The 72,089-nt window shown below is 39.5% G+C and overlaps 3 protein-coding genes across 3 annotated transcripts in view; 1 reads left to right on the top strand and 2 right to left on the bottom strand.

Moving 5' to 3' along the window:
• The window catches only part of LOC143289344 (dynein axonemal heavy chain 2-like), a 152,572-nt gene extending 134,386 nt beyond the window's left edge, over nucleotides 1-18,186 (bottom strand). Inside the window, exons 1-8 of the mRNA XM_076598345.1 lie at nucleotides 18,131-18,186; nucleotides 14,005-14,201; nucleotides 12,091-12,329; nucleotides 8,194-8,385; nucleotides 4,699-4,836; nucleotides 4,004-4,111; nucleotides 2,011-2,216; nucleotides 687-816 (exon numbers count right to left, since the gene is read on the bottom strand). Of these exons, the coding sequence (XP_076454460.1) occupies nucleotides 687-816; nucleotides 2,011-2,216; nucleotides 4,004-4,111; nucleotides 4,699-4,836; nucleotides 8,194-8,385; nucleotides 12,091-12,329; nucleotides 14,005-14,201; nucleotides 18,131-18,186 (1,266 nt within the window). The remainder of the gene's footprint in view (nucleotides 1-686; nucleotides 817-2,010; nucleotides 2,217-4,003; nucleotides 4,112-4,698; nucleotides 4,837-8,193; nucleotides 8,386-12,090; nucleotides 12,330-14,004; nucleotides 14,202-18,130) is intronic.
• Nucleotides 18,187-32,620: 14,434 nt separating this feature from the next.
• Nucleotides 32,621-40,799, bottom strand: LOC143289080 (peptidyl-prolyl cis-trans isomerase NIMA-interacting 4-like). The gene is made up of 3 exons (XM_076597919.1): nucleotides 40,590-40,799; nucleotides 36,147-36,266; nucleotides 32,621-34,033 (listed from the first exon to the last, which is right to left on the bottom strand). Exons 1-3 carry the CDS (start codon nucleotides 40,731-40,733, stop codon nucleotides 33,875-33,877), a joined length of 423 nt encoding a protein of 140 aa, XP_076454034.1. The 5' UTR covers nucleotides 40,734-40,799; the 3' UTR covers nucleotides 32,621-33,874.
• Nucleotides 40,800-40,909: 110 nt separating this feature from the next.
• Nucleotides 40,910-59,567, top strand: LOC143289343 (uncharacterized). The gene is made up of 7 exons (XM_076598344.1): nucleotides 40,910-41,084; nucleotides 46,398-46,696; nucleotides 47,664-47,837; nucleotides 48,166-48,261; nucleotides 51,000-51,059; nucleotides 53,032-53,127; nucleotides 56,173-59,567. Exons 1-7 carry the CDS (start codon nucleotides 41,045-41,047, stop codon nucleotides 58,522-58,524), a joined length of 3,117 nt encoding a protein of 1,038 aa, XP_076454459.1. The 5' UTR covers nucleotides 40,910-41,044; the 3' UTR covers nucleotides 58,525-59,567.
• Nucleotides 59,568-72,089: the final 12,522 nt, after the last annotated feature.

Raw genomic sequence — 72,089 nt, 5'->3', positions numbered from 1 at the left:
CTAACATAGACATATTACATATCACACAAAACTGCAAGAAACGAGTCACAAAAGTCGTCTGCTAAGCTGGCCCAATGAAGATTGTAGCCAACCCGGCTACACATTTATCATGCATCATTCACCAACATATCTGACAGTGCGAGTATGAATGAGCATCTCTGCACACAAAGGAATTTTTGACAGACTGTGAGTGATTGCAATCACATGTATAAACGGCTATGCATGCAAGCATTACAGGCAGTTGTTAGGCTTGTAATGAATGCTTCAGTTACCATGGAATTTTTGACAGACTGTGAGTGATTGCAATCACATGTATAAACGGATATGCATGCAAGCATTACAGGCAGTTGTTAGGCTTGTAATGAATGCTTCAGTTACAATGGAATTTTTGACAGACTGTGAGTGATTGCAATCACATGTATAAACGGATATGCATGCAAGCATTACAGGCAGTTGTTAGGCTTGTAATGAATGCTTCAGTTACCATGGAATTTTTGACAGACTGTGAGTGATTGCAATCACATGTATAAACAGCTATGCATGCAAGCATTACAGGCAGTTGTTAGGCTTGTAATGAATGCTTCAGTTACCATGATTCCATGTCAAAAACGAAAGATACCCTTCGAGTATCACTACACACACACACACACACACACACACACACACACACACACACACACACTTACTTCCCGAGACTGCAGGTGCATGAAGACATCCAAGATCTCTATCCCTCTGTTCACAGCCAGCACAGTCTTGAAAGCATTGTTCAGCACATTCTGAGTCATTACCTCCACATCCTTGATCCCACTGCAAAATCTGAAATTGTAGGCCAACATTCAGGACATTTTTAGAACAACGAGAATGAGAGGGAAGGCCTTCAAGACCCACATCTTATACCCACTTCATCCAACACAGGATTAATTAAGATTTGTAAAGATTTTTTTTTTAATAAAAAAGAGGCACATGACTCACGAGTGATTCCCACTGATTCATCAAAACAAACAAAAAGAAGATTAAACAAACAAAAGTAAAACATAAAAAAGGAAAAAACCAAGCTGTATCATGCCATGTTGTGACCTTGAACCCTGACCTCCTGATCTTGACTGTCTTTAGGGCTTTGGAAATAGCCCATGACATTCTGTATGTGCAGAATGAATGTACAAACAGGCTGTCACCAAGGACACTGCTTACCTGACAAAATAATCTCTCTGGCTAATGTAAATTGTGTAAGGTCTTCACACTAAGTGTAAAACATAGCAGCCTTTCTGTATAAATGGCTGTGGAAACTTTTAGTGTTTCCTGTGCCCTTCCAATAGTGTATTGTCACTGTAACTGGAATGTGTTTTGGAAAAAAAACAAATCTTTTTTTCTATTTACAAGGCATATTTGGAAATGACAAAGTTTTTCCAGAGAAAATGAATTTCTTAAAGCTTACCACAACACACACACTCACTCATTCACAACACACACACACACACACACACAAACACAAACACATGAACCAAAAAATTTTTTTGTGCTCGAGCTTCAGAAAACATGATAAGCAAGAACATATTCTTAAGCTTGAAAATTCTGAACATATTCAACTTTCTAGCCAATCAGCTAACACGTAAAGACGGCTGTGCACCTTCGTGGCACTGTGGATAGTGACTCCAGAAAAGACAATAAGACAGATGGCGATGGAAAAAAACTGTGCAAGTAACATGGCCTTCCTCCCCCTAGAGAGAGAGTGATTTTGTTCTGCACCAGTCAAATCATGTAACTGCATTTCCAGACTGACGTGCAAACATTCTTTCCAACAATGTCACCAGCTTGGCTACGTATGACAAATGTGAAGTCAGCAACAGATCACATCAGGAACTTTTTCTTGCACTTCTGACTGCCTCAAAAAGCCGTAGCCTTCTCAGACAGGGATGGCGGTTGGAAAGAAATAGTCCTACAGGTTCTGCAAGGGAATTTTTTCTTTCTCACTGAAAATCAACGACATTGGAAACATCTCAGTTTTCATACTTGGTATAGTCAGCATGCCAGGTGGTGGACTTGACGTCCAGGATGGAGTTCTTGCTCTGGCGCAGAATGCGGAGGTTTCTGAAGTACTGGTCCTCAATGTTCTTCAGCTGGCAGGCGATCTGCAGACCCTTGTGGCCCCAGAACTGGGGCAGAGGTATCTGGTTACCTTCCACAAAGCGGGCAAAGTGCTGCTGGGCGTCACACACCTGCCACACACACGTTACACCATCAGCTTTACTGTCTCACCCCACTATGGTTTAGATATTTTTTTAACCTAATCTTTTTTTTTGTTTGTTTGTTTATTTGTTTGCTGCCCCACCATATGCACCATTTCAGAGGCATCAATCCCACGCTGCTTTTTCCACACAGCCACACCCAGGTTCATGTGTCGCAGCCCCAGCATTGGCAGTCCACAGGGAACTATCGATATCAGATCAGCAGGAGGCCACACACTAGAGGAGACCCTGCACTGCTGCTGAGTCACTTCCGTGATGTTCAGTGGTGCCTGTTTTGATTTAACATACTTAACTCTTTCAGTGCCAAGCCTATATGCAAACTACTAAAAGAAAGCATTATGCACCCTATACCTTTTTTATTCGAGGAAAATGAACTCATAATCAAATTATGACAATTTCACATGAATTTATTGACTTTAGGATAAAAAAAAAAACATCCTACAATGCATGGGGCACTCAAGGGGTTAAGACACCACCTTTTATGCCCCCAAATGATGACAATACTTGCTTAATCCTGGAGCCAGACTGAATGAGCATTGGAGACCACCACCACATCCCATCAATGATATGCCCCCATGAATCTGCAAACACCTAAGACCTGGACAGGACTCATCCCAAGCATGGAACTGGAAGGGAATTCAAACCAAGGTCACCATGAGAGCAGGGCATGCAAGGCCACAGAACCTGAGACAATTCTTTTTATTGATGATGAAGGAGGAGGAGGAAGAGGATAACAATGACGCTATGGAGGTACATTTAGGTTTGGGACGATGTGACAAGGCTGTACTCTACACTTACTTTCATAATAAAATCCTGGTGTTTACCAGGTCCCAGTGTTAGTCAGGAAATTTAAGCAACACATCCAAAGACGCCTCTGTTAAGTGGGTGACACTCGACTGTATGGTACCAGTCTTTTCATTTAAGCCCAAAGCACACTCAACTCTGGGTTCCTAGGAACTGGCCACAGGCTGGAAAAAAAACAACAACTTCCACTGGGAATCAAACCTGCATCCTCCAAGCCATCAGTCTGCAATGCTAAAGCTTTGCCGTGGAGGCTTTTTTTTTTTTAACCAGACGTACATTTTAACTGCCAAAATTTCAAATAAATATGTTTAGTATGCACTGTTGTAGCTTCAATACACTCTACAATGTTGCCACCAGAACATGGACAAACATGAAACCGGCACATCAAGGGTACTGTCAGGGAGCCAGAATGACATGAATTCCATTCTCTTTGTTGCAGATTTTGTAAAACTCTTAACAACAAAGACAATCAACAAGCCAACATTCATCTGATGACAAGTATTTCTCTTTGACCACACACATACACAGCACTTCCCAATGGGGACACAAGGGATCCCGTCAGTCAGGAACACTAATGAGGTGCCTGTAGACAATTTTTGGCTGTACCGGCTGTTTGTGTTTTCTTGTTTTGTTTTTTCTAAATATACATATCTTTTTTAATGGACTATATGTAACTATGTGAATGGATTTAAGGCTCTTGTTTTATCCTCTGGTGAGAAAATGGGAAAATGGTCAACATCAGACGCACTGTAACTTTAGTATCATTTCTCTATTTTTCTCCCTATGTTTCACATAATTTTGTCCCTTGACATGCTTGTTCGTAAGTACCTCTTGTTTGAAGTGTTTTCAATCGTGAAAGGCCATGAACCATTAGCTGGACAATAAACAATGAGATGGGATGAGAATAAATGCATGCAGCGCTTCTGATTTCATCCTTCCACCAGAACACCAACCTCCAGCAGGTCCTTGCAGCGCTGAACAAAGGCCTCCATCTGAGAGAAAAAGTTGTTCTCATCCAACTTCCATTCGTGTGGGGAGAACTTCTGGTGAACAGCGGCCGTCTGCAATATTTGTTACAGCATGCACTCAGGTGACAAACACTATACTGATTTCTTTTTTCTGGCTAGTACTCATGCAGGCAATCAATATGATTCCTGGACAACATCCAACATTGAAACATTCAACACTCAAATGCCCTGTTGACAATGTTGAATACAGTGATCAGAACAGACAAACTTCTGTTTCCTTAAGAGGAAGGTGTTAAACAACAGATCTATGCAGTCTCCAAAGACACAGTTAGAGTATAAGTGCACACACACACACATTGCAGTGTAAGGTTTGTGTTCATCACCAATATTCAAACCTGGCTCAATCACAGTCAATAAACAGACATAATTAAGTCAACATTACAGTAACACCAAAGTTCTCGAAACACAGGCCTGATCGCTTGGTCCCCACCTGTGGCAACATCCATACACTATACATCTACTTGCCCTCTAAAAATATTTCAATCCCTGTAGTGTATGAATAATGATTGAACACCACTCATTACCTTTCCCACTCCAAAATATTGCAGAGTAGAACCTTCACAAACAACCACTCTGTACATTGTGCTATGACAAAATGCGGTGCTGATGGCTGTCCATACCTTGCGGTAGATGTTCTGCCAGCTCTGGGAGCATTCAATACACTGCTGCAGGTGCTTACGGCTGCTGATAATGTAGCCATCAAACAGCTTGTCCAGGCTGATGTAGGCACGGCAACGAGCAATCACTTGATTGCTCACCTGCACAATCATCATAATCACATGGAAACCAGAATGAAAAATAGGAAGACTGTGTGCACTTGGCATTCTGTCTTCCTGGATTATACTGAGGAGTCATCACAGGCCAAAAGAAACTAATCTTTCTGGTGACTGAAGTTTGCTACGGAGACTATGACACTTGAATCATGAATTATGCTTTCAAACACTTAAAAAATAAACAGGGAACAACAAGGAAATTTAAATATTAAAAAATGAGAACAGATAACAATATCTTTCAGGGTCCTTTCCAGTATTTCCTTATCAAACCCAAATTGAGACAAACTTATATCCTCCCTTATTCTGGTTCCGTTACTTTTTTTCTGTTCTGATCCCACCTTTACCACAGTTTGTAACCAGTCATCCTGTTCAAAATGTCTGTTCACAATTCATTTCATTGCTGCAGCTGAGCACACAAATGTGTGTGCATATGTCCAAATGCTTGTTTGGCTACTGTTTCTTTTCTTCTTCTTTTTTTTTCTTGTTTTAACTCACTTAGTGCTGCCAGTTAGCTCCCCTGTCTCTCCTCACAGATGTATTCTGCAAGGCCGAGGGGGTTACCATGCACACCCCCCTCCCCATCCTCCAGGAATGATGTAGACTAGTCTTAAAATGTTCTTCAGGGTCTGCTGAACTCATTTTTACATCATCTCAACATCGACTGTCCTAAAACCCTCTTGGCCGAGAGAGTGGGGATGTAACTTGGGCAAGACACTCTCCACTATAATCAAATTCTAGGATGAAAAGCCATTACATAAAATAAGGTCCTTTGAACTTTTAGCATGGTAACCTTTGAACTTTTAGCATGATAACCAAGTTATCCCCACAGCTACTTCAGGTAATAGCTTAGAGATCCAGTCTGTTAGAGAAGTACTGAGAATGTATATGCCAATCACCTGGCACACGTGTTCAAAAGCAAACCTGAGTGAATCTTCTAGATCCTTCTGGTCCAGTTTAGATTCATTGTCAGTACTTCTCTAACAGACTGGATCTCTCAGCTATTACCTGAAGTAGCTGTGGTGATAATTTGGTTACCATGCTAAAAGTTCAAAGGACCGCCATGCTAAAAGTTCAAAGGACCGCCATGCTAAAAGTTCAAAGGACCATATCTTATGTAAGAGCTTTTCATCCTTTTCCTCTTCTGCAGCTTGAAGCACCATTATTCATTCTTCATATTCAAATATTGCAATTCCGGATGCCCTATTTGGATATTTTTTAATAACTAGTTTTCTTTTGTGCTTCTCTATTGAAAGAAAATGCACTCTGGCTTGCAAAATGTTGTGTTTTTTTTCCTATGTCTCGGAGGAATACCTAAAAGTTTCTGGCTGCTGTTGAACAACTTCATCACCAAAGAACTTTTTTGTGTTAATTCTGAAGCATTTAACAGCAGTCTCCATGCTCTGGGTTTAGGTTCTCATAGATTTGCAAAGTGTCCATGCAAAATAGGAAGTCTGCAGGTTCCAGCAGTCACCGTCTAACTATATTTTGACTGAAACTTCTCTAACTGAAACTGCAGCTGTTTGTATAAGAAATACAGACCAAAGGCTCTCCAGTCGATTCTTCAACATTTATAATGCAGTCTGGGACTTCGTCTACTTTTGATGTGAGATTGTTTCATGCTTGCTCTCTCTTGACGCCATTTCTTCTTTTTTTTACCATCGCTACGTTCACTTCAGCAGATACACAAAATAAATGTAAATGTGAAATCATTATACCCCAAACTGTCCAATCATTAATCATCAACAGCAAACAAGAACACACTATAAAATTATCGCCTCCATAAAGTCACATTCTTGTTACATTTATGAACATTAGGTTGGCCCTACGATGGCCTCACAATCACCTTCAAGATGCTTAATCATGTGGCTTTGTGTGGAAAACAATGGAAAATCATCACCGAACACTCTAAATATGTTTAAAACCAGTCAGCTTTATTTGTATGAGTGTTAAGGGGGAGGTGGTAGGTGCTCAGTGGGTAAACTTCATTTTCCTGACTAATATCGCTTATTTGCACGGTACATACAGTGTTTTCAACGAAAATTCTTCAAATCAATATTTATTGCTTCCTGAAGCAGGGGAACATGGCATATGTAAATGTTAACCTCAAAAACCACACGATCTTGCAACTTAAAGGTGAAACCTGGCAAAACAGCATTTTGGGGGTAGGGGAAGGAACTCCATCAGTGTGACTCCCCAAAGGGTCAAATGTTCATCCAATCGTACTGAAATACTTCCTAGAAGACTCGTGCAGGTCTCTGTATAGAAATATTTTCGGACAGAGTGATATTGAAGTGATGAAATAAAACAACAGGACAATTTTTCATTAATTCGTCGAAGATTTGATAGTAGGCTAATACAAGCCTTATTTGTAAAAGAATGAATGAAGATATTTCAATTCTGGATATCTGTTCATATAGAAAAGACCCTACTGAAAAATAAAACATATAATATGTGGCAGTTGTAATTATATTACAAGTTATTTGGGGACAAAATATAAACTTCTTCCCTTCTTATTCTGTCACACAGAGAGCTGATGAAAGCATTAATATTTTTTGTTTGAAATTTGCGCATACTGATAACTTGTAAACAAATCCAGAAAAGCACAGAGACTTTGAAACAGATTCGATTTAGAACATTATTTTGCCACGATAAGGCCCCTTCATCTATTTCTGTTGTCTGCCTAGTGACTGAGGCGAAATTGGGTCATTGTTGACACACACTGTTCACATGAACCAGTCACCGTGAAAATGAAAACTCTCCTGCTTGCGAGCACAGCAACACACACTGCATTTACTGACAGTGGAAAGGTCAGTTAAGATATTCTTAGATCATAACGTCATTATGGAAATTAGGTGCCACTCCAAAAATTCAAAACTATCTAAAGCCCCAATTGGGGCCCTTTATCCGCAACAGTTGTGATCAGTAGGGCCTGGATTGGGGCCTTTCGTCCAGCGTGAGTTCAGGAGCTTTTCTTTTCATGGGCACATGTGCATATGAATGTGTTCAGTGTGCATCGAAGAATGCATGCCTGTGTGGAAGACTGATCATTTTGTGCAATAAATATTACTTTGATGGTATAAATGGGTAACACTGTGTGCGTTTTACTATTACCTCAGGCAGTTCACACTATTGTGGCACAAATGCAAGAATAAATGAGAATACTGGTATGCATTATCAACTTAGAACATGTGCAGCTGTCCAAATCATGGGAAAAAAAACAAGCTGAATTATATGAAGACCCAGAAATAAATGTACATGAGAATCACAGCCAGATAAATTCACAGTGTGTTGGTTAGTAATTGTTTCAAAAGACAATGGAACAATCTTATTCAGCAGACGTACCTTCCTGAGCAACCCTGTCAGTTGTTCTCGTGACCTGTAGAACTCTGAGTTGACCCAGATGATGCGGATGAGGTTCAGGATTCTGGGCAGCAAGGCCGGGATTTCAGCAGGGGTGGCCTCCCCCAGCTGATGGCAGGGCTCTTTCAGCGTCGCCAGAAACTTCACATTACTTTCCGCCTGCCGGGACCCTTCCTGTCACGGAACACAAATTACGCTAAACAACACAGGTAACAAGTACTGGAAATGTATTGATGGGCAAAGAACAGAAGGTACTTTTGCAGAGCCATTCAGACTCTTGCTTCAGTGTCTCCATTCTCACTGACTAAAGTTTTAATCTTGGTAGCTTCTCTTGCTTGGGAGCCAGCTAGATGCTAATTCTCCAGCTGTAAAATAATCACCATTTTGGGTGTTGAGGAACTACCATTGATGCCGGAAACCTTGCTTGATATAATGTTATAGTGAGTCAGGCGCCTGTGGTGGGAGCGTGGGATTTTCCCAGCACACACTGCTTACTGATGGACCCCTCCTTCCCACCTCCCTACTCTCCTCCCTCCCCCTTCCATGGCAACTATCCCCACCAACACCCCTCCCCATACCCTCTCTCCCTTCCCCCCTTCCCTTGACCGAGTGCAAAGGGAGCAAGTTATCATGAAATACTAATTAAAGGTGATATCTCCTTAGAGCGCAACCATTCATCTTCTGCGTCAGGCCACAAATGTTTTATTTCTCTCCCGATACATTCCCCTACCCCTTTCCTTCCCCCTTTTGTCACCTTAACCCCCATTTTCTCCTCTCAATGAGATTAACCGCACATAGCACCGCCGCCAGTGGTGTGTGTGCTATGAGCTATTAGATGGTGCTGCATCTTTTGTTACCCCCCTCCCTCCCCCGTCCCCACTTCCTTGGCAGTGCTGGGTTTCGTGAGAAAGGCATTTAATATGTAAAGTCTAGCACTGCTGGTCCCAGATTGGTCCATTAACTTCAACCAGTTGGGAAGGTTCTGGGTTTGAAGATAATTTGCATGGAGTGAATGGGTGATAGAGGATAAAACTGGTAGGCATATGTGGTTTCATCCTTTTTCCTTGCTTGGACAAGGCCAGGAGAGCCAGACAGACAAGACAGTACTATGGCGGCTGTGAGTGTCAAACTAGCATCTATTTTTCAGGCTTAGTTGAATGCTTGATTCCTGGTATTGGGTTCCGTGATTAACACACTGACTCAGTGGGATTGTGTTCTGCTACATGAATATAAAGTGAACCCTGAAACGTTGGGGGCTGTGAGTAATGCTTGTACTTGTATCATGCTTTGTTGGCAATTTACTTTATGGTTTTTGGAAACAGTCTGGAGTTAGTAGAATAATGATGTTGTATCACAAGGGCGTTAAAAGACCCTTTTTAGCTAATGCGGTATTTCACAGTTAATATAACCGGAGTGTGTTGATGCAGATACCATGACTTGTGAGAGAGTATAGCCAGTATGTGTGTGTGGCTTAATTGTATTTGAGGCTAGTGACTGAAGGAAAAGTGGTTAAAGTACACAATACTTGACTAAATGGAGTACTGGTTTGGGGTATTAGGGTAACCCCCACCCCACCCCACCCCCAGACCCCCTTTGCTGTTTCCAACAGTTTGATATTATGGTATGATGCTTGGACATCATGTTTGGGTTTACATGGTGTTGCATCTTGGCTTATATAAATGATAATGTTCAGTAACATGTCAGTGGTGTGATAGTTGTTGACATACTGTGGGAACAGAGTAAGCACTAGGTGAAAAAGAACTACAGAAATGATGTGTGTGTAGTATCTGTGTAGCATGTTTTAGTTAGCTACTCTACAGGTTATATTTGAGGTTTGACATACCTATTTTGTATGTTAGGTGGTGATGGTTATATTCAAGGTGAACAAATCTACAGGCTAATTGTATGTTCATGCTTTTCCATGTGTGTGCACATAGGTGATAATGCAGCATGGGGAACGTGTGTGACTTGGTAGTTGTGATTACCATGTGCTGTAGTCATATGTTATATGCTAGTGGGGTAACACATAGATGAATGTGTTCAATAAGATTTGAGACCACTGACAGGCAGTCCTATGTTGGTGCACACATGTTGCTATATATTTAATTTACCAAATTACTTGGTAACTATATGATTCCCATCTAATCATTGTACCAGTGAGATACTTTGTGGGGACAAAGTACAGATTTGTTCAGTCTTAATGGAAACAGCTATTATTGTATGGTGATTTAACAGGAGTTAAACATTGAGAGTTTGTAACTGCCACGTATTTGGTGTGACAGCTATTATTGTATGGTGGTTTAACAGGAGTTAAACACTGGGAGTTAGTATTTGTCAGTCATATAATTGGTGCACATTAGGCTATCTTATGTCACTGATTGTTGATGGTAAGCGAAATGAAGCTTATTTTACATAGATCTCTTTGAGAAGAGAGCGTACAGCTAGGCACTGAGTGAAGGAATGGAGAAAGGTTATATGTGGTGCTGTTTGTCCAGACAAAATACTGATGTTCATTTAAGATGAGCCTTTCATGGCAATGATGTCTAGCATATGATCTGGCATTGTTTTTGACCTGTGTTTTGGTACTGCGTGTGTTCTGGGTGTGCTGCTAGCTGCTAAGTTAGGATATGCTGCTAAGTCAGTGCTGTTAAGCTGGAGAAATAAACACCTCAATTCATCTTACTAAAAGACCCTGCTGTTGGTACAAGGAGAGAGTAGCGTGTGCATCCGTCATCTGCCTGGAATCCTCTACCCTACCCCCTTCCTTCTACTTCTACACCCTTTAACAATAATGCTGCAAGACATGACGTTGTTCTCTTTCAAAATGGAAGGCAGTCAACCCCACATTGCTTAACAACACAGCATAGCTGTATACCACCAAAAGTGTCTATGCCAAGTAAACAGAGACAAGAGAAAAGCAGAAGCACACAGACTGAACCAGGAGAGAAAGACACTGTATGAGTATCGCCTCTATAATGTTTATTTTTGCAAACCCCTCCCAGTCTGTTCTAATGCCACTGACCATGCTGACAACCAATCTGTACACGGTGATATGTTTACGTATGACAACCACCCCCCTCACTCTGCACACTGTCATCAAGCGACGCATGGCATGACAACCAAGCACAAGGGAAAACAGATGCTGCTGCAGTGACAATCCTTCATGATGAAGCCACGGGTGAAGACCCATTGTGCGACACAGAAATGTGTGAGTTGGAAGAAAGTTATTCTGACACGACCTACTCCCATAATGACAGTGAACTGAATGAACTAATGCATGAAAATATACAGTCAGCAGATGTATTGAAGAGTTGGCCAAGAAAATAGACAATTTAGCAAACACGTTCTGATCAAAGACATCAACCCAAACACTTGTGAAAATGTTGGGAAAGGAAATCCTGATCCCAATGTAGCATAACTGGTTCTGCAGTATGATTCTGTTTTCCAGCTGAATGAGATATTCTGATAAGACTTCTGTATTGCAACTAGTCACATGTCATGTGGTATCCATGCCATGATCATTTGTACAGTGCACAAATCATCTTTACTTTATTACATTCTATTTCTTGCATGCACTACCTATTTCCCAACCTGCTGTCTTGTGAACAGGCAAAAATGTGCCTGACCACAGTAAGTCGTTCGTTTTCTGAACTTCTTGTGCAAAAAATTAAACTTTTTTATTTTCTAAAACTGAGAAAGAGGATTTGTTTTCCAATGACACATGTTAAGAAAAGGGTCAAAAGCTATACACTCCACTTTGATGACAAAGCATTTCTGATGAGCAAACCAAACATTTCACACAGGCTCAAAATTTTTTTTTCTTCAAAATGACAACTATTATGATGTAGCTATGCCTTCCAAACACTTTAGCTGACCCACCTGAATTTCTCCAGCCAGCTTGAGGAAAGGGGCGATGTAGTGTGACTTGGCCGTTGTCAAAATCTTGATGATGCGCACAACTTCATGCTGGTCCAGCTGGGATGTGATCCCTGACAAATCAGTGCAGCGGTTCTTCCAGTGCTCCACCTCTGCCAGTGGGCTGGCGTTCTCAGACTCAGACTCCCCACTCTGGATATTAAGCACCTGTTTGATCTGACGGGACCAGTGGATGACACACACTGCACAAACAGAGAAAAAGAAACACTAACATAAAACTTTTCCTTCCACAGAACTCCCATACATCACACTTCTCAGAAACCCAGGTACTGAAAATGGAAGTAAACAACCAAGGCTGAAATAGCTATGGCTGTCATAAATGAAGACTGGCAAAACCACAGGCCCAGATGGCGTACCACTGGAAGCACCCAATCAATGAATACACACAAACACCAACAAAAATGTTGTATCCCTGACTGCATAAAATACATGGATGAGAACAAATGCCCAAAGAATGGAAAAAAGATACACCCTGTAAAAGTAGGAAGGGTGCGCTTTCATCCAGCAACAAGTGGTGAGGTATGATGCTACCTTCTGTTTCCAGCAAGCTCTTGGTCAGCATTATGCTTTAAAGGCAGAGGAAAGCTTTGGATCAAGGACTGCACAAAGAATAGGATGGCTTGCAATAGAAACAAATCATGAACAAACCTTACTGCCAAATAGTGCATCATCACTGAACAACCAGCTGAAAGGCAGTCCCCACTCTTCACAACATTTGTAAACTCTGAGAAAGCTCTTGACACTATGGACAGAGAAAATAACTGGAACCTGATACACCACAAAGGAAAACCTGCAAAGTTTACTGCCAGCATTCAGCAGCTGTATGACAAACCTTCACGTCAGGTCATTCATTATGGCAAGCTGACACATCTGTTGTGAGAACATGCGTGAGACAGGGCTGCTTCATGATTTTCCCTGCTGCTTGTCAACTCTTATGAAGAAGACTACCCAAAACTGGAACACAGGCATCCAAAGAACCTTCACCAAACAACTGGAACATCATGATTTTGCCCACAGTGTCATCTTTTTTTCACACCAATGCCAAGATGCACAAGAAAAATTGTCTTTCTGAAGAAGCAGAGAGAACAAGCCTCAAAATCAACATCAAGAAGACTGACTCCATGAGAATCAACAATATACAACAAAGCCTAATCTTACAAGGCAACAATATCAATGAGACAGAAGTTTCCTACATAAGTCTAAGTGATGTATAGTCAGCAAATATGGAGGCACACATAAAGACACTGAAAACTGTATCAGCAAGGCAAGGCAGGCATTCAACACCCAGCGGCCTATAAAGAACTCCACAGCACTCTCCAAGCCCAACAAAATGAGGATATCCAACAGATTTAGTAAATCTGTCCTGTATGGACCAGAGACTTGGACACTGTCAAAGTTGAATACCAACCAACGAACACCAGACCTTTATCAACAGATATATGGGATGCATTATGTATGTTAAAAGGTCAGACACAAATGCCAACCTGTGGCAGTCCAGATTCCTATCAGTAATGAAATCGTAAAAATGAAATGAAGCTGGACTGGCCACACTCTGTGTAAACCTCCAAACATCACCGTGCAAGCACTAGAATGGAACCCTCAAGGAAATATAAAAGTGGACAGACCTGGGCAAAACATGAATTAGATGCATGGAGGATGAGACAAAGGCAGCCAGATGGACATAGGCCCAACTGGAAGCCCAGAACCATGTCCAATGGAGAAATGCTGGTGTGAACTTACGTTCCCAAAGGAATCTATCCAGGAATAAGTCTAGTAAGACAGGTCAACTGTTGATATACACATGTGAGTACACATATACACACATACATACACAAATTCTCTCAAGAACGCACACACCTTCCATTCTCTGTACATATTCCTTGCTGTCAGCAGCCACTTCAATGGGTACATCTACACCTTCATGAGGAATATACAAGACTGTTTTGCCATCCAATTTCCAGCGGGCATCTGTCAGGCCTGACATGAAGCGATGAAGTTTCTCAGAAAAGTCATTCCTCAGAGCTGGACCAAGATAAGGAGTATTTAGCAATAATCTGCAACAACCAGTTATAACACAATTACCACTTTGTCTCAAGTGTGCCCATTAAATCTAATCAGAAACATCAAAGAGGCTACCATGAAAACAACATTACAAGGTGAGAATGTTTAGTGGAAATAGAGGGGATATGATCAACAAGTATATCACTTCTTCTAAAGTGCCAGTACCGGTTCAGTTCAGTTTAGTTCAGTTGCTCAAGGAGGTGTCACTGCATTCAGACAAATCCATATACGCTACGCTACATCTACTAAGCAGATGCCTGACCAGCAGTGTAATCCAATCCTCTTCCCAGAGTGGGTGAAATGATTGTGTTGAACTTGAAGAGATGTTTGAGGTTTTCAGGGTTTTCCTCCCATTCTTTTTCTTTCAGGTCTTGTACTGGCATACTAGCTGGACTGTGTCCTCTGTTTGTCCCATCCATGATCTTCTTCTGCATCCTAGATGGCTGACTTTCAGTTCCTTAACTGCAGAATGCAGTGGGCTTTGAGGGTTTTCTAATCCTCTGAAACAGGCCTTAACCTTTCTAACTTGTTTCTGGCCTGCACTGAAGGAAGGTCAAGCATGTATCACATGGTCTCAATCAGACTGTCTTTCGTTGTTCCAAGGATCACTTGCCACCACCAAATTTTCAAAACACTGAAAACCTTTGAAGACTGGGTACAGGTCTGTTGCTCATTGTGAGACACAGTGTTTAGGTGGCAGTCTAGGGCTGGACCCTGATGCTCAAGGGTTTTTAGCAAAGTTCTACTAACTAAACAGAGCTGAGAATAAGATGTATGCACACATACAGAAGGTGAGACACCACACACACACACACACACACACACACACACACACACACACAGCACAACACTGGTTAACTTAAATCAGTTTTCTTTCTCTTCAAGAAAACAAAAACAAAGAAGCATGCAAATGTGCCAAATCTCAACAAGGATACATTCTGTCCACTCAGGATTGAAGAAGAACTGAGGAGCATACATTTTGCTCATGATACGCAGAAGGCTCTTCAAGTAGTTTCCATGGAGAGAGCCATACTGCACATTCTCTGAGAAGTTGCTGATTGTCAATGGATCCCTGTTTTCCATTTTCAAAAAGTAGAACAGCTGAAAATGACTTACCTTGATCAATGACAGAAACATTAATGAACTTCTTCAGTCAATCTGATTTTAAATGACTTAATGCATGCAGGGGTCCTGTATTCAACCTCCCCTCACCCCTACCCCCACCCCCTCCAAAAAATCCAAGGTTTTTCAGGACTTTTTAACAAATTTCAATAACTCTAAATAATGTAGGATCAACATGGCATACTCTCAGAATATGGAAATACTTCAAGGCAAATAATTCAAGCAGCAAGCAAGCGTTGTGATGTCTGTATTGTGTTTTCAGGGTGGTCAGCAAGTACTAGCACTTTCTTTTTATTCCTCCCACTCCCCACCCCTCTCTCTCAATAATCTTGGAGAATACAGTTTAAATCTTTGCTGACTTGAGCATGAGTAGGGTATTTCAATTTCGTAACACAAAGAAGAAAATGAAACACAAAAAAACAGTACACAATAATTAGATAACTATTCAAAATAAATAAACAAATGAATGAATAGAAAAAAGACAACTACTAATTAACATTTCAATTTGAATGATTATCCAACATAGAAAGAACAACAAGAACAGCAACAAAACAAAACAAACAAAAAACATATTAAATACACATTACATACAACACATACATGAATAGTTCTTTGAAAATACATTTAATAAATTAATGTTTGTATTCTATATTTACACATAAGAAACATTAATCAATGGGTTATAAGACAACCACTTTGTTTGAAAGTCTTGTATATTTCATTGTGTTCTTCTATTGTATTTTTCAAAAGCTATTACGTTGGTTCTGTATTTGTCAAATTTACATTTATAGCTGTACATTTTCCCAAGAAATATCAAAACCTCAAATACTGTGTCAGTGCATACATTTTGAGCAATGAGAAACAATACCATGCTTTCAGTTATTTCTGTGTTGGAACATGTTTCGCACTTCACCCTCGGTAACTCTTCAAACCTCTACCAAAAGAGTTTTGAATGTTCACATCTCTAAAGTATGTGTTCAATATTGTCCTTTTCACTGTTACTAAAATCACACAGTCTTTATTTACACACACCCCTCCCCCTCCCAACCCCCATTTCTTTCAGGACAACGTTTGTTCCAAGGATGTCATGTAATATATGAAGTTGAACACATTTCAATATCTTAAATTTTGCTATATAATAAAAATGCTCTTTTTCATGAAATTGTCTGTTTTTTCTCAGACCACTTTGGACAAGAATTTGGAAGTTTGTTGTCTGACATCAGAATGTCAAAGAATAATCCAGTTCCTTAAGGGGGGACATGGCAGTGCAAAAGAGACCAAAATGATGATTTTTACTGATTTGGGTTTTTGATGGATTTTGATTCTTGAACATCTCCTCTATCATATGCATAAGTTTTTCCACTGTAAAGATGTCTTTAACAATGAAAAAATGGCCAATAATGATTGCTTGCTGAATCATGAAAGTGTTTATTAATAATTTTTTGTTCAATTTTGACGCAAGTCGTCAAGTTTCTGGCCTTGACAACATACCTTGGACTTGCTCAATGATGAGTAAACCGACAACCATGAGACTTTGCGTGATTGTTTTATGACATGTTATTGAAGTTTTGTCACGAGTATGTATGAAATATTCTCTGGGTTTTAATTAATAGGAGTTCCAATCTTTTTACCCATTGTAAATTTTGAGGATTTCGCAATATCCAAAATTTCAAAAATTCATAAAAAGTACAATAATTGAAGAATCAACACAATCTCACGTGCAAATGAAGATAATGTCATTGTGTATCAAGTCCACATAACCAACAAGTGTCTGCATGCACCACATGGACCACAAACCCGATTTCTTTGATACATTGTTTGGCGGCCATTTTGATTTGTTTCCACAGCAACGGGTATTCACAGAAATCTAAGAACATTTTTTTGTGATCCAAAAGTGATGATACACCTAGCATACAAAAAAAAAGAGAGAGATACAGTCGTTGAGAAAAAAAAGTCATTATTTGACAGTAGTGTCTGGCCTTAAGATATCATATATATTATTTTCAACATACTGGGGGTGTCATGTGTAGAGTTGTTCGGCATGCTCAACTTTGTATGCTTTATATATTTTGTGATGGATAACCGGGATATTTTGCAGCTATAAAAAGTACACTCATTCCATATTTCCTGTTAGATCCGTCTTTTGTGAGGAAAGTTCCACCATTTGTCAAAAAATGTGCAATACAGTAAACACCCAACAGAATCCATTGTTTATAAGTAAAACAGAAAAACACCCTTAAGAATCCATTGTTTTTATCATGTTAGTTTCAATTTTTATATTTTAATTTAAGAATATATAACTGCTAATGCCAAAGTTTTGACCTGGCTTTAGACAATCATGTCACTTACTTAGTTACTGCTTGTGCCAAACACCTGACTTGGTTTCAAGACATTTTTTTTTTTCCATAACTGCACAGACAGCTAGCACACAAAAAACTACCAAAATTATTTCAGTCAACTATGTTGCAATGTTCAAAGCACAATCAATGAATCATATACATGTTTTAATCAGAAACTCCTAAAAAAAAAAAAACACTTTTTTAAAGCAGGAAATCTGAATGGTTGGATCACCACTTTTCTGTGGAGGAGGCTTTTGTCTCAATCAATGACCCTGATAGCTATGAAGGTGGGACCTTTGGCTCCTGGAAAGGCTACCCAAACCAAACAGGGCAGTGCTGCTGTGGCTCTGTGCTCCACAAAAAGGCGTAACAAATGAGTCAATATACCCAGCAACTGCTATTTTTTCCACTGCACACTGCAGAACTCCAGTTAAAAACACAGTACCATCACAGTAACTCACCTGTCCAATTTTGAAGGGTGGCACAACAGTTTCAACACAAAAGCCTCTGTAGACATCCTTGTACAGGAAGAGTGCCATCAATGAATTGTCAGTGGCAAATCTATGGAGAACGTCACGATGTTCTTCCGTCCACTCATTGGATCTGAGATATGACACTGACACCCTCTCTATCATCACATCTACCTGAAAACACACACACACACACACACACACACACACACATTAGTGACCAGGTGTGGCTGTCCTAGTTTCTTATGTTTAGTTTACCATTTCTGGATAATCTGTATACTTTATTTGGAGGTAGTGAGTGGAGTGTGTGTATGTGTGTGTGTGTGTACACGTGCATGTGAGCTGCATGTGAGTTTCCAACAATTAAAGAAGTGCTTCTCAGAGCAAAGATGTCTGGGGCTGAAGCACTGATCTTGAAATCCCAGCTTCGGAGGGTTAGACATGTAGTCTAAATGGGTGACACATGACTGCCAAACAGTCGTCTTCTCTAAGCTGGCTGCTGGTGCAAATAGCAGATGACCACAAACACTTCAAAGACTGCCTGAAAGTTTTCGTTGGGGCCTGCAGCATTTCCCATTTGGTGGGAAACCCTTGCCACTGATAGCAGCATCTGGCAACTACCTGGCAGCAAGGGAATTTGGGCATTTGAAGAGAGGCATCTTGAGGACCTTGACCATAAATAATAATCCTGCAAAGAGAGGAGATGAGATCTATCATCTGCTATTGCCTCCCCACAGAGCAGCTGCATTTGTGCAGCTGCTTTTGGGCTGCGCTCTCATCTCTGTAGTCTCTGACATCTTCATAGTTCACCATGGACTTCCATGATGGTGTGTACAAGTGTACATGTGTGTGTGTGTGTGTGTGTGTGTTCTCACGTATATGCACCTTTAAGAATTCAGGATCTATGGTCTACATCTACTAAGGCGACTCTGCTATTTTTACCTGTCTCTGACAACTGGTCACATTGGTTGTACAGCAGTGGGGTTTTGCAGAGACTACATTATTCACTTCTTCTTCATCTTCTGCGTTCAAGGGCTGCAACTTCTATATTCAATCACATGGAAGGGTGGACTTTCATGTGCATGACCGTTTATACCCTGTGATGCAGGCAGCCTCATTTGGCTTACAAGGGTTTGCATGCTGGATATGTTTAAAATTCTAAAACCTACCAAACATTGACACTGATTATGGAATCTTTAATGAGGGCATTTGATTTTCAGCATGTGTATACACAAAGAGAGTTTAAGCACTAACAGGTCTGCACTTCTGTTGACCAGAGAGAATGGAAAAATATCCACCTTTAACTCATCAGGCATTGTCTCCAGTATTCACACCAAGGATTCTTAGATACATAATGTCCACTGCTTAAAGTTTGACCATTGCGCTGTTGCTCATGTCCTGTCCAAAACCAAATGTATGTCCACAAAATATTTCCATAAAATGCAGCACCACACCACACCAGAGCTTAACACAGACACACACACACACACAAACACATACACACACACGCGTACGCAAAAACATGCGCGCGCGCACACACACACACACACACACACACACATGTTCACATTCTTTTTTCTTGACTGACAGACCTCACAGCAAGTTTCAATGTTCAGCTGGGTAACAGAATACCAGAGACTTTAAACACACACACAGACACACACAGACACAGACACACACACACACACACACACACACACAGAGTGACACATGAAAAAGCAGGTTAAACATAATATACCCACAAGAGTTTTTACAGGTGGTGGTACAGGCTTTGGTGATGGTGTGAGTGTGCCTGTAACTGAAGCAGGGGATGCGGCACGTGAATCTGATTCTGTGCCTGATGCAGCCTCATGTTTGGATTCTGGCGACCCCTCTGGCAACACGGAGGCTTCAGCATCAGGTTCGTGTCTGGTGTGTTTTCTAGACTTCTTCCTGTCTCTCTTTTTATGTGGCATATCTGCAGCTTTTCATCTGAAATATTAAGTTAAAGATGCCTGAAGAGTTTCTTCATCTGCCACATCTTCCAGGCTTTCTCCCATTATCAACTAAACTCCCTCATACACAGAAGCACCCAGCCAGGCTCATTCTGTCTCACTTCTAATGCCATCAATAAACATAAAACAATCCACATTAGGCTGCATGAAGCCATCCACCAAATACCATGGAGTGCTCCAAGTACAGGCAGTATAATCATGTTAGTGTTCACTTGTGCATATTTCATTCAACATATGCAGGACACTGGCTGCTAAGCTGCTAACAAGTTAAAGCTGGAAAACTTCTGCCCCTTCTTCTGTGTGGTGGCAACCAGCTAACAACAACAACAATCTGTGCGGATATGACTATACAAACAAAAACACACACACACAATTTATACTCTTTAGAGGGGGTCTAATTCTGATGAGGCTCTTACAGTAGACCATGAACTGCAGAAGAACAACATGTAATATATTTTCATTGACTGATGGAGAGGTGAGGCAGTGGGTGTAATGAGTACACACAAATTAAAGAAATCCCTGCTGTTTGAAGTGGAGGAAAAAGGGGCTTCCTGGTTGTTAGCTATGTGTAAGTACCTGCCCTTCCATATCTCAGCAAATAATGCATTACAAGGAGAGAAAAAAAGAACTGATGCTTCTGATAGAACTGGAAGATGTTTCCTAATTCAAATAAAAAATGAAAATAAAATTTAAAAAACCTGAAATGGCATTGCCCTGTTAAGTCTGTTCTGATTCTTGATTTAATTCTCACTCACTGCACTCATCTCAGTATTCTCACCAGCTACAAACTCCAGTTCTTTTTTTCTGCTTCTTCTAATTTTTTGTTGTTGTTTTTTTCCTGGCCACTTCTTTACTTGGACTCCCCAAAACCAATCTGAATTTTGGTTGGCATTAGGTCTGGTAACAATCATAACTACAGCAGACTCAGCTGGTGATTTGTTTCTTTTCAGTGTTTTTGGATCTAGTTTGGAAACTTAACTTTTCAAGTCTCACAGTCTTTCAGCAGTGTCAGCAAGGGCATGGGTGTGCATGATGGCGACTGCATTTTCCCCGTTGTGCAGTTTCCTATTTTAGTATCCTAAATGAAGGGACCTATTTTCTTTGATTAAGGTAATTTTCTTGCATAATTGAAGCAACATTACCATTCACCATCAGTGGAGCCGTTCTTTCTGAATTTTTTCGTCAGTTTTAATTGGTTCCAGATTCAGTTCTGGAAATTACCGATTATCTTATTCTCACTTGACCCCCCATAATCGAATGTGAGAAAAAAAAAGTTCCGTTAGTAGGCAACAGCTGTGATCGAAATGGACACTTTTCCCTCATCACAGTAGATATAGTTTATATGCATCCACTGCATAAATCTAAATTTTTAATAATGCCATTAATGGCCTGTTTCACATAACTGAAAAATACCTTAGTAGAGGCCCGGCAGCAGCATACACCCAAGTACTGACTATGCAGAGCAGGGTGTTTGCTATCACAATCCACACTACACGTCTCGCTAACTAAACAGTTAGGCCTACCATTGTTCACACAAGCGTCATTTCACCGTCAATGCATGCAGTCCGAACAGAACGACAAAACTAACGATTACACATGATTATATCCTAAAACCTACGGTCTCTCTTGTTTATAGAACAAAACCGCACTTTCTAGTAAAAAACAAAATAATACACAACAACAATAACAACTACACAAAAACAAAATCAAGTACCCGTCAAGTATTAGCACCAAAAAAAATTTCCAAACATTGGATACAAATCCGGTAACGACCATCTCATTCGTGGTCATCTAGATGGGAGATAACTCCAGCTTTTGTTTTGTCTATTTTTACGCTTCAAATGTGTTGTTTTTACGTAGATTATCACACACTTTATCGTCCTGACGTAAATAGATTCTGGGTTTCTGAGAATAAGGTGGTGTGGCTCAGCAGCTCCTTTATTTTGTAGTGGGCGGGTGGGATAATTATTTTAACAATAAGATGTGAAACGGTATTTTGCACTCCTCCAATGCGACCGGAGCTCAACAACAACAAAAAATATGTCAGCCACAAACTCCAGATTATCAGATTATAAGCACGAGCTTTCGAACTGTTTCATGATCATCAGAAAACAGGAAATTACGTCATTATATTGGTGACGCGTAACTCTTATTTGTAACTTGGTGCAAGTTCGCTCTCTCTCTCTCTCTTTCTCTCTCTCTCTCTCTCATGATCTCACATAAGCGCACGGCAAAGAAAAGAAGAACTGAATATTACCGAGACTTATTATCCTCAAAAGAGAACCCCAAATCAGTGTTGCAAGCTATAAATCAACTCGTTAGTTCTTCGCCAAAGTCTTCTTCTTCTTGAATAACTGCCCGCCTTCAACTAGCTGAAGATTCTGAAATAATAATTTGGTTTGGAGAGAAGGTGGGGGATGAGGGGTCGTTCCGGTTTGCTGCTCTGTAGGGAATGCAGTCAGTGCTGGCCTATCAGGGGAGGCGTGGGAGCAGGGGCGTGGGGGGGTGAGGGCGAAGGGAGTAGGGGCCACCATACTCACTTTTTCAGGCCTCTAGGCAGGCCCTATATAGTTTGTATTGGGTGGGAAGGGCAGGGAAAATATGGGGATTGGATGGGGAAGGGGAGGGGGGGGGGCAGGGAACTGGAGAAGGGGGTGGGGTGGGTAAGGTCAGATGACGGATTTGAGGCCCGCCACTGAGGCTGATGTTACTGCCTCAGGTGGGAGCTTGTTGAGCTCCTTGGTGGTTTTCGGTAGCAGGGCTCTGTGCCATACCGGTATTCTCGGGAGCCTCGATCGGCTGGTGTTATGTCCTGGTTGTTGTAATTCTGGCGCGTGGTTGATGTCGATGATCATGTCTCCGCGGTGGTATTTGAGAATGATGGCCAGGCGTGTTTTCTTTTTAGCCGGTCTTCCAGTGTAGGCCATCCTAGCTGGTCAAGCATTATCCAACTGCTTCCTGGACATTCAAAACTGGATGACTCGAAATAAGTTACAATTGAACGCGGACAAAACTGAAGCAATGATCATAGGAACTAAACAAAAACTGTCTTCCATCACAATTGACACAATCAAACTTGGCAGTACATCCATCCCTCTTTCCACGTCAGTCAGGAACCTCGGTGTTGTCCTTGACAATACACTGTCCATGCAAAAATTTATAAGTCAGACATGTCAGTCCTGTTACTGTCAACTGCGACGCATCAGTGCCGTCCGGAAATATCTGTCCACTGACGCAACATCTAGACTTGTCGTTTCTCTCATTCTCTCTCGCCTTGACTACTGTAACTGTTTATTGTCTGGTCTGCCTGCTTCATCCATTCAGCCCCTTCAGCGCATACAAAACTCTGCTGCCCGACTCGTCCTCAGAAAGAAAAGATCTGAGCACATCACTCCTCTTTTGCAACATCTCCACTGGCTCCCTGTCTCACACCGAATAAAGTACAAGATCAGCACTCTATGTTATAGATGCATTCACAAAACTGCCCCTTCCTATCTCTGCGGCTGCCTTCACCTCTACACTCCATCTCGCTCACTACGATCGGCCTCGGATCCACTCTGTTTACGCATACCCAGATTCAAACACTCGACTATTGGCCGCCGTTCTTTCTCTGTTTCTGGACCTTGCGATTGGAATGAACTTCCTTTTTCGCTTCGTCAAGTCTCCACACTCAGGTCTTTCAAGTCTGGCCTTAAAACCCACCTCTTCCCAAAATAGCCTCCCTTGCCTGCCCTTCCTTGTCTTTAGTTTCTACAGTATTAGAGTTATGCATGCGTGTGAATGACTGGTGCGAAAGCGCTTTGATTTGTCTCTGCACAAGATCCAGCGCTATATAAATACCATTATTATTATTATTATTATGTCTCCCACACTGGATGTTTGGCGGTAGCGGTTTACCACCCGGCGGGTCGGCCCTCCTCTGTATCTTTTCGAGGCACTGGATGTTATCAGTGTGCGGGTCCCAGGCTTCGCATGCGTATTCTAGTCAGTAGTTGGGGGCGCGCAAGGGCCTTGTAGGCTTTGTCCTTGGTGGCAATTGAGCCAACCTTGAGGTTTCGTCGCAGGAAGCCAAGGGTCTGACTGGCTTTATTTGCGACATGGCCAGGACCACGGACGATTAGATATCATGTAACTGGATGCAAAGTCGGCAGACTGATAATTTTGACATTAGCTACATCATTTACGATCTGCAATCGCCTATTATTATAGCCGGCTCATCTTTTCCGTGCATCTTTAGTCTCTGGCCTTGGTAGCGGCCTTAAAATTAATTATGTTGCCAAAGAAAATGTAGTGGAAATCAGCGGCACATTAATTCTAAGCCAGTGATTTTTTTCCCCACATGTTGATTGAGAACACGCAGTCAGTTACAAGTGCTGTCAAGTGATCGGAGACAGACAGCCGTTGAGACGTTCAGCCGGTTTGGACTATCAGTGTCACTTCATGATCAGTTGACGAAAAGGAATATTAGTCACGTGCGGCATTACTTGAAATGGCGTCCCCGGTGCCTATCGGTTACTCATGGCCACTGAAGAGACGCAGAATAAATTGACATTCAGTAGCTGTCTTTTAGTGAAGGGCTTTCATAATGAATTGTGTCTTTCCGATGAGTTGTAGGCTACCGCTACGGCCATTAAGTAGGCCTACAGTGTAAGCTCAGGCTAAGGTAGGCAGGTAGCCAATATTACATATCGTACACTGAGTGTTCTTTTGAAAGACTGGTTGTTATTGCTGTATACAATTTAACTGGAAGGACACCCGGTGAATTCCCACCTCCAACCCCACACCCGGGCCATACTTGGGAACTAATTTGCAGCTTCACGGCAGTGCGTTCCGCTTTTTTGACTCACTTGTATAAACAAAGTGAGTCTATTTTTTAACCCGGTGTTCGGTTGTCTGTGTGTGTGTGTGTGTGTGTGTGTGACCGTGGTAAACTTTAACATTGACATTTTATCTGCAAATACTTTGTCAGTTGACACCGGCCAAATTAGGCATGAAAATAGGAAAAAATCAGTTCTTTCCAGTCATCTTGTTTAAAACAATATTGCACCTCTGGGATGGGCACAAAAAAATTTAAAAAAAGAAGCCAAATTATATGCAAACTGCATTTACTGTTATATTTATATTTTTTGTATTCTCTAAACTTGGCACTTTGATCTGATATTCTGACATAACAACAAGAGCAGTCATTATTATCATTTTTTTGTTGTTGTTCAAACAGGAACTTCTTTTGCTAAGCATGAAAGTTTTATTTATTTTGCAAACGTTTTGGTGCAGATAGTAAAAAAGGGAAATTAATCTGTAATTAATGCTAGGGGACTTAATTTGCTTTAAACTGATCTTTCTCATCTTAAACATTACATTTTGAAATTATACTCAATACATAAAAAGCTTGTGCGTTTTACTCAGTATACAGGGCTTTCACTATGTTCATTCGCCCAAGTGGTCTTTTTCGGAAAATACTAAAATCAATACGAGTGGACTTTACAGATCTATTGGCTGAGCCCTGAAGGTCATGGGCAAAAATCAATTTATACACATTCAAAGCGCGTGCTCATATTCTTCGCGAACGACGCCATTTTGTTTCAAGTTGTTGATCTGCCCGTTCAATCCTATTTTCAATGGACAATACACGATAACATGTAATGGAAGGTTGGAGAAGGAGACCATTAAATATTTATTCAGAGAAAGATTTGTGAACGCCTCATCACTTACTGGATTATGCCCCAAACTGCTATAAAAATATCCACAAAATCAGTCAGAGTTCACAGTTAAAAATTGTAAACCATGCGAATTAATACCCTTGAACTGATCACGATGAAACGAAAAAATGTCCAGTCTTGACTTTTCTCAAAATGAAGTCCTTTTCACTTCTTACGACGTTTAGAAATACTTGTACTTGGCTCTACATGTTATTAGTTTAACAAAATACTAAATTTTCATATCAACTTTAAAACTAGAAAACTAGAATGAACATAAAAGAGAAATTGAATCGACCTGACCGTGTCCTACTACATTCCCGGCGGGTGTAACTAAACTTGTACATCTATCTAGATCTAGAGAAAACGGCTAAATGTTGCAGTGTGATTGCGGCGATAGCCACATCTCCTTTACCGCGGACTTAAAAAGAATATTTTATTGCCCTTAAAGATTTTTTGAATGCCCAAGATACACCAGAATAATATGATTTAAATAGCGTTCTCACTGCAAATACCGCAATTGATTTATCGCCCTTTAAAAAAAAGTATGTTCAAATATTAGATTTTAGAACGTCAGTTAAGACCGACATCGGACTGGTTCCTTTGTGTGTGTATGCGAGTCTGTGTGTGCGAGCGTTTTGTGTGTGTTGTGTGTGCGTGTTCTCTGTCTCACTGCACATGCATGCATGCGGGTGGGGCGGGGCGGACGGGGTGGGGTTGGGTTCTGATACAAAAGATTAACGTGTGGGGGAAAAAGGAAGCTAAGATGGTTTGTAAGAATTAAGGTCCAGTGAAAGGAGACTGAGACTGATATGTCCTAGGCTTGTTCTTGTTGCTTCGACTGCACAGAGCCATATCAGGACTGTTAAACCAAATACATGCTCAACCGCTTCATCACAAAACTTTCACATCCACAAAAAAACACACAAAAAAACCCCAACCAAACACACACACACACACACAAAGACAAACCCACAGAACTGAGAGTTCATGACACAGTATCCCAACCGTTTAGCTCCTTTGGGCAAATAAGACTTGGCCATGCTGAGAACGCCAGCCATCTGACAAAGGCTAAAGGTGATGAAAACAGTAGGCTATGTAATGTTGTATAGATATCCAAATGAATAAACAGTGCATATGTATACATATAAAGCTTTATCTCAGTTTATAAACATGTAGAAAGTAAATCATTCCTTACGACTACAGGTCTTGTGAGAGCCAAGGAACAATGGATGACGACATGTACACTTGAATAATGGGCCCTACCCTTAATCGGACCTCGAAGAAAATTAACAGTACGAAAAAGGAATTAAGAATGAATGCGAAATAAAAACAAAAACAAAATCAGTGCACAAAAACAGTGGCGAGAAAGCACGAGCCCGTTAGAGGCTATAATTTGCACACGATTTTGATCCGGACGAACAAAATCAGCCACCTGGTCTCGATACTGGAAAATAAATTGATAACGTTCTTATATCTATTTGTTTATTTCTATACCTTTTGTTTAAAAGCAAAGCAAATCATTTTCTCAGAATTTACAAAATCAGTTGTTGTATTTCTACAAAATAAACAGCGCTAATTGACAAGTAATAGTCTGAACAAATTGTCGAAAGTCGAATGTAGGAAACACTTCAGAGTAGAGCTGCAGGAACCCCACGAAAAACACTATACAGCACACGTACCAGCAGACAATAAAATAAAATAAAATAAATAAAAATCCGGCCAATAGTGAGCTATGGGGTGGGAGGGGTGTGTGTGGGGTGGGGGCATAGGCCTGGGGGGACTTTGAACTGGGTGAAACGGTAAAGGGAAATTTTGAGAACATAGACCTTGGGAAACATAGGGATGACCCCTTTGAACCTGCACCTGAATTGTATCATTAAGAAAAGACATGCGACATGTTCTTCAAAATATCTGGAAAGCCAACAACATATCATTTCCCTTGATAGAGGGTAATAATTTCTCCTGGTCCTTTTTTTTCTCCTCCTCTCGCCGTTTCGCACCTAGATTCGAACCTAGGACCCTCAGATTGTGAGCCCAACGCTTTAACCACTCAGCTATTGCGCCCCGTCTGTGGAGCTCTGAATCTGCTACTTCTGTCTGACCGTCGATTACTAATGTCATCATGTAGTGGGTGTGTTTCGTCTGTCGAAATTGTTTTCAGTCTGTCGGTCAGTTTAGTCTCAGTTGTACATGTCGCTAAAACTGTGTTTCTTGTCCCTTTTACCCACCACCCCACGTGGCCGCTCAACTGATGACTTTTTCCAACCTGTCTTCAATTGTTATGAAAAAGCACTATGTGTTAATTGCCACTGAGCCCAGCGCCACCTCACACTGACATACCGAGGGTTTCAGTCCCGTCGGAATCTCTCACTTCGTTAAGCCCGGACCCGTCAAAGACGTTGCTCGGGGGCTGGGGGGTGGGAGCAGCTGCATGCAAGCAGCTACAGGGAGCCATCAGTAAGTGAGAGCTGGGTGCAGGTGGGGACCAACAGAGTACGAACCACTCCCGAAGGAGTGTTGTATGTCGTCAATATAACGTCAGTCCTTCCACTTTAATTGAATGATATCAGAAGGGAGGATGGGGGAGTGGGGGGTGGGGGGGTTAGTGGGGAGAAAGGAGGTGTACGGGCGTGTGTATACACAGTGCACAATAATTTGGCTACCACAGTATCTACAAAACCTGCTTACCCGAGCCAGTTGCAGATATTACTACCAAATTCATTTGACTAGACACCCACTTTGATATGTTCAAAATTAGTTTTGCATTTTCAGGTGCATCCCTGTAGAACTCGATTCTTCTCTGCGCATACACATACCCTCCTCCCCCCTCTGACCCCCTCCACACACACACACATACACTGTAACACACGCACATCCACACAAATTGATAGAAACACACACACACACACACACACACACACACACACACACACACACACACACACACACACACACACACACACACAGATGCACACACACACACACGGGCGCGCAGTCAGGTCGAGTTCTTCAGCGTGTTTCAGGGGAGTTGTCGCGGTGTTTTTCTCGGTTTGCCAGGCTGGACAAGTTTTGTTGTGTACCTGCGCGGTTACCCCCCACCCATGCCCTCTGCACGCTCTGCTCATGCCCGCTGTGCTTATCTTGCTTATTCCTCTTGATTCCTTGGGGAACATAGGGCCGCAACAACACTCCTCCAACGCACCCGGCTCTGGCTGGTCTTCTTCAGTTCAGCCCACGTCATTCCGGCCGCCCTTGTCTCTGCCTCAATGCTTCTCCGCCAGGTCTGCTTCGGACGGCCAACTTTCCTTTTCCCCTGTGGGTTCCAATCAAGAGCCTGTCTTGTGATGTTTGTTGCAGGCTTGCGTAGTGTATGGCCTATCCATCCCCATTTCCGTTTCTTGATTTCCGTCTCCAGTGGGGCCTGTTTTGTCATGTTCCAGAGTTCTTCATTGGAGACAACCTCTGGCCATCTGATGTTCAGGATGTTTCTTAGACATCTGTTGGTGAATGTCTGAAGCTTGTGGGTGCTGGTCTTTGTCACTCTCCACGTCTCTGAGCCATAGAGTAGAACCGACTTCACGTTGGTGTTAAAAATCCGGATCTTGTTGCGGATTGAGAGGGCTGTCGATCTCCAGATTGGTCGAAGTGTGTTGAAGGCGTGTCTTGCTTTGTTGATACGGCTCTTGATGTCTTCGTCCGTCCCCCCGTCTTTGCTGACAACACTGCCTAAGTAGACAAACTTGTCAACCTCCTTGATGTTCTCTTGGTGTAGTTGCACTGGATCTTGCTTCTTGTTGTTGACCCTCATGACCTCTGTTTTCCCAATGTTGATTTGGAGTCCAGTCTTCTCAGCTTCTTCCATGCCCGCTGTACGCTGCACAAACATGCTGATAACGACAGTACAAATGAACTGAGAGGAGCGCCTCGCTTACCGTGTGCAAATGCGAACAGCTGTGCACTTCTGTATATGTTATAAAACAGGCCCGACATAGGAAACGTTTTACATTAATTTACGTCGCTAGAATGCAAACACTTACATTTAATTTTTGTTCAGACAAAACCTATAGAACATATCTAACAAAGTGAAGGTATTTTGTTTTGTGGGTGTTACTGGGTTTTTAATTTTTTTTTGTGTGTGAATACATTTACAGATTTATAAATGCCACCAATTAACTTGAAACTCTCAAACCATATCAGAGTTTTGAATTCGATGGTTTATCAGGCCTACTTGTAACCAAAGTATACATTTAATTCTCTTTCACTCTGTCTACGTCTTGTAAATCAAAGAAAAAAGTTTGGCGTATACAGAAATTAACGGTTCAAGTGTGTTACTGAAATGCAAAGGAGTGTAATCTCTGGACCTATGTTTATTCTTTGTCTACAGGTTTTCCTGATTTTTTTTTTTTTTTTTTTCTAGTGTGAGACAGGCTAAGTTCTCTTTCACTCTGTCCACTTTTTCTCGTGAATTAAACTGACACACACACACTGACAAATACGAGCGCACATGTGCGGTCACTTGAGCGCACACCCCCATCCCATCAACCACCCGCATCTCCACTCATCTCTTCGCCCCGCCTCCTAGGGGTACTGTACTGAGCCAGCCTCGCACACAGACTGACCACATGGATATATTATTTAGGACTGTGAAAATACAAAAACAATACAAAACCCAATGAGCAAACCACAACTGATAGATTCAGCATCAAACTTAATGATAATTATAGATGACGAAGCCGGCAGAAGCCGTCGGATTTCTGAACTGGTTTCTGTTCCCTGGCGAGAACACGTCAGTTTCATTTTCATTTTATCAAGGAGGCGTCCACGCCGCTCGCCTGCGTTCGCTGGACAAATCCATATGCGCTACAGTACATCTGCTGCTGTACTAAGGCAGATGATGATCATGATGATAATTATGGACACTTTTTTTTTTTTTTTTTCCGTGGCAACTTTTGTCATTACTTTTTTTTCTTGTTTTTTCTTTAAATTTTTTTTGTGAGACTGGTGGTTCTGGAATGTGCTCGGCCAACATCTGTAGTCACAGTGTAAACGGTACGGGTCACTACTACAAGACAAAGACATTGGCAGAGACTATGATAGTCTGACCACAGGCCAGGCAGGTCTTACTTCGGGACTGGAAGGAGCTTTTCTCCAGGAGACATGAGAGAACTGGAAGGGGTGTAAATATTAAGGCTAGATGATAGGCAATATGGGAGAGAACCTTCGAAGTGGCGATGAGCCAATATTATGTCGATTTTGTACTGAATTCTGTTCTGGATGGGTAACCAATGAAGTTGACGCAAGAGAGTGGGTAACATGTTCCCTTTTTTTTTTTTTTTTTTTTTTTAATTTTTTACTGAGAATGATTGTGGCAGCATTGTTCAAGATCATCTCAAGGCGTGGTATCAAATCAGAGGGCAGACCAGCGAGTAGTGAATTGTAGTAGTCAGTGCGACTGAGGATCAAGGAACAGACAAGCTGACCGAGTGGTTTCTTCAGCAGTCTGATTCGCTCGAATGGAACTGATTTTTCTCAGTTGGAAGTTTGCAGTTTGACATGAATTACTGACATATTATCATGCACGGATAGAGCTGAATCAAAAGATGCACCCAGATTTCTGTCAGAATTTTAAAAAAAAATTTTTTAAGAAATAAAAATCACACACACACACACACACACACAAGTATGTACTTATATATCATCTTCTATCTAAATAACACACACACACACAAGTATGAACTTATATATCATCTTCTATCTATATATGTGTGTGTGTGTGTGTGTGTGTCATTCAACTGTCCAGTCGCTTCAGAATCACTTTCAGACAATAACATCAATAGGTTAGCAGGCCCACAGTGCAGAGAAAAGGGGCGGAGCACTGTTCCTCACTTCCGCTGTAGACGATAGTTGTTTGATCAATGCAAGGGTGCTGTTCGGAAACCACGATGTGTACGTTAATCACGTCATGCATGAAACTGTTCATGCCCCCCTTCACCACTATTTCTCCTTCTCTCTCCCTGCCTTGTGTGTGTGTGTGTGTGTGTGTGTGTCGTCGTCTTTCGTTTAACGTCTTTCCACTTGAAGTGATATTGGACACAAAAAACAACAACAAAAAACAAAAAAACAACAACCAACAAACAAAACAAAAAAACAACAAAAAACAGCAACAACAAAAAACAAACAAATAAAATGGAGGGGGTAGGGATTGTGGGAGGGGGAGGAGGAAGAACTCTGTGTGTGTGTGTGTGTATGGATTGGGGGGTAGGGAGAGACAACGCTAGGGAAAAATGGAAACGTTATAAATGCCAACATCAAACAACTATAACAAATGTCCTATTGGACAACGTAGGAAACCTACAGGCATATCTTTTTAATTCTAACTTGAAGTAAGTGCATGGTACAAAAAGGACGTTAGTTTATCATCTCATCTCAAAAGTTAGTACCCAAACCACCACTCAAGCTTTTGAGGAAGAGGTGGTGACTTGAACCAAGGAACTTCAGCTTTCTATTACTTAATTCAGGGTCAGCAGCTACCACTGGCTACCACTCCATATTGCACCATCCGTTCATGTGCATGTTGTGTTTTGGAGTCAGAAGCATTGCACAAACAAGTCCAAATGAAATCAGTTAACAAATCTAACAGTACCTATTTATGTAAATATATCACTCTGGGGGGTAATTTTTTACATAATTTTACAAGAATGATGATCGACATCAACAAACTGTACACATGCATACACATAGCACCCACGCACACACACACACACATGCACACACACACACATGAGAGCCTGAATATTTGTACATGTTTTAATCAGTCATTCAGTGCCAAGCAAAATCTACACTGAAAAAGACTGAACAATGCAAAGCATTCAATGTCAAGAAAATGTCATAAAACCAACCAACCAACAAACAAGAAATGAAATGATGTAAACATCTTTCCCGGAACAAAAAACCCCCAACAAATTAGAAATATAAAATCTTAGGAACATTAAAACATGTTGTCAGTGTTGTGTCTGTATGTCTACATATGTTTGTGTTTATAATTAGTTCCTACTTCAGCTGAACCCATGTTGTCCAAGACAATAAACCAGATAAAATGTGAACGACAGACTGTTCTGGGAAACAAAGCTATTGTGCAATATTTCACACAACACCAAAACATTCCATCAGGGAAACGTCATTTATTATTTAGTCTGACCATGAAATGGTGATTCAACACAGAAACACACACACACTCAATTCCTTTTGCACTTGTTCACACAATGTTTTCCAACAAAAATCTCCCTTATGTTATTCTCAGGCATTTCTTCTCAAACACACAGATCTGAAGATGAAAATAATTGAAGATACAGAAATGAATTTGTATGAAATGTATATTGTATTCAGTGCACGCTAAATGCTGGTCATACTTGTTCAAAGCATGTTGACATTGCACTATACTGTTGGTGTCCCCTAACTCATGACTTTCAATTTTATTGACTGAAATGCCACATTTGAACAACATAAAACATTTCTTGTTTTGCACCTTGAACCAGGCAAAACAAGAAATAAATAACTGTAATATTAAATTTCCATTTAGGATCAGCGTACGGAATGGTACAGAACTGATGAATGCCAAAGAGAAGTATGTGTTCTGCATATACTTTGATTTGCGGTTAAGTATGTGTAATTAAATTTGATTTTCATAGTATTTCATTCTTTTTGAATGAAATCCCAAATCAGGTTACTGATATATTACCCATATTTCTTTGAAGTGAATGCATTTTTTTTTCAGTGTCCACACTTTTCATTATAATCTCAGATTCCCATCTATGGATGAAAGCGTTTGCACATTTAAAAGCTTGCACATTTGAAAGTAGCTCATCTATGGTGGAGAATTAATCATTTAATGTCTATAAATGTGATGTACATAGTGATGTATGTTTGTGTACATATTTCTACTGGTGCGTTTTTTGAGAGAGAGAGTGTGTGTGTTTGTGTATCTGTGTGAGTGTGTGTCTGTGTGTGTGAGGTTTCCCCACCCGAACAGAAGTGAACAGCAGTCATTTCTTGGACTCCACCATGATGACATGGTAGCCATGGACAGTTTTGACTGGGGGGTCAGTGTAGACAGGATCATTGACGGTACTGTTCTGCAACTGGAAGGCTGCTTCTTGGAAAGGTCCCACCATGCTGCCTCTGGTCATCCAACCCAGGTCACCCTACCAACACACAGTTGAAAATCATCCGTCATAATGTCTATCATTCAAGTACATTTTGATCTATATACAATTACTGATCATTCTTGTTGAAATCATGAAGTCTGAACAGACATCAATGACAAGCATTTAAAGACACTTTGTTTTTTTAGCCCATGACTGCAATGAAACACAGGTGCTAATGCTGAGTTGACGTACACTGTATGCCCAAATACCAAACACTTTGATTGCTCAACATCACAGAAAGGTCATTCACAAGACCAGAAGAATTCACTTTCTTGATCTTTCCAGGTGGTTAATGGTACGTTTGTCTGTGTGCCTGTGTGTGTGCCTGTGTGTGTGTGTGTGTGTGTGTGTGTGTGTTTTTAGAACAAACTGATGGGAGTATGTTATGATCAAGTGTGTGTATGTGTATGGGCGCATGCATGTGTGCATTCATGTGTCTAAGATGCATTCTACTGTCCCTGTTCCCCTTCACGTGCACATGTTTTCAGACAAAGCACATGGGCATATATGTAAACACATGCAGAGCTGGTATACGTCTGCTGTGTGTGAGGCTGTGTGTGCAGGCTCTTGTATGTGTTGTTCGTATGCTAATGTTAAATTAAAATGAAAAATATTGCGGTGGGCTACAATGATATGCAGCCACCATCCAACCAGCTGATACAAATGTTTGATAGCTGAGCTCAAAGCCAAAATCTGCAACCATATATACAGACTTCTGACACCATGCGATGGGCACAATGGCCCAGTGGTTCAAGTGTTTGACTTTCAATTTGAGGGCCCCAAATTGGAATCTCAGAAATGGTGCTGGTGGGTATGTGGAGATTTTTCCTACCTCCCAGGTCAACATAATATCTGCAGACCTGCCAGTACCTGAACCCCCTTCGTGTGTGTACGTGCGCAGAAGATCAAATACGCAGATCCTGTAATCCATGTCAGCGTTCAGTGGGTTATGGAAACAATATACCCAGATGGCTGCCTACATGGCGGGGTGAATAAACAAAATGGCCATACACATAAAAATTTACATGTCTGTATATATATATATATATATATATATATATATATATATATATATATATATATATATATATATATATATATATGTGCGTGACTGGAACTTGACTGAATGACATGCGAAATTACTGATGAACGCTTAATGGCAGCTGTCAGTCGGCTCTACCCAGGTAGACAGCCTATTGTGCAAATGACTCCGTATTTGTAAAGCGCTTAAAGCTTGGTATCTGACCGAATATAGGCACTATACAGGTATCCATATCATTATCATCATATCAATTTGGCTAGGTGGTTTAAAAAAAAATTGGGGGGGGGGGAAGCATTTTTTCCTTTATATCTGTGTTCTTGGGTATACATAAAACAGGAGACTGACTGGGAACAAGATTGTATTATCTCATCTGTTTAAGCTGCACATGGGGAACTCACTCTCTACAGTCTCTTCTTCGTTTTTGGGCTGCAACTCCCACGTTCACTCGTGTACACGAGTGGGTTTTCAGTTTTACATGTATGATCGCTTTTACCCCGCCATGTAGGTAGCCATACTCTGTTTTTTGGGGTGGGGGGGATGCATTCTGGGTATGTTCTTGTTTATGTAACCAACCGAACGCTGACATAGATTACAGGATCTTTTATGTGCTCATTTGATCATGCGTATACACACAAAGGGGGTTCAGGCACAAGCAGGTCTGCACATATGTTTACCTGGGAGATTGGAAAAATCTCTACCATTTACCCACCAGGCGCCATATCGAGATTTAAACCCAGGACCCTCAGACTGAAAGTCCAATGCTTTAAACACTTGGCCACAGCGCCTGTCTCTACAATCTAAGATCGACAAGACATTGAATGTAACTACTGTCCTCTAGCCCAGTTTAGTAAATCACTACAAAATGTCAAGACAATTATTTGAAAACTGTAAAAAACATGAGAATATATTCAGATCAGCGTAACATATAATGCATATGTCACACAAACCATATGCATACATTGCAGTACATCCATTGTCTTCTCATTCTATGGCAACAGTAGTACTGACAGCATATGACGACAAGAATGTTTCGATAAAGTGAAGGAAAACACCACCACATAAACTCACCCCTGAGCGTGCTTTGTCTTCACTGTATTGGGCAGCAACTTCATTGAACTTCATTCCACTTTTCAGCTTCTCAATTGCTTCCAGAGCTTTTGACTGTTTTTCACACAATATGTGGCGAACCTGGTATAAATGTAAAATAAATACATGTAAAAGAATTCTCTGCCAGAAATGTGCAAAACACAATTCTAATCTAAGCAAAACATAAAACACTGTTTAGAACCATTATAAACATTATCACACGGATTATTATGTAAACAATAAATATCATTATTTACAATTACAGAGCAGTTGCATGAGCCATTGCAACTAGGCTCTTGCTAGTTGCTGTAAACTGACACCTGCACCAGTGCAACTGAAACAAGAAAAGCTTTTTGTCATACTTATCATTATTTATTCAATTCACTGAGCCCTATGTGTGACCAAGCGCTATGCTTGCTCCAATATTTGCCTCACGCACAAGCTGTATTAGCTTGCCTCATGCACAAGCTGTATTAGCAGACGACAGTTTTCCCTCCTAACCAGCGCACAGGATTGTGTGAGTCTCAGCTGGCCACGCTCGCAGCTGAAAATAACAGCCTGCGACGTCAGCTGCAGTCACCCATGCCAGCACACGGCCCACATCCTCCAAAACCAGCAATTCATCCTCAACGCTGTGCTGCTGACCGTACCCCACACCCTCCACACTGTGTCTGGTGTGAGAGGCCCGGTCACACCGAGAACCAGTGTCGCCACAAGCGACGCTACAAGGCCAGGCGACTGAATGCTGACCACCAGCCTGCAGCTCCAGCCCACAACCAGTGTGTCGCTCCTACACACACTGAGCAACCTGGTCCAACGCCATCTGCACCAGCTCCAAACCAGAGACACAGGAGACGCAGACGACGGAGGTGCCACAGCACCACACCTGACGCTGTGGTCCCACGTGTGTCCCCACCTGAACTCAGCCCCGCACCACAGAGGTCCAGCTAACAACCACCCTCAGTCACGCCAACTCACCCGGTCCCACTGCACCACCAGGGCGACAAAGTGACTGACACTGACACTGACAGTGACAGTGGTTTGTGGCTGACCAGGTCCCTGCCAAGACCAAGGACATCAACCCTGCGAATTGCACCAGAGCCGCCTCCACTACCACCAGATCCTGCACCTAGGCACTCCACACGATTGGCATCCAGGGCACCACTGACTGTGTGAAGAGACTGGTGAAGAAATATACAGCCAGAACAGTGACACTGCAAAAAACACTCGTGTTTCTTTTTTTTTTCATTCTCGTTGAACTGAGGCAATGCTGATTTTGTTTTTCATGTTCCTGTTCATGCTTTAATTTTGTTTTCATTTCAGATATTTCTGCACAAATTCATGTTTTATGTTTTTTTTCTTATTCTTCTTGCTTAGTTAACCTGTGATCTAGCTTGTCACAAGGTCTTAGCAATGCAAAGTATGTTCATAATCTATGCTATTATACATGTATGCTATTCTACATGTGCGTCTGACAGTGATAAGATAGATAGATTGATAGGCACACAAATGAATGCATTCAAACTTCATAGTGTATTTCACCAAATTGGGACCCCTTCTCTATATCAAACTCTTCAAAGTTAAGTTAGGATGCATTCGACTAAGTCCAAACTCTTAACTTAACCTGGCTAATGCCGCTTTGAATATAGAAGTAGGGTATTGTTCCTAAGAATGTTGCAGTCATTTCACATTCGCTTAGCTATCAGTTATCAGCAAAATTATCTCCCTTACCTGCCCGATAATTCTTGTTTGATGCCCAGCTAAGTCTGCTCACAAGAGTTACTTTTAATTAACCATCGCGGATGATGGATTTCAAAAGATGGGGGGAGGTGTGACCAAGCGCTATGCTTGCTCCAATATTTGCCTCACGCACAAGCTAGCTGTATTAGCTTGCCTCATGCACAAGCTGTATTAGCTGACGACAGTTTTCCCTCCTAACCCGCGCACAGGATTGTGTGACGTCACTCCGCTTACATCATTTTGTCCTGGCCAGACCACCTGCTCGGCCAGTGTTGCATCGCGGTACATCACTGGCTGAGAGCAAACTTGTGTTTCTGTTCCACTGTAATTAATTAATACCTCTTTTGTCAGATCAGTAAACTACAAGTATTATATACTGGCAGAATCGTCGCAATTCCATCTTTAAGTCTGTTCCATTTATGTTTGCCTACGTTACACTGATTTAACGCAGTTTGTAATTTTCAGCGACGAGCTCGTTAAAACTGACCCTGTTCAGGTGACTTAAATTAAGATTATAAATTCATCTTAAATAACCAACACTTCATTTTATACTCATTATAAAGTAGGTGTTGAGCTCTTTCTTTTGCAACTTATCCGACGTAAATCGGTTCAGGAATCATTTAGAAATCTGTCACTGAACACCTTTAAACAAACACAATTGTCATCAGATTCTCCGTGATTAGTGACGATCTGCTCGCAAGCACACGTGACGGACTTTGCGGTCCACTAAACTTGCATAAATTGGCACAGTGAATGATGAGTGGTCATTTCATACCTGGTCAGTCATCTGACCAGAGCCTGCTCTCTCTCTCTCTCTCTCTCTCTCTTGCTGCATCGAGCAGTGTGTTGTGTTGTGTTGTGTGTGCCCCCACAACGGCTGACACCTCGCTACGTATTGCTGTAAGTACTAGTGTGTAGAATGTGTTGATTTGTAAATTGTATTGTTCAACACAGTACTTGTGTTCATATGAGTATGTTCAGTTAATTCTTTGTTCAGTTATTGCTTTGACATGTTAGCCACAGCTCTGCTATGATTAGAAAATCGCCATGTCGTCATATGCTTGGGCAGTGTTCCATTTGATTCTTCTTAACGTCACAGTCAGTGACGTCTCTGGACACTAATAGTTTGTTCCAGAATATTCTAGTGGGTGCATGTGATGCGTTCTTTCTCATTTGCTATCACTGATGAAGGTTACAGTGTTTCACTGATTCTCAGTACTCTAAGATTTGTGCAGTATTCTGCTGTTATGATTACAAGATAATGTTTGATTAATATCAGTTATTGGTTAAAACCACCTGATATGTATCAGTCTGATAACTGTAATTTAGTTGTCATGCTCTCTCCTATACAGCTTACTCCAGTATAGTGCAACATGATAAACTGATTCATTTGAGTTACTTTGACACAGTATAAGCTTTATCTAATCTATACTGCCGGTGTACTTTCACCAAGTCAGCATAGCTTCAGTCACTTTAACTGCACCATTTAAATGTATTAGGAATGTCATTTGATGTCAGTGTTTGGTCTTCACACATATGCAAAACCCGAGTGACAGTCTTTACATGTAATATGTATACATGTGCTTTACTGTTCACTTGTGCCGATATGTTGTGCTTATGACATTTGTTTATGTCATTCCAGGCACTGTCTTCTTCTCATTGTCTTCTTCTCAATGTCTTCTTCTCATTATTTCTTCTCTTAGTTCTAGTCTTCTATTCTTTATTTCTTCTCCTTTAGTTTATAACTATTGTAAATAAAACAATAGAAAAACCCATTTGTGACTGGCCTCTATATGTTCCTGGCCTGTGCGTGGGATCTTGTCTATCCTTTCATTCAGTCAATCATTTAGTTAAGTCTTTTGTGCCGTACCCTATTAGAACCACTCGGGACACGGCTACATATGCATAACCATCGTTATTATTATCATCATCATTACTGCCATGCAGTTTTATGGCTTTGTCTCATTCAGAGGAACAGCACTTTTCTGTTGTTTAAAACTATACAGCATGGTCTGAATTGTAGTTTTCTCAAATCATGGTTTGATTTTTCAGTTTTCTGAAGACAAACTCTGAAACTGGCAGATATATATTTTTTTTCTCACTTGCTGTTCTTATTTTCCTGATGTAGGAGTTATTTGGTATAAATTTCATTAAAACGGTGTGATTTTAAACAGTCCCCTCCCCCCACCCCCTCTCTCTCCTCCAGTCTCACACACAAACAAATGGGTAATGAGACTGGTACAGTAGCAGTAGTACTCAACATAATAACTGATAAGACAACACCATACACCATGTCACACTGAGGCCAACTGGTCAAACTATTCAAAGCTTATCAGTCTGTAAAAGGTTTACTCTGATTAGTCTGTTTATCTGCCTCTTCCCACCCACCCTACTTTTTCTTTTATCCACTATTGAAATCATCGTGTAGTGTGTGTGCCTGTGGGATGGCGTTTTTGTGCATGTACACACGCGCAAGTGTGTGTTCATATCTGCAATTTGTAGTATTGCGTTGGTACACTGTACACACACACAGCGGGTTTTTATGTGTTGCGATATGTTATCATGCACTATTAGTATTATAATTCATGTGTATGCGTTTCATGTGACGCGATTTGGCCAATTACTTGGGGAGATTGCCCTGTTAGAAAGAGAGTCGATATCTGGCTTGATCTGATGTGAACCTACCTTGACTGCAGTTCCACCTTTAGCTGATTTTCCCGAGGAACTGTCTCCCCCTCCTTCAGCTCCCTTCGCCTTTCCGCCACCTTTTCCACCACCACCTTTTCCACCTCCTCCCCCCTTTGCTCCTCCTTTGTTTTTTGGTGGCATCTCTGATTTTAAACTCGAGCCGTCACTTGTCAACAAGCACTGTGCCAAACTTTTGTGCAATGCACGTTGCCGGAAACGGAAAGTAACTAGCATCGAAAGTAGGTCAAATGTATTCCCACGGAGCTTTCAATTGGTCGACACAGACAGAGTGGACCAATGGTCTTACAGATTTGTTATTTACCAATGTGCCCAAGTCTGTGTTGATTTTTAACATGGCGGCAATCTGAGGGTCTGTGTGTTGCTGTTTGTGTGGGTTTCCGTGCAGTACACAGATGAGATCATAAGTTTCGGTTTTTAATCAGTGAGACAGCATGGCAGACAGTGAACATTATGGGCCAGCTCTTCCACCAGGTATTTATGACCAGTTCGCATGCTGAAAATGTGAAATATCCACGAGGTTAAAGCCCTCGTAGTGATTATAATGTTCTTGCAATCATTTTGATTCATTATCATTTTTAATTTTTTTTAAAGAAATCACCGTTCTTTTATTTTTTGATGAAAAACGGTGACTGCAAACCTGTTGGAAATCATTTATTTGGGCATAATGTATGATCTACGTATGACTTTTATTATGCAGTTGGAATTTATTAATCAATGAGACAGACAGTGGACAGAAAAAGACGATTTCTGCATTTCTTGATGTGTGTGCATGTGTTCTCAGATTGTGTAAAATTTATGGAGCATGCATTTATCACATTCAGACTTTTTTTCAATGAGCAATAAATGGAATCTGAGGCGAATGATTCTGGAGCTTTATGAAACGATGGCTCAACACCAGGTTTGTCAACGTCCAGCAGTAGAATACAAGCATACTGTGTCTCATCTTCATAGTTAATTGCTTCTTGGACAGTGAAACAGAGAATATATTGGCACAGTTCAGAAAGGGCCTCCTTAATCATCTCATGGCCAACTTAGTTAAAGATATTGAAAAAGAAAATCAATGCATGCACAAATGCAGATTATATTGGCTTGCTAAAAAAAAAAAAAAAGAGAAGAAGAAAAATAGAAATGAAAAACAAAAAGTAAACACAACATGTGTTTGGCTGTTGTGCTTTTTTACCGTTAAACTCAATGGCTTAAACAAGTTAAAGCCATTGTTGTGGTAACAATTGCCATTATAGCTGACATACACTATATGATAACATATCACGATATTGTTGAGCTCATGCAGTCATGGTGTAATAAAAATGCCAAGTGTGGTATAAAAATTCTGTGTGAATCATTTTTGATAAAAGAAAACAAGTTAGTAAAGGAGGAATATGTTAAAAAAACAAAAAACAACAAAAAACAAACCCACAAGAATATAAACTTAGATTAAAAGAAAGAGGAAAATCTTTTTTTTTTCAGTTTTCACTTGTATAATTGTCATGTATGAGTTGACAGTATTGTCTGTCCTTTCTATCATACTATTTTCTGATTTTGTGTTTCTATTTCTAATCACCTTTTTTTCCCTGTTTATTTCCTTTTAATTTTTTTTCTGTCATATGACTCATTATTTTCTTTTCTCTTTCGTTACTAATTTACTGGGGTTTTTTTCTTCTTCTTCTTTAATTTGCCCCCACCCCTACCCTTCCATTCTTTCTTAACAATTCCCTCTTTCTTTCTTTTCCTTCTTTTGATTATTGGTTTCTTTTTCCTATCAATTTTGTATAAACTTGTCAGCCTGTAGTATCTATTAGATACAATTATTTGCTGTTTCAAGTGGTTTTTTGTTGTTTATTGTTGTTGTTTTTTTGTTTGTTTGTTTTGTTTTGTTTGCTTTTTGCCGTTCTTTTCATCTTAATTTAATTTCTTTCTCTGTACTCATTTACTTTTCTTTTTCATCTATCTTTTAGTTTCAGTTGTTTTTTTTGTTTTTTTTTTTGTTTTGTTTTGTTTATAATACAGATTTCTTCTCTCCCCCCCCCCCCAACCCCCCCTCTGTTTTTTCTCTCACCGCCTCATGTTTTCTTTCTTTCTCTGTACCTTTCAGTTATTTATTTGTTCTTTTTTTAAATTTTCTCATTCTTTTTCTTGTTGTTATCAGTATTATCATTTAGCTCTTTCATTCATTGTTTCTTTCTTTCATTTATTCCTTCATTTGCTTTCTTTCATTCCCCCCCCCCCCCCCATTACAACTTTGTTTTTGTCCTTTTCAATCTTTTGCTCTATTTCTTGTTTTGTTCTTTACTCTCCTCAATTTTCTTTCTTTCTTCATTTTTTTTCATTTGTTTTTATATTTGATTTTCTTTTTTCTATTAGATTTCAATCCTTTCTTATTTGTGCCTTTCTTTTTAAATTTCCACCCTTTGTTTTTCTTTGACATTTTCCTCCTTGTTTTTCTCCTCTTTCTTTCTTTGTCATTTTGGGGTCTTTAATAGTTTCATTTGTTTGTTTCTTTATTTTAAGCCACTGAGTTGTGTTTCTAAATTATTACCTTTTACTTAGTTTTTCTTCTGAACTTCTTTCTTTTTCTCGCTCTTGCATCTGCTTTCTTTCTGTGCACCTCTTTTTTGTTTGGGTGTATTACATCATTTTAGTTAGGAATTTATTTAGTCATACTCATACAATGATACATTTGCCGTTCTTTCATTTTTCTGTTTTGTTTTCTCATTTCATGTTTTTGTCTCATTCTTTAACTCACTCTTTCTTCCCCCAAGCTCTCTTTATTTAATTCACTCGTGTGTAAACAAAGTGAGTTTGTGTATTCATCAGCCATGATCTGGTCACAGTTGTGGTGTATCTATTTCTTTGTGTGCGTGTGTATAATGTGTGTGTCTGTGCCCAATCTTTATATATTGATATTTCCTTGGTGAGATTGGTGAAATGTTGATTTTAAATTTATTACTAATATTAGGAGCCAAGATCGGTAAAATAGTAGAAAGTAGTCTGTTTCAAACTTTTACATTGACATTTTCTTGGCAGTTGAAATATTGTTACTTTTTTTTATTTTATATATTCATATGTGGATTACTTGTGTTCCACAAACCGAGACAGTTTGTATAGAAATGTAACAGACGATTGAAGGATGAAGGGCTGTGGTTATGCTTATTGTGCACCCATGGCAACATTTTGCATCCAGGCAGATGCAAGACTATGACATGTGACTGACTGAGCTACAATTGATAATGTTGATTTTTTTCCTCATGACTTCATTCTTGGGTGCTTTCTTTCTCTTAAAATCTATTCATTTATTTATTCATTTATTTATTATGATTGTCTTGAAGTGAGTTGATGCTTTTTATTTGAGGTCAGTTGTTTTGCTGCAACTCCTGCATGCATTTGTTGCATAGAAATGTTTAAGTTTTGTGCAAAAAGTTTGATTTAGTCACTAATTTTCAACAAGTGGAACAAATGTGATTTTTAAAGATGTTTGAAAGTTTTAGGCCTTTTCAATACTTTTTTCCTGCATAGGCGCTCAGCAGCATGAGCCTCAATGGAAACTTCCTCTTTTTAAAACAGTGAAACTGAGAGCCATACTATATCCTGGCACAATGAAAGCCAAGAACAAAAGTGCATTTTCAATAACTGTATGATAGTTAAGGCTGGGTGATTATTTAAAATGGCATTTGGTATTACTATGAGCCTCATACAGAAAATAACAAAACAGTTAACTAAGGATGTTGCTGGAAATTAAGGAAAAGAGAAATTAAGAAAAAGAGAAATTTTACAAGTACCGTACTGTCACTTCAGGTGAGACAAATTCATGGCACACAGCCCATTGCTTGAAATGGTTGGAGCTGTGTGCTTGTCTTTTAGTAATCTTACCAAGAAGACTGGCAAGAGAAACAGTACAGCTGTAGAGATGTTGACATTGGTGTAAAGTAGCGATGCTGTGTACCTCATGACTCTCATTGCTGGCATTCCACTTTGAGTGCAACTTTTCAAAAAAATTTTTTTTTAGGATTGTCTGTTCTAAACTGCCAGCATATTTACAAGATGACTTTTACTGCTTAGCAGAAGGACTTTATACCAAAATACAATTACTAAAGGTATTGACAGGTCTTGCATTTCTGCATCATAGTGTAGAATTACTAGAAACGTAATCATGAAAATGGGGACTGTCCGTCATAGTGTAGAAACATAATCATGAAAATGGGAACAGTCCCTTGGCAGTTCTTATTTCTTTAAAATGGCCTGCTTCAACTTGCTGACAGTTGTTGTCATAGTTGATTCAGGTGGGAACTGCTGTTTCCACAACACACCAAACTCTAACACGGATTTTAGGATCTTTAACTTGCATACATATTTTTTTCTGTTCGCAATTTTTGCATATGTAGAATGTAGACACAAGCAGGTCAGTACATCTGTTGACCTGTGAGATCAGAAAAAAACATCTGCCATTCACCTCTGGAAGGTGCAGGAATCACACCCAGGGCCCTCAGATTGAAAGCTAATGCTCAAACCACTTTGATATTGGCACTTATTGTTTGGCACTTGATTGATTGAAGTCTGATAGCTTTGTGATTGCTATTCACTTTGCCCCATCTAAACAGCAAGACTGGAGTAATACAAGAAATATATGCCAAATATGTTCTTGTATAGAGGGAAGAAGATAAACAATTGAGATGTGGATGTCTCCTTTCATTATTATAATATTTTTAGTTATACCACCGACTGCTAGTGTTCTTGATCAGCAATTAAAGATAATCTGATGAGAGGGACTTAGGGAGCGTTCTAAAGAAATATCCATCCATGTCTGACTCAGTTATTAACCCTTATTCAGACAGAAATCACTGCACATTACTGATTTGTTGTTTTTGTCTATCTGTTATTTATAGAAAATTTCACAATGTTTTGTTTCTTTATGTGAGTTTATCACATACCAGACTACCATAGTACCAGAATAGTGTAATGGCATTGAACTGGGTTGAACTGTTGGAAACATTTCATATAGATGATTTGGGAGTTTCCAGCAGCCACAAGCTTGTCAATGGGTGTGAATTTGACCCTTGTTTTTAGAGATTAGCTGGATGTTTTTTGGTGACATTGTGATGATGTTTTGTGGGTGACAGTTTGTGTACTCAGCTATCAGAGTGCCATACTGGAATCACTGACATCACTTTCACTTAGTTTCAGTATGATTTTTTTCAATTTACATCACTTTGGTTGAGCACTTGGAGAACTAGATTTTTGTTTGTTTGTTTGTTTTGTTTTTGTCTAAAAAAACGAAGAAAAAAAAGACTAAAATGAGCAGAACCTGTATCGTCGTCAGTAAACCTGGATCATCGTCAAACTGGTTGTATTAGTGTACTTAGTGCAGTGTTAAAATGAATTATTTGTCCAGTATAGTAAAAAGTGTACTAATAGATCTAGATAAGGGAGAAAATAAAAAGGAAGTTATCACATAATGTATACGACAACATGCACACACACAACACTCACATGCTCTTCCCACACATATTTATATTGATAGATCGAATTTCACTTTTGAGTTAGATCACTTTGAGGATGTTCAGAGGATTTGTTTGTGCTTTGTTACAAGCCAGTCTACTGTATCAAGCAAGTGCCACTGAAGAGGTTTACTTTAGACAGTCCCAGACTCTTACATTGCTTACATACTGTATAATTTAAGATAATACGTCTTTTTGCCCAAAACAGATGTTTTGAACATGTTTAGATAACTTGAAACTTTTTTTTGATGAGAAAATATCCTTTCATTATGGTTTTGTCTTTTCCCAAAAGCTGCTCAGACAAGAGGGACAAGCACCATAGCTATAGGACCAGCACTGCCTCCAGGTTTTCTAAGACATGAGTCGTCCAGTTCACCTCAGCAGAGTGAGGCAAAGGATGAGAGCACCCCCACCATGGTGTCTGTGAGTGTGGGGTCAGGGTCAACACAGACAGAAGAAGCCAGCACCAGTGAGGAAATGGCAGTGATTGGCCCCATGATCTCCGAGATGAGCCATGGAGATGAGGTGGTTCAGGCTGCTGAAGAGTTTGAACGACGTTCACGTAGAATGAAGGAACATCTCACTGTAAAGGTAATTCATGAAATGTCTGTCACTTTCAGTTGTGCACTGTGGGTTTGAGTTTATTCAGTAAAAGCAGCATGGATGCACACTTAGCAGTGAAAAAGACACGTGAATGTTACAGTCCTGGTGTGCTTGGCTTTTATAAATATGCTTTTATTTCCCACTGTTAAGTTGATGTCTGTCAAGTGACTGGATATTTTTCATTTTAACTCTACTTGCATTGTTCTCTTTCAGGCTGAATGAAGTTAACTATGCTGTGGTCTTATCAGTTAATATTTGTTTTATGAAATTGTGAATTATGAATTCTTCATTTTCCACTTTAAAGTACCCATCAACAGTAAGGTTTAAAGACTTTTTCCTTCCTGGTTTGTCTTCTAAGGTTAATATTATCATTGTCTTATGAATTTTTCACTTTTCTTTCTGACTTTACTCTTTCAGGAGGAAGTCAGCAATGATGATATGATGTAGTTTTTTTTTCTGATATATCTGGTTACCATTTTCATGCTAAAAGGAGCTTTGGTCAGAAATGATGGTTCCTGAACCTATCATTGGTATGAAATATTGCAAAAGAAAAGGCTGATCTTTGGCAGAAGCTGTTTCAGTGATTTTCACCTTCTATCACTCGGCTCCAGTTTCTGTCTGTGAAAACTTCTCAAAATATGTCAACCTCAGATTTATGAAGGAAATGTTTTGGTTTAGACTTCAGTTTCATATTAGATCAGACTGTTCCTTGTACTGTTGTAGCTGCAGTTGCGACATAATTACCTTTTGTCATATTACTCATATAAGTATGAAATAGTTTTGACCTTAGGTGAAAATAGTGGGAAACATTCTGGCAGTGAATTAATTTCTTTCATGATTTCTGTTCTCTCCACATCCCACTCTGAGACCCCCAAAATGTTGAAGTGTAATTTTGAGGCTGAAGCGTAGTTGCACAGGTAACATCACTTTCTGTTTTATTCACTTCTGTTTTCAGGCTGAAGCAGAGCCAGGTCCCAGCAAAAGGGAAGAGTGGATGACAGAATTACCTCCCGAGATGGGCAAAAACATGGGCCTCACCGCCAGACATTTCAGTAAGGGGACTGGGCCAGAGAGTAAAGATCGCTCTGACTGGACAGATACACCAGCTGACAAACTGAAGAAAGAGAAGGTAAGATTGTGGTCATACTGCACAGGGTCTGCTGTTGCCAGTGTTGGTTAGTGTGCATGTGTTGTGTGTATCTGTGTGTGTGTGTGTGTGTGTGTTCTGATTGGAATTATTTATGATCTTCATTGTGTATATGTATGATTCTTTTATTCTCTTTTTTTTTTCTCATCATTATTCCTTACTGGAGCACAAGCGAGTCTTGAAGGCCTTGCCTCTCGTTTAATTTTACAATCTATTTGATCAGCACAGACGTCTCTTTTAGCCTCTTCTAACCACACACATAATTACTGATCATGATAAGTGATTGGCGATGTCCGATGATCTGTTGCAGGAAGGAAAGAGCAAGAAGAGAAAACGAGATGAAGTGGACAAGAACCCAGCCAAGCTGAGAGATGAGCAGCTGCAACAGCAGATTGAGGAATACAATGTAAGTGACTGCACAGAGAAGACTCAGTTTAATCCTCTGTGTGTGCGTGTGTGTGTGTGTGTGTGTATGTTGTGCTGTTGTTAGGTTGGCTGTGTCTTCTTTTCATGTCCTGTCCAGTCAGTGTCACCTTGCCTTGCTTTTTGCTGATGGTCATCCAGTCACACTGTGACAGGTTTCACAATGTTGCTGTGTTGAAACTGCGTCTGTGAATGTGACTTGTGTGACAGATTGCGCAGCCTCTGCTTCTTGTGTTGTGGCAAACAATTTCTGTTGTGTAGGTGATCAAGACATTAAGCTGTCTGGTTCAATTTGTCAGTTTATTTTGACTTTTCTGTGGACATTTTGAATGAAGAGGATAGTGTTAGACAATTTTTGTGCATGGTTATACAGGTGTGCAGAACGGGATATCCACAAATAAGACTGGGGCATTAAATGGCAAAATCCTGGGTAATCTAAAACAAAACATGAAAACAGTTAAGTCTTGAGTTGACATAGATTTTGATTCACTGACTGTTACAAAAGAAATGGACAAACTTGTCAACATTTAAAAACTGAGAGACAATAGAAGGCTTAAGTATTCTTGAACTGTAAAATTTAATTATTTTAGTTTAAACATCTGTTTCAGTTTTACAAAGATGTTGGCTTTTGTTTTGTCAGTTCTTCCACAACCTTTATTTTATATTTTGACTGGAGTATGATGTTGAATTTATTTGTATTACCCAGCAATTTATTGGAACATATAAATCTGCTTCAAAACGGATTTTATCATGGAACATCAAGGCCTTGTAACCGCTCTTTTTGGAGTGTAGCCTGCAAGTGTAATGCCAAGCTTCAGAATTCTACGCTGTTTGACTCACACACATAAAAACAACAACAAAATCCATGTTATGCTGAAGCACCAGAAATCCAGCAGTGATGATTAATAATGATAAAATAGATTTTAAAAAAAACCCAAAGACAAGGCCTTCAAGACTCACTTGTGATACACTTTAAAAAAAAAAAATCCAAGCTTTTTATGTATTGAGTATAATGCATTTACTGTTATATTTATATTTTTTATATTTTCTAAACTTGGCACTTTGATCTGATATTCGACCCAACAAAAGATCTGTCATTATTATCATTTTTTGTTCAAACAGGAACTTCTTTTGCTAAGCATGGAAGTTTTGTTTATTGCAAACGTTTTGGTGCAGACAGTAAAACAAGGGAAATTACTCTGCTGGGGGACTTAGTTTGCTTTAAACTGATCTTTCTCATCTTAAACATTACATTTTGAAATTATACTCAAAACATAAAAAGCTTGGATTTTTTAAAAAAGTGCATCACAAGTGAGTCTTGAAGGCCTTGCCTCTCTTGTTTCAAAATGTAATGTTTAAGATGAGAAAGATCAGTTTAAAGCAAATTAAGTCCCCTAGCATTAATTGAGAGTAATTTCCCTTTTTTACTATCTGCACCAAAAACGTTTGCAAAATAAATAAAACTTCCATGCTTAGCAAAAGAAGTTCCTGTTTGAACAAAAAAATGATAATTATGACTGCTCTTGTTGTTGGGTCGAATATCAAATCAAAGTGCCAAGTTTAGAGAATACAAAAAATATAAATATAACAGTAAATGCAGTTTGCATATAATTAGGCTTCATTTTTTAATTTTTTGTGCCCATCCCAGAGGTGCAATATTGTTTTAAACAAGATGACTAAAAAGAACTGAATTTTTCCTATTTTTATGCCTAATTTGGTGTCGACTGACAAAGTATTTGCAGAGAAAATGTCAATGTTAAAGTTTACCACGGACACACACACACACACACACACACACACACACAGACAACCGAACACCGGGTTAAAACATAGACTCACTTTGTTTACACAAGTGAGTCAAAAATCAAGAGTGAACTGGTAAGAAGTGGGATGATTAGTCACTGACGTTAGTGGCACGTAATTATCAGCTGGTTTAAGTTTTAGTTTTATCGGTCTGAATCAGTTGGCATGGATCCGGTTTTCATTTTTACTAAAGTCTTCAGTTCTTGAGATCACCGTTGTCTGATCCACTTCACTTGGCTCCATCCCCCCAAAAAGGTTATTTTTTTCAGTTTAGGTAATGAAATTTTAAGAACAGGTTAGTAATACACTGAGTTAAAAGGCGTCAAAGCATAAAATTTCCTACTTTCATATTTCAGCTGTTCTCAGTACTTTGCTTTTTGAGTAGTTTTTTTTTACAATAATGAGATTCATTGTCATGAAAAAATATGCTTTGGAGACACATGTATACATAAATAATTTTAATAATCTGTTCTGATTGGTGGCTTTCGACACAGGAACTGGCCAAAAGTACTATCATTAGCTTATAACATCGTTGTGGTGTGACATACATTCTCAGTCAGGGTGGTTAGGGTGGAGAGAATTAAACATTTTGAGCTTAGCTCTTCATCAGCGGTATGGTTGGGTATACAAGTTGGAACTGGTTAGGATGACATGTCACTATTGAAATGATGTGATGACAGTGTGTTGTATAGTCCTTTCAAACTTACATTTTCAACTTGCAACCGCAGTCCACACCATTGACAAAGAGCTTAACTTGAAAGGTCAGATGCCTCTCCTCAGGATTCTTCATTCCTCCATTTACAAGGTTGAGTGTTTTTTATTTGATTTTTTCTTTCGGAAAACAATAGGGTAATGCCAACATAGGCATCTTTTTTTGTATGTACTTTTAGCCAGCCAGGTACCATTTTTGTGTTTCAGAAAAAGAAACGTCCAGAATCACTTATGGAAATGCATCAAAAAGCTAAGAAGAAAAAGAAGGTAAGTGGCTTTTATTGTTCACCAAAAAATGTTGCTTTTTGTGCTTTTTTCCCCCCCTTTTGCTTGAATAGGTATTGCACATTTGTGACTTGTGTGTTTACTGTTGTAAGATGTTTTGTGGTGTGTTTTAGGTTGATTTTAGTCCGTGTAAAGACTGCATCCTGTGGTGTCACTTTGTTGCGTGCATGCATTGTGTTGTGATTTTTTTTATTGGCTAAATGTGTTGATTGGTTCTGAATTTTGCTGGTTTTTGATTTGTGAGTTTAACTTGTGCATTTGAATTTCAGGTGATATAAATTTGCTTCCCTTTTAAAGGTGAATTTGATAGAGTGAAATGACTGAAATAACCAGGTACCCAGCAGACAAGTCACTAAACTTGGCTCTCTTTCTCACTGTATTTTGAACAAATGTCTCTTGGAGCATCACAGATTATCAGGATGACGTTTAATTAGGGCAGCTGTCTTGCATTTATACTCAACCTTGCTTCATTTTGTTGAAACAGATTGTTAGTGCTTTTCATATTACTTTCTCCATTTCAAGTGTTTTGTTTTGTTTTTTAATTGTGTGTGTGTAGATCTGTTTAATGTGCTGGTCAAGATTCCGTCTCGTTGAAGGATTTGGCAGTTGGTTGGTTACTATTTCCCTCCAAGACATGTTCAGGATCCAAGTTTCACTGCCACAGAGAGAAGTAATCAGTGTGCAGGGCTAAACCTAGGATTTTAGTATGTACAGTAAGCTTCTTTGAACATACGTTATACATCCAGGCAGAGCAGTTGAGCTTTCTTGATGCTCCTGTTGTGCTCTTTTGAGAATGGAAAGGTTTTTAAGATGGTAGATCTTGTTCACACAGTCCTGGACAGGTAGATCTCATTCACGTAGTCATGGACAGTCTCCAGTTCATTGACAAGGACTGTGACGGATGGAGTTTAATCCAGGTTCTGGTCCATCACTTGTGTCTGTTTGAGGGTGATGGCAAGTCTGAAATACATGTGTACCTTACTGAAGCAGTTCATGGGTCACAAGAGGTCCTTTGTTGTGTGAGTGGTAAGAGCAGTATACATGTGCCACTTTACTGAACTTTAGTCCTTGAGAGTCTGGGAAGTTTGAAAAGCATTCTGTCTGATTTAGAAAAGAACTCACTGGTCTCAGCAGCCAGCCTTGAAAATAAATAAATAGATAAATAAATAAAAGAAGAAGTAAAAGCATGCTTAAAATGACAGTGGAGAAGGTTTCACTGTCAGAATAAAAATGCAGCCCTCCTTCACACCTGCAGTCAGATGCCTGTGATTTGAAGCCGTGATGAATGATTCTTCTTCTTCTTCTGCATTCAGGGACTGCAGCTCCCATTGCTCACTCATATCATTGTATGTGTTTTTATACCACAGCCCTTTTCTTTTTTTTTTTCTTTTTTTTTTTTTTTTTTGCAGGGGAAGCGCTCATGTTGAATATGTTCACATTCCTGTAACCCTTGGAACTTTGACATGGATTTCAGGATTCTTTTGTGCATAATTGATCATCTGCTTGAGTACACAAGAAGATTGTTTTGGCACTAGCAGGTCTGCACATGTTTTGACCTGGGAATGCATACTGGGGAGGGGGGGATACAGATATATATATATATATATATATATATATATATATATATATATATATATATATATATATATATATATATATATATATATATCGACTGTAATCCAGCAGATGCTAACCAACAGTCTAACCATTTTGCCACTGTGCCTGTCATCATGAATGATGTTTTCCTTGTGGACTGACAACTGGTCCGTAGTTTGAATAAGCAGGCAGTTTGGACCCATGTCCAGAACAGGCCATTCCTGCTGATCAGATCGAGAGCATGTGTGAGGTCAACAAAGTTCAATATTGAGTGGCTTTTTGTTTTTTCTCCACACTTCTATTACAGTTGCCTGAAGAGTAAAGCCATGGGGGTGAATCAAACACCACACTGATTCAGTGGCTAGATTCTTTTGGCAAGAGTTTGGGTGATTCTTTTGACATCACAGATGAAGCTCTGCTCAACAGCATTGAGGATGGAAATGCTTCAGCAATTGTCAGTCAGATGTTATTTTTATACTGACTTTTCAAGTCTGTAATTTTACTGGCTTTAAAGTTCCTGGTAATGTTCACCCTCTGTTTTGTTTTCATGCACATTGCATCAAGGTGTTGTTGGATTGGATGTCTATGTTTTTGTTTACATTTGCATGAAATATTTGGGGTTTTATAACAATTTTTCTTCTGTTTGAATAAATGTGCATTTCATTTTTCTCATGCTGAAATAGTAACATCCCTCTGTGCCAGATTGGTTGTTGTATTGGAATGGGTAGCAGCTATATTTCAGTTCTTTAGATTTTATATTTATTTGAATGTCAACAGTGGGCATTTGTGAAAGGCTTTATATGATTTTAATAAAATCCATTGGCCTTGGGAAGGAGCCTAACTTGATAGGATCAGCTGAACAGGCTGCAGAACTACATTTGTGGTGTGCATGCTTCCTATTATTACAGAGCCTTATTGACTTCACTTGGTTTGATCTTTTACATTACTAAAGCTTTCCAGTTTGGTATGATTTATCTTTTGATTTGTCAATTACAAACTAAAAGGATGGATTAAAATAGAAATGGATCAACGAAGATGGATTTTGCTGTGGAAACTGACACAGACTATGGTGAAAAACATGTATGTAAATGTTTAATTTCTAAGATTTAATGTTAAGGGTTATCTATAAAACCATACTGAAATCAGTTCATTCCTGATTTCAGACACAAGTTTTATCACCAGCTTTTCAAAATATGAGGTGAAACATACTTGTCACTTTTACATAAATGAAAGTTTAAGATGTTTCAGATGTGTGCTACACTGTGTGTCTTTGACTGATTTAGACAAGCTGACAGTAGGCTGTTTGGATCAGTTTCCCAGCTTAAGTCACAGTTCAGTGGGACGGCCCATTGCATATTTGATTATCCACATTTATCAACACTTATTTGTATATTTTTGTGTGCAAAGCATGGTTGTATGTTTAGATAAGTGTATGTTTTCTTTTAAGTGTTTGTTGATATGAAATTTCAATAAAGTGTTGTCCTTGGTGCGATGTGATTTTTATTCTATAACATTTGGGTAATGCCTGGTGCTGAGCTCTTTTGACAAAACAGGAATACAGGTGGTCAGCTGAGTGTGTTGTTTTAGTGTAGATTACTTTAACAGTTGATATCATGTCAGTTGCTTTGTCAGGAAGCAGTGTGGATATCCCTCCTTTTTTTTGTCACTGGCTGAAGATTTGGAGCAAAAGGATCAGTTCGATGTGAATCTGTCAGGATAAAGCAGATTCCTATTGGTCTTCATGTTTCTATGAGCCGCAGACCATTATTGCTTCGAAAACAACACTGTTCTTTCTTGGAATTGAAGAGAAAAATATTTATTGTGTAAGTATATTTGTAGAACACAATTGTATACATAAATGAAAGTTTTGTAAAAGGATGTGTATGTTATACATGTATTGATGATGTTGGGGATTGTGTTGTATTAGTGACTGCTTGGTAAGAACAATACCATGAAATAGTTGACATTTGTTTGTCCAGTTATGCTGTCAGATGTCAGAGCAAACTAACTGCATAGTCTGACATTGAATGTTGACCACCATTTCTATCTCTCTTGCTCTCAGCCCCCACTCCTGCTCTTTGGCCCTTCTTTACCCCTCTGTCTGAAGAGTCAGTGTAGAACCTCTTGACGAGTATGGTCTACTTGTGACTCAGCTGTCCACAATTTCTAGTATGGTCAAGGAGTAGATCAATTCCATACCTTCTCAGAGTCCCATTATTTCCAAAGTAACCTTGTTTCGGTTTTTGGACAAGAACAAGAAGCAACAACCAAAGGGGGTATTGCTCCAGGTGAACTCACTCTTTGTCACTTTAACAAAATAGCACTTTTTATGATAATGAATAACCAATGATATGGATGAAGGGAGAAGATACATGACCATATTATTTGGGCTACAAGGCAGGTAAGACTATGGAGTACAAACACCCCGTTCCCCCCAAAAAATCTGTCTGATACATAAGTGCTTTGTTCTGTAAAGTGCATAAAATCTACAGCAAAATAAAATATACCACAACCTGATATTGAGTCAAAGTTCATGGGGTACAGTGCTTAAAAAGAAACAGGAAGGAATATGTGTTCAAAAGTTGTAAAAGGGAAAGTATAATTCTCAGTGTGCAGTATCAGTGTAGAAGTCATCAGTGCCACAGTTGGGTTTATGTCATTCCTCCTCTGATGCTGAGAAGTCCACAGAAAACTTATCCTCACAGTTGGTATTGGTAAGACATGGCAAGTAGTTCTCTGAGTCTGAGAGAGTGCACAGGTATCTTTTCAAAATCACCTCTGATCCCAAAAGGTTGAACTGCTTTCAGGGAAGGCTTGTATTAAAGATGTTTATCAGTTATTGATTTTTTCCTTCTATTTTCCAACAAGTATTTTACCAGTTCATGGCAGCAGCTATAAAAATTGCTTTCACTCTTGATGTCATCTTCAGTTCAGTACCATGCATTGAATTGGAAAACAAGCCATGGCTTTGCATAGACTGATGTGCATTCAGGGTGATTGATGTTTTGACATGGACTGTGACTCTCTCTGAGTCTGATTTCAGACGTGTAATATACGAATCTTAATCATTCTGATGGGTGTCAAAACTAGTTAAACCATAAATATGTACCTGTGGATTATAAGATGACACTGTCAGCAATTGAGAAAAGAATGTATTTCCCTGCAGCCCAGAGTATATTTTTATCAATTGCATTTTAATAATAATTGATTGAAGCACATTTTTTGTTTATTTGCATTGCTGTGTTCTCATTGAATCTCTTTGATGTGAAAGATCACATTTGAAGTGGATGTAAGTTGATAATGATTGTAGGATGTGTAAGAGATATTAAAAAAAAAAAGAAGTGTGCACGATTTAAAGCATATGCCTTTAATGGAGTTAAAGATTACAGTCCAAACAGAAGCAAAATACAAGTGATGAGTTATAAGAGTGACTGATCAGTATGCATCATTGGGTCAGTGTGTGTGGTGGGGAATAATGAAATCCTTTCTGACTTTTCAGAGCCCTAACCCCAACCAGAACGCTGCCGCTGACTCCACTCAGCCTCAGAGTTGTGCTCCACCCCAGCCAGCATCCTCCCCACAGCAGGCCCAGACACAAACCATCCAGACGTTGACCCCGCAGCAACAGCAGCAACTCCAGCAGCAGCAGATGGTTACAGCCAGTGGGGAGCAGCTGCAGTACATGCAGCTGACAGACGACATTCGGGACAGTCTGGACATTCTGTCCCCAGAACAGAAAAGCTCAGAGTACTACAGCGGAGAGTTTCAGAGTGGCGAGTTCAGTGAGGCCAAGCCGTTGGCCGACTTGCTGTTGAGCCAGAACATGGTGGGCTACAACCAGGATGGGACGCTGCTGTCCCAGGGGGGCACGGTGCTGGGAACCAGTCAGATGATCGCCCAGGCCTACAACCAGGCCCAGCAACTGTCCACTACCTCCCTCAGTCAGCATCAGCTGCTGGCGTCAGGCCTGGCAGGTCAGGTGGGGGGACAGATGGGCATCACCATCATCCCTGCCCCTGCGCAGGACGGGCAGACCACTCTGCAGGATGCGCAGACAGCCGTCATAACGGATGAGTCGCAAGCCGCCGGTACTATCCAGACCATCAATGGAACGACCTACACGGGCAACATGGTGGGGTCCTCCCAGGCAGCAGGAAGCTCCTCTATCTCAGCGTTTTCCCTGGGACAGAATGTGATCATCGCTTCCCCAGGAACCCCGCAGCAGGCAGGGAACTTCATCTTCACCTCCACAGGACAGGTGGCCAGTGGTATGGGTCAGAACATTGTCATCGCTGCCCCAGGACAGCAAGGAGGCTACATTGTCAAACAGGAGACACAGGAAGAGCTGGCGCAGACCTTAGTGCTGGCTTCCCAGAATCCTCAGTCAGCGCTGGGCCCAAATGTCATCATGACGCCTTCTTCCACACCTCAGTCGGCCACTCTGAGTGATGGCACCAGCGTGGTGTTGACTCATCCCCCACCTTCTGCCACCCCCACCTCAGAGAGCCAGGCTGCAGGAAAGGCAGTGACTGTGACATCCAAGGCAGTCATGGGGGGCATCCCTGCACCAGGAGCCACAATCCAAACCCAGGGTGGCATGCAGTCCATGTCCCTGGTGTTGCCACCAGGCAGTTTCTTACCCCAGCTGCAGAGTGTCAGTACATCCAGTGCAAGTTCCACATCTCCTGGCTTAGTGCAGCTTGGCGTCAAGTTGGACAAGATGATGATCATGATGCAGGATACCGTGCGAGCCATTGCAGAAACCAACAAGCATTTGGATCGCATTGAAGCTCAGGTTGCCACCAACCCATCCCCAAACAAGTCCAAGAAAAGCAAGAGCTCCTCCACTTCAGCCTCCTCTACCACCATGGCAACTTCAGCAGCATCGTCATCAATGTCCACCTCTACTCCTTCAGCTAGCCCGGGTCCTTCCAAGAATGAACTGAAAGCAGCATTAGCTGATTACCTCACCATCACGGACTTCAACAACAAGGATGAACTGAAGCGTGAAGAGTCCTCCTCTGACCTCTTCATTCCTGTTGGCACAGTCAGCTTGCCCATTCAGGAAGACCCCAGTCCCAGTGGTGAGACTGCCACCTCCACTGTCTCTGAAGTGGCTGACCAGAACATGCTGGTGCTGGACAGTGCAGCCACTGTCCCCATTGAGACGGCCACTGAAGTGGCCCGGACGGACGTCGCTGCCCCAGACAGTCAGAGCGGGATTGCTGTCACCATCTACGACACAGAAGGTGCCACTTATGAGCTGGGTCCTGACAGCAGCAAGGACAACCCTGGTGCACGCTTCACAACCGTGTCTCAGAATCCCAAGACGGTCATTGTTGACCCCAAGTTCTGGGAAATGTTGGTTGAGGACTTCCAGAAAAACATGACCTCCAAGCAGATAATGTCAGCTCTGGCCAACATTCGCCGCCCTTTGGTTCGGAACATGGGCAACAATGAGATCAGCATCTGCTCCTCTGTGCTGAAGGAAGCGGAGGAGGCTTGTCAGGGCAGGAGGGAGAGGCTAGCCAAGGAACTGGTCTTCAGAATCTTCACCCTTGGGGAAGTCTACGATCGAAATGTCTCTGGAGTCTTTTACATCAAAGGCAAGAAGATGGAGAACAAGCACAAGGCTTTGGATCCCGCTAAAATGTCTGCCATCCGATTCCTGGTGATGCGGTACCCACCCTCAGTGTTGGACAACCCTCGCCTGGAGAAGCTGGTTTGGAAAAACTGTGTTGATCGCATTAACGATGCACTTCGTCGCATTTACAACTGGATCCACAAACTGGTTGACATCAACTCCATTGTTGACAAGCTGCCGAATCACAGTGTTCTGCAAAGTTCATAAGTATTTTCCATCCAACTCACAGTCATCAGAACTTTTCAGTCCAGTTTACTGTGACAAATCAGAAAAAAGTCAGCATTTTTGACTCACATGTCATGTATTGTGCAATATTTACAAGGTTGTTTTTTCTGCATGCTTGTTAATAATGTGGCAAACGAAGAAAGGGAGCAAATGGCAGATTTATCAGATTTAGTGAAATGTTGACAGATTTACTTACACACTGTGTAAACTGTAGGATGTTCAGCAGTTGCAGCATATTTCAGATTAACACTGTGTAGTTAAATGTTAGATCACAATCATAACTGGTTGTTTTAATGTGACAAGGGTGGATGTGGCCAGATGAGGCCCACTGACTGACCTGGCTTGTATTCGGATTGAGTTTGGTCAGCAGACTTTCAGCATCATGCCGATAGTTTACAAACAGGGGGTTCCATGTATTTTATTTCTGCCATATTTCACTGTCTTCACGTTTAGCCGATGCTGTTTTTTTTAGGTATTTGTCCACAATGTCATATCTTGCAGCTAGAGTACTAAATGTTTGAGGTCATTGAGTGCTGTAGGTTCTGACCTTAAGGGCATCAGCCAATAGGTTGTGAGTGCTGTATGTGCAAGGCTTGGTGACAGTTTCCTGCAGTCAAGTACTGCTCAAGCTTATGGACTGCTTGCTGGGAATTTGCATCAGGAAGGTGAATGCTGGTGTTGAGGGATATATTTGGGGAACATTTTCACTGGAAAGAAAATCTGTTACCTGTACATGGAACATTTTGATTTTGATGGTAACATTGGAAAGTGGAAGAACTCATACTTGTAACTGGCATACTACGGACATTGACTGTACTACATTAAATGGGCATTTAAAAATCAAAGCTGTTTTCTTGATCTCATTGTTCAAATGAGACAGATGATCCTGGTTAACCTTAATGTGCAATAGATTTTTTGTTGCTCATGTTTTTCTTAATTTATTGACCTAACTTTCTCATGTCTTGCATTTTTGAACTTTCCTGTCTGCCAGTTTTAGAGGAAAGAAAAGACAGTTGTGCATTAAATTTCTGAAGCTGATACTTTGTATAGTGCCATATTTGTGTTTTCAGAAATTCAAACAGATATTGTTGATAATTTTCTCTCATCCTTTTTTTTTAGCTACTTTTTCCCTTTTTTTCTCATAATGTGTTCATGTTGAAGTGATTAGCACTGATTTTTTTTTTTTCACATACCGGTTGTTCAGATGGTTGGTCTGTTTTACTTTATGAAAAACTGTGTGTCCAGTTTTAACCAATTTGGAAACACACTCCGACCTCATCTCCATTTTTGTGGATAAATAAAGCAAGAAATCAGTGGCAGAAAATGGTCCGCTTTGTTCAGATTAAAAACAAATCTGACTATATACAAATTACAATGTAGAACTAAGCTGATGTAAAAAAACAAAACAAAAAAGTAATAAAAAGATTTTTATATGCAAAACAGAATGTAGATCCTGTAACCTAATGTGTTTTGATTTTATATCCTCCTGCTTCCCAGGAATTATGACAGAATAGAACTGATGAATATGGTGATGTGTATGTTAAGCTGTTACAGTGTGAAATCTAGATTGGCATATTCTCATGTAAACTCAACTCAGGCAACACTGACATTTGCTCCTAACCATTTTGTAGGGACATTTGGAACGCACCGAAATGAATGTTACATGTTTTCTTCTGTCCCCTCTTTAGTGCATACAGCCTACAGGGGGCTTTCTTCCTTATACATTACAATACAGGAAGCTGAAGCTGATGCTACTAACAGCTCATCCCCAACAATCTGAACAGTAGCAGAACTCAAGTGACTGTTGTTGTCAAATCACTTTGCAGGCCATGCTCCTGAGTCATTGCTGAGAAGTCTCTTCATAGATGCTTATGGTTTTCTGTTCTGAGTATTTACATTCAGTGTTGCATATGGTTTCTCTTCGGATTTTTACCTTTTACTTTGCAGATTATCATATTACCTGTTATCCGCCATGCTGATCGTTGTGTAATTGCTTTGTGGTATTAGTGATGAGTGAGAGTGAGTACTTGACATTAGTGTCAGATAACACTGACAGTCTTGTGCATGCACATTATAATACTTGATGGCTGCAACTTTGCAGAAGGGAAACCAGTCTGAAGAGGATGTTGGTACTTTGTGTAGAGAGCGTCTTTGTACTGGATCCATCAGTAATCCTCAGTTCCGGAGCTGATTGTCAGATATCCCAGCATAATGCTGTTTGGCTGATATTTGCTTAGACAAATACCTTAGGGTCAGATATCCGTGTACTACTGTTCAGCTAACCACTCACAAATGCCAAAACTTGCTTTCATCAGTCTCGGCACCAAATGTATTACACAGGTTTTCAAGGGGTGAAGAGCAGAAAGAAATTTTAAATGCTATACCAAAGACATTATGTGCAATCAGTTATCCAGCAAGCAGAGCACTGTGTGTAAGATTGATTGATTTATTATTAATGAATCTGAACTTCATGTGCATGATGTTTGTTACATAAATGTTTAAATGATTATAATGCAAGGAGCCAAACATTGTTATGTACAGTTTTTGGTGACCATTTTCATCTTTGGAAAATGTCTTGGTTTCTGAAAGTTCTGTTGTTTTTTCAATGATTTTTGGGCTTTGTTTTTTCCCCATTTTCCCCTTTACTGTGATTTTTTTAATTTTTAAAATTTTTTTATAAATCACACAATGAGGAATGCCATACTGCATTTATATTTTTGTGTGTGTACTCTTAGTGTCATCTGCAATACAGGCTGCACTGGTCTTGTGGAGGGACATCTTTTTTTTTTCTTTTTTTTGTGCAATGATCAAATGAAGGTTCCATGACATTTAAAGACAGATTTGTGTTTTGTTTCTGGCTTACTTAATGCACAATTTTTATGCATTTTGATTTTTAATGCACTTGCCACTTTGTATTGCAAGAAACTACAGTATGCTGTTTATTGTTGGTATTTTGCTTGGAGACTGGTTTAGATGTATATTGAGTCAATATTCAAGAGAAAGGTTTGTTTTTGCATGTGTTGTGAAACAGTGTGTTGGAAATAAATATGTATGTGTTTTTACACACAGAGTCCCTGAGGAGACATAATCTCATGCTGTATAAAACCAAAATGCACTCTTGAGTTTTCTTCAGATTGTGTAAGATTCTGTGTCATTTTGAAAATTTAACATATTTCATTGTATAGGATGTTAGATTTCTTGTTACTTGAGAACAGAAATATTTTTTGTATGTTACAAGTTTGACAGGGTTGAAGATGATGATCAGTAAACTTCCACACTGTTGATGTTTGATGATAATTTTAGCTTTGAATTGTAGACAAAATGGCTAAGGTTGTGTACCAGTATATGCTTTATAAAACAATGGTCAGGTGCTTGATTAACATTATAGTTGTAAATTACAAGACCCTAACATTGGAAGAATAAAATCATTTTAAAAAAGAAAAGAAAAAGAAAATAAAGCTTAAAATCTGATAAAGAACTGTAATTTATTTGAAGTGTAAGTGATAAACAGAGGAATGTTTTTTTATTTTGCATGTTCACACATATATCAGGATGATGCATGCAATACTTTTTATCATAATCCATAATCTGATACCAAAGGAAACAAACCTCTGATGGTTTGCCATTCGATGTGCTAATTTTTGAATTGTTTCTTTATTCATTTTTGCCTTACACTACCAATACAGTAATACAACACCCCACCTGACCCATCTCAGTCCCCAGCTGTTCTGTTTATCCACCATCGGTGATTATGAACTTCATTCTCTAAACAGATTGTGATATTGGTGTTGAAGATAAAGGAACAGCAGTTGTGGGGGCATGGAGGGAACTTCAAAAGAAAAAATAAACCTTGTATAAAACAAGGCAAAACATTAAAAAATAAAAATAAAAATAAAAAGTTCAGACTATTTCTTTTTTGTAGCAAAATTAATCTAATCACATTTTAAAGTTGAAGCTTTATGAAATCTACATTTAACTGCAAGGTGTTTGACAGTTTTTAAAATAAAGATAAAGTGGATTACACTTTAAATTCTTCAAGTACTTACATCATGATACCCATATTTATAATTGTTGTATTCTTGTGTATTCAGTCTGCATGTCAATATCATGAGAATTTGAGCCATGATGTTGTACATGCTTGATGGAAGCTTGTTCTTCTTTGTTTCTTTACTTGTTAGATGTATTTGTGAATATTTATTTATTCATTGCCGGTACATATGTTTGTGTACAAATTAATCATGTATTAGTTATTTTTAATCTTATTGTATGCATCACAGTAAATGTTGCTGATCAGCTGTAGCTAGGCCCAGTTAAAAAACAAAATCAAGATGTTTTGCTTGTGTGATTTGATTTTTTAAGACCAATGTGTTCAGCTGGAGCTATGTTTTGAGATATGTTAAATCTGTTGTTGCACACAGGTTTTCTTTAAAACACTAAGCTCATCAGGTTTGTGTGCATGCACACACGTCTGTGTGTGCTCACACGCACCACCAACATCATCAGTCATCACCACCAACATCAACAGCGACACTGGAAAGATTACTGTAAATCCCAGTATGTTATTGGGTGAGAGTTTGATTTTAAGTACTACAAACTTGTGTCCAAAGAAAATCAGAAATGGAATTATAGTCAGTAAAAAATGTTGATCTGTTGATCAGTTAGAACAAGTCGCCTTAACATGACACACAACATGATAAACTGGTTTATATGAGTAAACTGTACATTTGGCCCAAAATGTCCACAGATGTCACAGAATTCAAAAGTAGCAAAGTAAAATGTAAAATACAATGAAAAATATTCAAAGTCCAAACGTTAGACACAAAATGTCCACAGACATCACAGAATTCAAAAGGAGCAAAATAAGATACAAATGACAATGAAAAATGTCCAAGGTCCAGACTGTTTTGATGTTGGAGCCAATTGCAGAAATAATGTTGAAAAAACTCTTTCTTTCCAGTTGTAAGTGCATGCTTAAACACCATACACACGCTTGTGCATACATGCACATTGAAGCAAATATATGTACACACAGCGTGTGCATACACACATGTGCCTGCACACACACACACACACACACACACACACACACACACACACACATGCATACAGGCGCATTAAAACACATGTCCACACACACACACACACACACACACACACACACACACATTCACATTATACTTGCACACACTCTCTCTCTTTTACTCACTTCCTCATTTATTCTGATTCTCTCACTTGTTAATTACTGTGTTAATCTCTGTCACAACAACAACAAAACACAGCAAAACACAACAACAACAACAACAACAGCAACAAAATATTATATTCATAGAAAAGATGTTTGAAAGCCTGTTTCAACTGTCTATATTTTGTTGAAAATGATAAGTGTGCTTATTTTGTTTTTGCTCATGACCAATGCCTGTGATGTCTAACATATTGGATGACCCTTTTTTTTTGTACATATGTTTATTTACTTGATATATTGGGTTTTCAGCTAAATCAGAAGGGTTACCTGCCTCATACACTTTTGACTTGATTTTTAAAGTTTATTTAATTATTTCAAGTATTTCTTTACGATAGTGTATACAGCATTGTATAATTTGTTTCACTTACTGATCAGGATCAAAATTGATAAAAATGTTGGGAGGGAGAAGGGATTGAGTCCCTGTTTCATAATTTTGATATTATTTGAATGTGAACTTTTATATCTTAATCTATTGTATAATCGAAATCAAATTGTGCCAAAAATAGATACTTAAGAACTACACAACAGTTATTCAACCTTTTTTTTTTTTCTTTTTTTTAAAATGTTAATGTATAATAATTTAAACAGAACCTTTAAACAGGCATGTTTTTGGCTGCCTAGGGTTCCCCCCCCAAACCCCCTCTTTAGAATAATTTGTATGAGTTGAGATATGTATTTAAAAAAAATTCATTTCATTGATGTTGATCCTGTCCAAATAGTACCATGTTCATCCTGTCCAAATAGTACCACATTTACTGCATGCTTTGATTGTGAGCTGTTATGTCAAAACTTCAACTTCTGTTCTTGAACATTTGACCCGTGATGCTTTTAGCACATGAGTTTTGAAACTGTCAGCTTATCTAATCCTCTATGCTGACCTTAAGATACACACCCTGACAGATAATCACACTGGCACTTTCTAATTCACTTTCTCTATCATTCCTTTTGCCAAAATGTAAACAAGTGTGGACCTTCTTTTCAGGTCTGTCATCACTGGTTCTCTTTGTCAGAAAGATCTGTGGAACCATGTGTTTTTCTTTCATGATTAGTTAATTTGATAAATCATAGTTACTGTTTTCTCTGAATATGATCTCCTAAATTCAAATAGTGGTTGTCTCCATGTTAAAGCAGACACCTGTTTTGTAGCACTGCATCCAGCTGACAGACGAGAGTGTGCTATCCACTGGAGTCTCTTGTGCATAAACACAGGCACAAGACAAGAAGAGGTTACTTAAGTGACATTTGAAGAACTCACTCCAACTCGCTCTTACCATTTCTGGGATCAGAATAATTCATGATGGAACAGTGTTGGAAGGTCTTTGTTCCAGTCCATTGTGGACATTTATCAGTTTGAGACATCTTCGCATGACAAGCCAGGGTCTTTAATCTGGGCTGGCTGCTGTTCTGAGAGAGACTGCAGTGATTGTTAAACCTGAAAGTACAGTTCTGTTAGCGTGAAAGGCAGTCAGAGGTGGAGAATAATCCAAATCCTACACAGACCTGCACTCATGCAGTACAGTCTTTTGTGAAGAGAAAGACCAAACCTGCCACAGAGCTTTACAACACATACACCAGGTTCCTACAGTAATGTAAACTTTGAAGATGAAAATCTGTGATGAAATTCAGGACTAAATTATCTTTGTTGTCTTCTGCAGTTTTTGCCTGAAGCTCCCATATTCACTTGTTTTCTGCATGGGGAGCTGCTTCTTGCATAACTGTCTTAAGATGGGGAGAAAATGTTCACACATCATCAGCCAGGTGGTGCAGGGGTTGGCAATACAGACCACTTTAGACCTTTCAGGGCTGATATTTAGCAAACTAGCCATGACGTTATTGTGCCATTTGCAACTGATGGAAGTTTTTTTGTCGTGAGAGATGAATCAAGTGATCATCACATTCTTTTTAACTCGTCACTACCATCTAAAACGTTTTGATCACTGCTGATGAGCCGGTTGTATTTTTGGTGGTTTTCCTTATTATTGATTTCTTCAAAGAATCAGGAACTGTGGCTATTTTACTTGTGCAGCTGAGGATAGGGTTACGCAGGCATATACTTTCTGAGTATTATATACTTTATCCCTGTCACCATTTCTATCATTTTACGTAAATTTTTTTTTTTTTTTTTAATTAACTGAGAAAGGGATGAAGAGCAGCAAAATGCAAATATGGGCTTGTTAAAGATGACATACACACTCACAACAATCCAAAATTGAAAGCTTGTTGTCTTTTTTATGTTTGTTTTTGTTGTTGTTAAGATATATTTAAATGTGAAAAAATCTTATACTTCCTTCGGTGTTTTGACAGACAAAATGTGCTGTAGCATTGTGATTTTATGTACAGTTACAATAATGTAAAGTCTTACTGTTGTTGGCAGTATGTACTTGGAAATTTTAACCCTTTTTAACAGCTCATGAGATCTCGATGAACTTTTTAAATGTTGTATTTTTTGTGCTTGCATTTCTACACAAACTGTTTCAAAAGTTTGTTTGACTTTGCAACATAGAGTTTTGTCCTGTTCTAAATTGTTTTAAAAAGGTTTCGTCAATCACATGCTTTGTTTTTGCTTCAAACGTCTATGCGATTTTGCAACAATAAAGTGTGTCCTGTTTTGAATTGTTTTGAAAAAGTAATGTCAGTTAATACATATTCAGTTTTACTGAATGTGTGGATGTTAATGGTACATCATTGAATATAATTAGATTTTAGTGAGCAGTTGATGTTCAAGTAGTATAGATCTGTTGTGACAGAATCATTTAGGTTTCTTTCTCATTTAGGATACTTTGATGGTCAGGTAGTACACAATGAATTATGACATCTTGTACATGTTTCAGTATTTTATTTTCTGGCTCAATAGCATAGCAGCACAAAAAAAAGGGTTTGACTGTTGTTTTTGGCATTGTTTGTACAGTGCAACCTAAAATAGTGATAGACATATATTGGCAGTGTCTGTGGCAACACCAGTTGATGTCCTGTAAGTGTCTCCCTTGTGTCATATTTGGAATTTTAGGACAAATGAGTGTATTCTATTTGATCTTCTATTAATCTGTGTTTGTGGGCTGCAACTCACATGTACCTTGTAGATTTTACCTGTATGACTGTTTTTATCGTGTTATTTAGGCAGCCATACTGTTTTCAAAGATGGTGCATGCAGGATGTTCTCTTGTTTACAAATCCATTGAATGCTGACAAAGATAAGATTTGTATTTGATCTTTAGCATTCATCTGGTCATGAACAGGGTTATAGCATAAGAAGGTTTGCACTTAGTTTTAGGTAGGAAACTAGAAAAATGAAAATAATTGCTCTGTACCCACCCACCAGAAGCATCTGACTTCAGAGGATCCTTGCTATTAACAGTTGAGTTGTATGGCTATCAGAATCTAGTTCAGTATAAAAAAAAAAAAAAAGAAAAAGAAAAAACAGAAATATGAACTTGGTAAATGGAACAGTTTTGCTTGTGGCAGATTCTGTCATTAAGTTTTAAGTGTACTGTTTAATTCCTTTCCCAGTTGTCTGGAAATGATCATGTGTGCTGACCATGGCCCTGCCATACTTTGTTCTGTATGTGGCCACATCTTGGCTGCGTGGGTTGTGCTGCAGTGGCTGTTGATTCAGTCACCAGTGCCAGGGGTGTAAGTTCCAGTCTTCATGCGACAAAGGATTATTGACCTTAGATATCTGGCCTTGTCATTGGGGCGATATTCAGTGGTTCTGGCCTGGCCTTCTGTACTTTTCTGTTATTTAATTTTTTTTTTTTTTTAATCAGTTAGATACAAAAAGAGAAGTGAAATGAAAGTTTCAGTAACTTTGCACCGCATGAAATCATGTGAATTGTTCACTGTGGTGTTTGTATTGATGTTCGATGTGTGAAGGGCTTGTGTGAACTTGCAGTTGCATATTCAATTGTGTCACTGTCGGTTGACAGTGCTTTGGACCAAGAAACATTGGGAAAATTCTTCCACCATTATATTTGTAGCTTGTAGTGCTTCAGACTCCAGAGTAGCCAAGACCAGAAAGTTAGCTGGCTTTTGGTTCTGCTCTTCTCTTTTTCTCCATGGCAAAAAAAAAACAACAACAAAAAATGAGAGAGAGAGAGAAAAAAAGAAAAAAAGAAGAAGTTTTTTTGTAGCTTATACTTAACATTCTTCTCCACCAGGAAAATCTAAAATGCTAATGTTGATATGGTCTGATCAGGCAAAGTCAAGGCTGGTATTAACATCCCCCCCCTCGCGCCTCCCCCCCCCCCACACACACACACAATCACGCATGCACGCACAACTATTTTTAAATAGTCAAAACTTGTTGCTTCTTATTGGGGGTGTTGGTTCAATTTCCTGTAACATCCTTTGAATTGGAGTATTTGTTGGTAGTTTTCAGACTGGATTTACTGAACTGTAAAAAAAAAAAAAAAAGTCCTTAACTGGTCTGCCATTAAACTGTAGCATGAGTGCCAGAGCTTGGTCTTGGCCTGAAAAATGAATACTGGGAAATGTCTGTTATTTGAACGTTTGCTGTTTATTTACTGTTACTGGATAATTGCAGTTTGCTTTGAGTGATCATAAAAGCGTACCACCTTTGACTTTGTAAGTTTGTTTAGTGTTAAGTCATAAATCACAACATTTCATGATAAAAGTTGTCAAATTATAGCTCATAAGCAAGGGCTCAGGAATTCTTACAGTGAACTTCATTTCTTACTTTTGACATGTAACCACAGTCTTTGCCTTGTCTTAGAACACAACAAAATTTGTGTGTACACATGCATACTCTCTCTCTCTCTCTCTCTCTCTCTCTCTCTATTATACATGTGAGCACACATAAACACTTCCTTGTTCAGAAAAAAATAAATAAATTACCAAAATAAAAGTTTTCATACCAGAGGATTACATCGTGTTTCTTGATCTTTATTTTTAAATGCCTTTATAGTATGGTATCCATCTTGGCTAGGTTAAAAAACAACAACAACACACAAACAAGAAAACAACAACAAAAATTCCAAGCAATTCTAGGTATGTATGTGTGTATATATATATATATACTTGTGTAGTCTCAGTATTGAAGCACAGCACATCTTTCTGGTCAGTCCATGTACTTTTCACCTCATCTGTTCCCTTCCCTCCCCTGCCTGTATTTCCCAGTGAATATGTACTCCAAAGTGTGGTTTGTTGCACCTGTACTTAGTGCAATATAAATGCAGTGTTGTTAACCATTTACATTTCTACTTCCCTGATCTCCATTGTAATCTCCTGGGTAAAGCAGGTCATGGTAATGTCATGTCTGTGGATATTTTACTGTCAATTGAGCTTGGTTTTACACTTGCTTTCCTTTCTTTTCTTTAATCTACGCAGGCTCTGAAGGCTGTGTTCAGGGGCAGAAGTTTTTGTTTTCGTTTTTTAGTAATTTTTTTTATATAGTCCGAACAGTACAGTGTGTCTGGTAGAGCCACATTTATTCTCTGCAGTCAGGATATTCTGAAAGTTTTTTGCTTTTGTTTTTCGGAACATTCTGGACTAGTTTCTTTCTGGAAGTATCAAGTGGTAAATTAAAAATATATTTCTTTGTTTTTTTTTTTTTTTTTTTTTTTTTTTTTTTTTTTTTTAATATGTGATATGACAACTAATGATGGGAGTACAAAATTTGGTGTTTGTGGGGGGTATTTTATTTTATTTTATTCCTTTAAGTTACAGAGAGCAAGTCTGAAAAATAAAACATAACCGTACTGTTAGTTTTATTTTTCAGTTTTTGTTCTTGTTTCCCAAGTTTCATGCAGACTTTGGGTGTCATTACTAAGTTTTGGTATAATTATCTTCATGCATATTAACAACATATATATCTATGTATAAGTAGGAGTAAGATTTACATTTTGAATACTGATATTTTAAAACATGACTGGTAGTTATCTGTTTACCCATTTACTCCCTCAAGTTGTTGATGTTGTATTGACATTGTGGTGAAAGTCATCTGTGTTATTTGTAATAAAGGTATTTGTAATGCATAAAAACAGCTTTTGAAGTCTTCATTTCAGACTGTGAGCGCGCGCGCGCGTGTGTGTGTGTGTGTGTGTGTGTTCATTATTTGTAATTAAGTGCGAGAATGTATTATGGATATGGGAAGCTCTTTTCCTATAGTTTCTCATTTTTTCTCACTCACTTTCTGTTCCAAACACACCTCTCGCAGATGATAATTAGTATTTTGTGTGGTGTTATTATTTTTAAAAACAACATATACATTGATTTTTTTTTTAAGTTAAAAGTCTGCTCACATTCTAGTCCCATATTCCAACAGCAGGTCTTGATCAGTAGACAAATATACTTCATGACTATTACAGAATAGCCATCGAAGTACGAGTATGAATTGTCCAAATGAACCAGGGGAAAATATAACATCAAAAGGATGTGACATGATTAAACTTAATCATTTGTATCTTTATGTGTGTTGTTCAAAGGGGAGAAATAAGATACTGATATGAAGAAAATCATGTGTGCCCCAAAGGCTTATGTTTACATGTAAATAATTGATAATTGTGACTTGTTTGTTGGGTGTTATCTTAGTATTGACCGGTACAATGAAATCATTTAAGTGTTCAGTCAGAATAAGTGGGGAACTTCCAACCAATGGTGACTGGGAAGTCTTGGGTTTGAAACCTGTGGGTGGTGAGTCATACTGGCATTTTTCAGCCAAGCCTCGGATGTCCAGTGGGTGTCTGAATGACCCAACCTTTAGCTTCCGTCGTCAGAATTGTGGTATTCTTTGTCAACATTCACGTCTTCAGTATAAGAGCCTTCCGCTTGCAATATTTTGATGATGGTAATTGGGGTGAAGCGCTGTTAACGTCGTCTCTTTCGCCGTTCATATGGAGAGAGTTAAGTGTGCAGTGGACTCAAATGGGAACATTGGTACCATATTGTGTGTTAATCCTTTCCTGGATATGTCTTTGAGACAGAGTTTTATGTGTAATCCTTTCCTGGATATGTCTTTGAGACAGAGTTTTGTGTGTAATCCTTTCCTGGATATGTCTTTTAGACATGGTTGTTTTTTGTTGTTGGTGTTGGATTTTTTTGTTTTGTTTTGTTTTTGTTTTGTTTTGTTTTTTGTTTGTTTTGTTTTTACCAACATTGCACATGTCTGGGTTTTTTTTCAGTACAGGTTAACTGCTGGATATCATTGGGAACAGATACAGAATACAACCCTGTCACATGGTCTCAAAGCTAAATGAATCTCGTAGCAACCAGTTTTCATCTTCATTAGATAAATAAAAACTGTCTAAGTTATGTGCTCTGTTGTGCCCTGCTAGTACAGTGACCCCAATAATTTACAGTTTCCCCATCACTTCATGTCTTTTGTGTGAGTTCATTTGAACATTCTCAGTGCTTGGCAGGTTCATGAGAACTACTGTTGGAGTGACACAGTCATTTCCATTCAAGGAGTCCTGGAGTAGGGGTGGGGGCACACTGACTATAGATGTCAAATGCATCATATATATGCCATTGAACATGACCAAAGTGATTCTTCAGCCATGCAGGGTTTTCTTAAGTGGGCACTCTGACATTGGTAACTATCTTTGGACTCATCTTTTCAGAGATACAGCAGAAGTTATGGTGAAGACTTGTAAAGGAATCAGGACCAACTGCATAAAAGTGGTGCCACAATGAGGGCATGAACTGTGGGGCAACTGTTTTTAAAAAAAGAAGAAGAAAAAAAAAGGCAGTATTGGGGGTTAAGAAGTGGTAGTTTGCTCACCACAAGGTAAATAGTATTAGGGATTATAAAGTGGCAGTTTATTCGCCTTGAAGTATATATATAGATATAGATACACACACACACACACACACACACACACACACACATATATATATATATATACATTGGGGATTATAAAGTGGCAGTTTACTCGCCACAAAGCAAAGTGTACACACACACACACACACACACACACACACATATATATATATATATATATTTTGAGGATTATAAAGTGACAGTTTACTCGCCACACTATATATATATATATATATATATATATATACTGTGTGTATATATACTTCGTGGCGAGTAAACTGCCACTTTATAGCTCCCAATACCGCCTTTTTTCTTTTCATATATATATATATATATACACATATATATACATTTGCCTTGAAGTATATATATATATATATATATGTGTGTGTGTGTGTGTGTGTGAACGACTTAGTTGTGGAGGAAAACAAGTGCATGTAACAACTAAATGACTCTTTCATTATTTCAAAATAACTTTGCAAAGATGAACAAGGGAAATGTAAAATTGATTTTTGAATTCCTTCAAAGACT

This window comes from Babylonia areolata, chromosome 13 (genome assembly GCF_041734735.1).
Source record: "Babylonia areolata isolate BAREFJ2019XMU chromosome 13, ASM4173473v1, whole genome shotgun sequence".
NCBI classification, from domain to species: Eukaryota; Metazoa; Mollusca; class Gastropoda; order Neogastropoda; family Buccinidae; genus Babylonia; species Babylonia areolata.
Note: the sequence above shows the minus strand (reverse complement) of the source record. Positions and strands in the feature narration are given on the sequence as shown.

Excerpts from the sequence above, each read along its gene's own strand:
- LOC143289343 (XM_076598344.1), top strand. The coding sequence starts at position 41,045 with ATGGCAGACAGTGAACATTATGGGCCAGCTCTTCCACCAG. Across the intron at positions 51,060-53,031 it reads AAGCTAAGAAGAAAAAGAAG|TGGCTAGATTCTTTTGGCAA; the intron begins GTAAGTGGCTTT and ends ACACTGATTCAG. Across the intron at positions 53,128-56,172 it reads ATGGAAATGCTTCAGCAATT|AGCCCTAACCCCAACCAGAA; the intron begins GTCAGTCAGATG and ends CTGACTTTTCAG.
- LOC143289080 (XM_076597919.1), bottom strand. The coding sequence starts at position 40,733 with ATGCCACCAAAAAACAAAGGAGGAGCAAAGGGGGGAGGAGGTGGAAAA. Across the intron at positions 36,267-40,589 it reads AAGGTGGAACTGCAGTCAAG|GTTCGCCACATATTGTGTGA; the intron begins GTAGGTTCACAT and ends CATTTATACCAG. Across the intron at positions 34,034-36,146 it reads AAGACAAAGCACGCTCAGGG|GGTGACCTGGGTTGGATGAC; the intron begins GTGAGTTTATGT and ends GTGTGTTGGTAG.